Genomic DNA, 72,089 nt, shown 5'->3' on the forward strand with positions numbered 1-72,089 from the left:
ACGACGACGTTCACCGAAACTCCTGATACGACGCCGTATCACAAACATCCTCTTTCACTATTAAACACGTTGCAAACATAAGCAACGTTCTTTCTCTCTCTTTCGTCTCAAGAACAAATCGCGATTCGCTCTTCTCCGAAAAACCTCTAGATCGAAAAGAAGAGGTAATTTGAATTTCAATTTCAATTTCGCTTTCAGTTTATCGAAACAACACCGATCGGAAAGAAATTGATGTTCGAATTGTTATTTTTCATTTGTTTTGTTATTGAATTATTGAATTGTTTTTGGATCTGATCGAATTTGTGGATTGTGGATCTTCGATTTGTTTTTGTGGATCAGCGATTTTGTGTGTTGGTGAAGATGGGGTTAACGTTCACGAAGCTGTTCAGTAGGTTATTCGCGAAGAAGGAAATGAGGATTTTGATGGTTGGTCTCGATGCTGCTGGTAAGACAACTATTTTGTATAAACTCAAGCTTGGAGAAATCGTCACTACCATCCCAACCATTGGTTAGTTCAATTTTCCTTTCTCTATTTACGCATCTTTGTTGTTATTTTTCTAATAATAATTGTGTAGATCAATGATCACACCATTACGATTTAGAGAGATGTTAAATGGAAACATAAGATTAACAAGAAATACTGTGTCCCGTGTGTGTATTTTTGTAATCCATGTAAGTTGTATAAGATGAAAAAGAAAATGAGATCCATGTAATTTGTATAAATGAAAAAAATAAGTGAGATTTAGATAGAGCTATAAGGTGTAACATACTGGGTTTAAAATTTCGTGTTTGAACAACACAACTCTACAATTTATTATAAAGATTAACATAATAATACTACCTCTGTACTTAAATATATAGGACCATTACTAAAGTATGAGAATTAAAAAAAACGGCTGTATTAATACATTTTATTTTAAAATTTTGATTGTTTTCACATTTATGTCATCATACGAGAGAGGATTAATTTATTTTCTTCATCATATTATTTAGTGTTAGAAATGCAAAATAATTAGGGAGATTTTGGTATAGAAATAATTAATATAATTGAAAATCTGAGAGGTCACAGTAACAGGGTATTTTTTGTATTGTGTTTAGTGACAGAAGAGGCATTTATTTGGTTTTTTAAACAAATATACGAATGAATAAACAAATCCGTTCAATTTTGAATTTTGCGGGTGGATTGGGGTGTCATGACTCATGAGAGGATAGTTTGATAAATAGATAATACTAAAGATTAATTATTAATAAAAGGCCGTGTATACAACATTGATTTACTCATTTACTGAAGTCAAAAAGCTAGTGGAGTTACTCGTGTAAGCAAATTGCATTTTGGATTAACCGAAATAATTGCATTTCGGGGCACTTGTGTAGTGATATTAATGACTGTTGGAGTTTGGACATTGTAAATTGGGTTTTGATGAAACTCTAGCTAACTAATTAGGCCCATACGACCTGTTTCTTAATCTACTTACAGAATCTTATGGCTGTATATCTATAAAATAACATAACTGGAGTAATTTTTTATCTGCAGGATTTAATGTTGAAACCGTGGAGTACAAGAACATCAGCTTCACCGTGTGGGATGTCGGGGGTCAGGACAAGGTACGGTTGCTCTTCTGTTTATATTTATGCTTGTCTGTTCCTGGTGACCGAGCTAGTAGGGGTCATGCATGGCTATGTTTCACAATCTTAAGCAGTTTTCATTATCATGACTCTATTCAAGCTTTATAATGTGAGATGTTGCACCTGCATGTGGTGTGTTATGTGACTGTTTCACTATTATTAAGTGACAATGAAGCATAAAAGAGGAAGGTAAAAAGGGGGAGAGGTGTGAGTGGGTTGTTGTATATAGGCGTTCTTGCTCTAGTTTTATGAATGTTTTTTTTTCCTAATGCACATCAATTGATCAAATCGATGTATCTGTTGCTAGTTGCTATGTCGTTTCACTTTTGTCACCACTTTGTGAACCTTTCTTATTTTCATTGATGGTTGAAATTTGAATACAGATCTTTTCAGCTTGGCTTTTATGGCTTTATATTTTTGTTTACTGACCTATGTTGTGTATTCCATTATGATGTTTTGGGATCTTTTATTCTTTGTTAATATAATGAAGGATTATGCTATTTTCGATTGACTTTAGTTTGTATCTGCAGATCCGCCCATTGTGGAGGCACTACTTCCAGAACACTCAGGGTCTTATTTTTGTGGTTGATAGCAATGATAGAGATCGAGTGGTTGAGGCAAGGGATGAGTTGCACAGGATGTTGAATGAGGTAAATCATTTTTATAGCGACACATCTTTGTTATCTTGTATCTTTTTTTGTATATCATATCCCATGTAGTTCACCTCGTTATACAGTAAAAGTCCTATAGAAATCTAAAATTTTATTTTTAGGGGGTTTTCTTCTTGCAAAGTAATCATGTGTATGCTTGGTAATACTTTTTCTGAGGACTTATTCATTATTTTAAAAGCTCTCCCAGTTTGGGGATTTCTTAATTATTATTTGAGACCTTGATAGAAACTCTGCAGTCTTAATGGAACGCTTTGTTTATCATAGGTTTAATTTGTGTTTTTAATGACTTGTCCTCGTGTTGTTTATTCATAGTATCATACTATTTGGTTTGCTTGGCTTCACCCTTTCCTCTGCGTTTTTCTAAAATTTTCTGATTTCTTTTGTTACCCGTTATACATGATTGAAGGCTGTTAAAATTAAGTAACAATCTTTATTACAGTGGATATATATAATGTTGGTACCTGAACCTGTACGGTAATTTTGTTTCAGGACGAACTTAGAGATGCTGTTTTGCTTGTTTTTGCCAACAAACAAGATCTTCCCAATGCAATGAATGCTGCAGAAATAACGGACAAACTTGGTCTTCATTCACTCCGTCAACGCCACTGGTATGAAGATCTGATCTTTTGAATTTAAATAAATTCTCAGTTGTATAAATTTTGACTTAGCTCAACTAGTTGCCCAAATTGATGATTAATATTTCTGTTGCATATATGTGTCATGTGGATTGAGCTTCTGCGAGTTCTGTAACAACGTTAACTAATGACCGAGTGCCATGCATGGGCAAACAACCCATTTTAATGTAATGGCTTGATTTATTTCAGGTATATCCAGAGCACCTGTGCAACTTCTGGAGAGGGTCTATACGAGGGTTTGGACTGGCTTTCTAACAACATTGCAAGCAAGGTAAGTCTTAATGCTACAGTGGGCATCTAGCTTTAATTATAATTATAATGTTATTGTGTGGGTGACACCAGCTGCATGACTTGTATCACTGTCCAGTTTATAATCTGTATCGACCACTCGCATCATGTCCATTTGGTTGTTATGGAACCAATTTTAGAGTCTGTGTGGGAGGAGGATTTAGGATGAGTAACTTATTTTTCTTTTCTGAATTTTCTAAGTTATAATATGTTTCTAAACATGAATGAAGTGTGATTGAATTGTTATATGATCATATATTATGAAATTCTTTCGATTTTTTAAAATCTTAAGTATATATTGAAGTATAGATCTAGCTTAAGCATGCAAAGGTTAAAAGGAAACATATTCTTTATGGAAAAACTGGTATTATCTGGTATTGATTCAAAAGTTTGTCTTTGAATGCTTTTAGACAGAGAAACTTTTAGCTTAAGTCTGTGACATGGCCTGTATTATTTGTATATTGGTGACTAACCTACACTTTTTATGTTTTTTTAGGCATAGAGACATTTGAATTTTTTTGGGTCTATATGATCGTTTCCTGTCAGTCTGGTGGTTCTTGAAGAAGGATGCTTTTCCTTTCAAGTGAATGTTGTAATAGAGGAATGATTGTTAGAAATATTATCCTCTTGAGTGTTACTTGGGTTTGTATGATTGCTTAAATGAGCTAATACTTTTAGCTACAATTGGAACTCTTGCAATCACTTTTTGTGTGCCTTCATGTTTATTTTAATAGTTTCATTATCAGTTGAATATTTCTGTGGCTTCTGTTCTTAGTTTTTTTACCGGTAATAATTTTGTCTAATGATTGGTGAAGCAGAATTGAAAAAATGTAACATAATAGTAGTTGTTACTGCGCATAGAGTTGGAGAGCAACTTCACCCATTTTTCACATTTCTTAATATCACATGATTTTCATATACATATCAGAAGGGAAAAACTTGTGTTTAAGTTTGGAAATATACATTCCAATTTAAAAAAGTGTACTTTTGTTGTACTTCTGGGGTGGGAAAAGTTAAAATCTACTGGTATTTTATAAGCCAAATGTCTTGATAAAATGCTGCTAGTTAGTTGATTTCAATTTTCAAATGATGTAAGAATCTTTCTGACAGTTCTTATCTACTAGTTATATCTGTGTTAACTATCACAATTGATATTCCAATGAGAACATAATAACTAGAAGTTCATAATTGGCAACTTTAAGTAAGTCCATGAGACATTTATAATGCAACATTGAAATTTGACTTCTATTTGATTAAATTAAACCCTGTGAGGAGAGTTTAATATTCTTCAATTTCTTTCTAAAAAGTAAAACTCTTCAAGTCCGAAACAATTGTTTTAAATCACAAACTTAAAAATTATAAACAAAGTAAAGAATGCTGAAATTTCATAAGAAATATTCTTATAAACTCTGAGTACAACGACTTGAAAATTCTGTGGGACGATATTAATTTAATGGTAGTTATTATTTTGCATATGTTAAAACATTGATATTGAAAGAGGTACTGAGATATTAAAAAATATGAACATTGTACGATATATTATCAAAATCTTTTCACTATTTTCAGAAAGTACAAATGCTAATTAGAATAGATTGTTCGGTGGTTTCAGAGCAATAAATGATTAAATCTTTGCTCCGTCTTTATGTTATTTGATTTTTGAGTCCATTCTCATCTTGATACTGTCAATATTTTTTTGTGTTTTTAGAAAAAGTTTTTCTTTGGAGAAAAATTGGACTTGGAGAATTTTTTTGTTTGAGAAGAGTCAGTATTAGAAAATTTCTCATATTTTGAAAGATTATTACAGTGATAAACGAACCATTTAAAGATGTAATTCTAAAATGATGTAGATTTTGTCAGTTTTTTCTTCCAAATTTTTATGCACAATTTAGTATCACCTTTTAAAAAAAATGCTATTAAATGAAAAAAAAGGCTTGAAAAGCAGTTTTTACAAAATACGCTGTTAAATCAGCTTTTAATAGCAATTTTTATATAAGTATTCTTTATACCATAAATTATATATATATATATATATATATATATATATATATATATATATATATATATATATATATATATATATATATTATATATATATATATATATATATATATATATATAATATATATATATATATATATATATATATATATCTATATATAATATTTTTTTTTTTTTTTATGGTCTAAAGAATACTTATATAAAATCTGTTATTAAGAGCTGATTTAACGGCGTATTTTGTAAAAACTATTTTTCAAGCTTTTTTTCATTATATATATATATATTATATATATATATATATATATTATATATATAATATATATATAAATATTATATAAAAACTGCTAATAAGAACTGATTTGACGGCGTATTTTGTAAAAATTATTTTTCAAGGTTTTTTCATTTATATATATATATATATATATATATCTTATATATATATATATATATATATATAGTATCTATATAGATAATAGAGAGAGAGAGAGAGAGAGAGAGAGAGAGGAGAGAGAGAGCGAGAGAGAGAGAGAGAGCGAAGAGAGAGAGAGGAGAGAGAGAGAGAGAGAGAGAGAGAGAGCGGCGAGAGAGAGAGCGAGAGAGAGAGAGAGAGAGAGAGAGAGAGAGAGAGGAGAGAGAGAGAGGAGAAGAGGGAGAGAGAGAGAGAAGAGATAGAGAGGAGAGAGGAGAAGAGAGAGAGAGAGAGAGAGAGAGAGAGCGAGAGAGAGAGGAGAGAGAGAGAGAAGAGAGAGAGAGAGAGAGAGAGAATCCTCTAGCATGTGTATATATATTTGTAGCATATATATATGGTTTTTTTACCGAGATAACCCAGCTTTTTTCGAAAAATTCCAAAATACCCCACGTTTCAAAAAAATTCCCAAACTACCCCCTTTTAGGAGGTGTCGCCAATTGGATTGGCGACTCCTCTAAAACTTAAAGGGAGGCGCCAATTGGATTGGCTAGGGCACGTGCCCTAGCCAATCCAATTGGCGCCTATGTGTAATTTTTAAGAGGAGGCGCCAATCCAATTGGCGACTCCCTTAAAAAAGCCTCAAATGAGAAAACCTCAAACATAAAAGTTGTAGATCTTTTCAAGACAATGAATTTGGACATAAATTTTGCATTATTTGGATTTTGTTTGAGAAAGTTATGGGCAGTTGAAGTTGGACTACTGAGTTTTTCAACTGTTATCTGACCTATAATGTTTTGCATTATCGCATGTGTTTCTTTTAGAATTATGAAATTTTGTCCAACATAACATTTTAAGTATACATCTCAAATTTTGCAATGCACTTGGTCCCACCTCAAAATAATTAAAAATGAGTGAGTTAGGTCCTTGCGAACTTGACCCAAAATTAGGGTTTCTGTCAAAACATGTGTATGTGAATTTTGCCAAAAGGGACCAACTTCAAGCCCTTCTGTTTGAATGATAAAACCCTCAAATGACAAAACCTTCAACATAAAAGTTGTACATCTTTTCAAGACAATGAATTTGGACTAAAATTTTGCATCATTTGCATTTTTTTTGAGAAAGGTATGGGCACCTGAACTTGGACTCTTTGACATTTCAATTATTATGTGGCCTATAATGTTTTGTATTATGACATGTGTTTATTTTTAAATTATGAAATTTTGTCCAACATAACAATTTAAGTAGACATCTCAAACTTTCCAATGCACTTTTTCCCACCTCAAAATCATAAAAAATGAGTGAGTTAGGTTCTTGGGTAGTTGACCCAAAATTAGGGTTTCAGTCAAAACATGTGTATGTGAATTTTTCCAAAATGGAGTTTAGACAAAGAAACCTAATGTTTGGAGTTTACACAAAGATAAATTTGATATAATACGACTTGATATTAATAAAATTTGGAGTTTACACAAAGAATCCTAATGGTGATGACCGGGATCACCTAACTGACCTCCGATCCCACATCCCCTAGCTACCCTAACCCTTGGCCCTAACCCACGTTGACGATTCTGCACCGGTGTTTGTTCATATGAGGGGCCAGGAGCGTCATTACCTCCTACAGGAGAAGATCCGTTGAGGTATTTAGCCAAGTCAGCATAGTCTTCAGTATTCAATGATGGTGTAGCGGCGTAACTGAGCTCATGACCCATGCCAGAGAAGTTGGGATGTGGTTGACTCATGGATGGGCGACCGGGACGGTTGAAGGGAGACATGGGTGTGAATGATGCGTCTAGGAAAGGTTGTTGGGGGTGTTTGGAAGAGATATGGTTGTGGGATGTTTTGGTTTTGTGATGTTTGGGCTTCTTGGCTACGGTAGGAGGAGGGGCGGTTGGTGTTTTGGCTAAGGCGACTTTGGTAGGGTGATGGTGTGGGGGCGAAGCGATGTTCGGTCTGAGGTTGATGGTCCATTTGTTGGTGGTGGTATGGGGTATCTTCTTGGTATTGGGGTTGGATGAATGGCATGTTTTGGTTGTATGTTTGTGTGTTTGTGGAACGGAAAGTTTGACGGATAGGTGGTTGTGAGAAACCGGGTTGAGAATGTTGTTGGGGGTTAGATGTTGATCCTTCTTGTGTGTAACTTGTCTGGCGTGGGTCGTAGAGGTACATATCATCGACGATGAATTGAAAACCAACCGATCTGTACCAAGCCATATAAGTACGACTTGGTTTTACCTCATTTGGCATGACAGCGTCAGTTAAGACATGGTCATGACGGTGCTTCCACTTGCGACACTCTGATCTTGCGAAGGTTTGCCAAGGGTTGAAGTTCCATTGGTCGTTCACTTTACGCATATGCCATTCTCCTAGACTAGCTGGGGGATCTGGGATATTCTGGACCATACCGAACTGCAGCTTCACACGATCGGTGTTGTGTATCTCCACAGTTGTGAACCGTATTATCGGTGTGCATGCTGTCCATACGGCTGCGTCTTCTGCGTTGACCTCATGCTCATGATCCAGATTAAGGTATGGACACCAAATGAACTGAAATGTTAAAGAAGATAGGATTATAATGAATGTAGAAAAAGTTAACATAATATGACGAAATAATGAAGTTATTTTGCTTACGTCTGTCGGTCGAAGGTGATCCAACAGGTTGCGATACTGAGTAATACAGTGTCTCGGACATCTGCTGTAACTCATACCACGTGCCGACCATCTACACCAAAAATTTAAACAAAATTAGTTTGAGGTAATAAACTTTAAGGAAGTAAGTAAAGATATAGCAATTTAAACAACTTACTTTTTTGCATATGGAAAAGTGAAAGGGTTGTTATTGACCGGTGCTAGAGACGGTAGTCTTGACCAACCCCATGCTTGTAGCAACACAACACATCTAGAAAATGTAGATGTGTCTTTGTGGGAATTTTTGCACAACGAACTATAGAGATAGGCTAGACAAGCGGATCCCCAACTGTAACTACCTATTCTATCTACATGTCTAAGTAGAGGTAAGTACATAATATGCATGCTAGAACCACTACCTTCGGGAAATAAAAAGGATCCTAATAACAACATAATGTAACACCTAGTTTTTATTATTCGAGCATCTTCGATAGAATGCTCATCTAAATATAAACTATTATAATATGACTTTAGGCGTGAGAGTAGTATACCTTGACCTCTAGCATTATCATCTAACAAATCAGTTTCTAAAAGCTCCATGCAAATTAAATTTGAATAGTTGGTCTTACCATTAACAACTTTGCCTTCAATTCGTAGTCCTAAAAGCATGTAGACGTCTTCCAACGTCACGGTACACTCACCGGTTGGAAACCAAAATGTGTGTGTCTTTGGCCTCCATCTTTCGCATAAGGCTAGAATGAACTTGTTATCTATAGACCAAGACATAATCTTGCTAATATGACCAAAACCGGCGAGTTCAACATAAGGTTGAATCATCGGGTCCATTGGGACAAATTCGTGGACTCGAGTTCGAAACCTTGATACATCCTATAATAGAAATAATATAACACTTGACTAAGTTGGTATTTCAAAATAAAATGGGGTTGGTGAAGATGAAAGATAAAAAGTTAAAAAAATAAAAAACTTACATATGTTGCGATGTTTGCAACTGTTCCTCTGTGTGCTTCGCCCATTGTGAGTAAAGACATATTGTTGGGGAGTTGGTGTAGATGAAATTGGAAGATGTTGTTGAAGATGAAATTGTAAAAGAAGTATTGTAGAGGAAGTAGTGAGAATGTTGGTGTGGAAGAATTGTTGAAGGAGTGGATGTATTTATAGGCAAATGGAAGAGAGCATAAAAATTTGTGTTTGCATGGTGTCTCCACCTCATTTGGCGACCATGTACAAGCATTAAGTGGAGGCGCCATTCAAATTGGCGACACCATAGGGCCATGCATGCAAGGCTAGTTCTGAATGCTTGGTTTCGAGGTCTGATTGCATGGGGTCGCCACTTGAATTGGCGACCATGTACAAGCATTAAGTGGAGGCGCAAAACCATTTGGCGACACCATCTGCATGTCTGACACATGGCAGTCTTGTCTCCTGCATGCTGAACAAGTCACTTGTGGATGGCTTGCATGATTGACACATCATCTCTGACTATCTTACATGTCCGACATGTGTCTGTCTTGTCTCCTGCATGCTGATGACTAACTTCTTGATAGCTTGCATGGTTGACACATCATCTCAGACTGTCTTGCATGACTGACACATCATCTCAGAACTAGCTTACATGTCAGACACGTGGCTGTCCTGTCTCCTGCATGCTGAAGAGTCACTTCTTGATAGCTTGCATGGTTGACACATCAACTCTCACTGTCTTGCATGACTGACACATCATCTCAGAACTAGCTAGCATGCTTGACACATCATCTCAGAGTAGCTTGCATGACAGACATATCATCTCAGAACTAGCTTGCATGCTTGACACATTATCTCAGAGTAGCTTCAATGTCCGACACATCATCTCAGAACTAGCTAGCATGTGAGACACTGATACCATCTATTTAAGTGTCTTACTATCAACATCCAAGACACTTCACTCACATTCATCTGCACTTGCAAAATAGTTTTCATCTCCACAATGTCATCTTCATCATTATATAGTGTCAACGTTCACTGCAACGGTGAAACTTTTGAGTCTGAGCTTCATGGTTTTTGTTTTCGAAACACTGATACCATTAGAATCACGATCAAGAGAAATGCAACCTTTTTGCATTTGAAAAAAGAATACAATCCTTTATAGGATCAGATATTGTGTCAAAGATCACATATCAAAATCCAATATTTTTTGAGAATGGTCAATGCAAGTTTTTCCCCCTTAAGGTACGAGACGATGAAGATGTTGAAAACATGTTTGTTAGTCATGAACATTCAGGCATGGATTGTATCGAGTTGTACATTACTCTACAACCATGTATACCGTCTCAACAGTCTCAACTAACCGATCAGGATGAAGCTGGTGAAGATGATGCAGATGATGCATAATGGTCAGATGAACTCAACCCAGAAGCAGAAGTAGAAGTCGACGTTGTTGATGAAGAAGAAGAGGAGACCGAGATACAGGTTGATCACATGCTGAACAACGACGATGAAGATGATGCTCAACCACCACCAATACCTCCTAGTCATGCCTACAATCCTCCTAAACATATGACAAATATGGATCTTCACGACGATGAAACATCTGACAGTGTCTTCTATAATCCGTATCCGAGACCAGTAGGCGAATTAAAGGTGGGAGACATGTTTCGTACCAAAGAAGAATGTGTCTTGGCAATCAAAAACTTCCACATGAACAACTTTGCTGACTTTACAGTGAAACACACTGATTCTAGAAGGTATGTTATCGAATGTCGTAACATGCTTTGTAAGTTTCGTTTGGCTGCATCTTACAAGAAGAAAAATGACTCTTGGGAGATCGCTTCAATAGACCCACCGCACAGTTGCATTGCAACTAACGTTGAACAAGATCACCGTAAACTGAGCACATCTTTGATATGTCAAGACATTCTGCCATTGGTAAATAAAGACCCATCAGTGAAGGTGAGTATAATTATATCCCATATCCGAACAACATATAATTATACTCCATCTTACAAGAAAGCATGGATTGCGAGGACAAAGGCTGTTGAACAGGTTTTCGGCAACTGGGAGGATTCATTCAAGGAATTGCCACGGTTTTTATGGGCACTAAAAACTTATGTCCCAGGAACTGTGGCAATTATGGAGACAGTGCCAACAATGATGCCAGACGGAACCTGTGCTACAGGTAATAGAATATTTCACTGTCTCTTTTGGGCATTTGACCCGTGCATCAAAGGTTTCGCTTTCTGCAAACCTCTCTTGCAAATTGATGGCACTTGGTTATACGGAAAATACAAGGGTACTTTGCTCATGGCGGTTGCACAAGACGGTAACAACAATGTCTTTCCCATTGCCTTTGCTCTTGTTGAAGGTGAAACGGCTGGTGGATGGGGTTTCTTTCTTCGACATCTCAGAACGCATGTCGCTCCTCAAGCCAATCTATGTTTGATTTCTGATAGACATGCTGGCATTGAGAGTGCCTACAACAACCATGACAACGGATGGCATGATCCTCCTTCTACACATGTCTACTGTATCAGACACATTGCACAAAACTTCATGCGTGCTATAAAAGATAAGAATCTTCGCAAGAAGGTGGTAAATGCTGGGTATGCTTTAACTCAACCGTCATTTCAATATTATCGTGATGAAATTAGACTGTCTAATGAAGACGTGGGGAGATGGATAAATAACATACCAGTAGAGCAGTGGACAAGAGCATTTGACGGTGGTTGTCGATGAGGCCACATGACAACAAACATTGTGGAATGCATGAACGGGGTTTTCAAAGGAATTTGAAATCTGCCGATAACCGCCTTGGTAAGATCAACCTATTATAGGTTGGCTTCTATGTTCGCAACAAGAGGTGAAAGATGGAGTGCAATGTTAATGTCCAGACAAGTATTCAGTGAGTGTTGCATGAAGGTCATGAAAGATGAGAGCATCAAAGCTACGACACACGCTGTAACAGTCATTGACCGTCATAGACAAAATTTCAGCGTCCAGGAAACAATGGGCAACAACGAGGGGAGACCAAATTTAGCCTACGCTGTTAGACTACACAGAAGTTGGTGCGATTGTGGAAAATTTCAGGCCTTCCGCATACCTTGCTCCCATGTCATTGCAGCATGCGCTTATACTCGTCAAGACGCTTACACCCATTTATCTGATGTGTACAAGGCTAACACCATCATGAATGTATATAGTCAAAGCTTTTCAGTACTACCAATGGAGGATTACTGGCCTCCATATGAAGGAGATATTGTTTGGCACAATGAAGAGATGCGTAGAAATAAGAAAGGAAGGCCAAACAGCACACGTATCAGAACATAGATGGATTCCACAGATAAAATGATAAGATTATGTAGTATCTGTCGTCAACCAGGACACAACAAAAACAACTGTCCCAATCAAGGAGCATCATCTAGATCTTAAGCTTTTTGTAACATTGTATTTCTGTAACAATCAATCATTATATATCATTAAGTTCTTGTTACAACGAGTTTCATAGCAAACATCAGTACAAAACATCTGAAAACATAAATAATTCTAACTGATTACAACAATCAAATTAATATCGTCTCGACCGAACATCATTTCCCTAGCATCCTTATCAGTCTTCATTAGCACCCAACCAAAGATACTGTCAAGTCTCTCAATACTTCTGATTTTTTCCCCTTCTGGTATTTTACCGTCTAACCATCGAACCAGCTCCCTCTTCAGTTGATCTAACGTGGTGATGTTCCAAAACAGCATCAGCAATTGAGGTTTGTCTCTCGCATAAATCACCTTACCGTATCGGCAACGAACACCAAACATGATAGCCAAATGATTATATGAGTTGTGGAACAATTGGTCACACAACGCATCTATTTATAAGACAAAAAAGGCATTTTATGAGGGAGTCGCCAATTGAGTTGGCGCCTCCTCTTAAAACCTACACATAGGCGCCAATTGGATTGACTAGGGCACCTTCCCTAGCCAATCTAATTGGCGCCTCCATTCAAGTTTTAAGAAGAGTCGCCATATGAACAACTTTCATGTTCATCAAAAATCCTTTTGTTACTTGGAAGCTCATCATTCATTTCAAAACATTATAGGTCATTTTGACAGAAACCCTAATTTTGGGTCAAGTTCGCAGGGACCTAACTCACTCATTTTTAATTATTTTGAGGTGGGAACAAGTGAATTGCAAAATTTGATATGTATACTTCAATTGTTATGTTGGACAAAATTTCATAATTCTAAAAGAAACACATGGGATAATACAAAACATTATAGGTCAGATAACAATTGAAAAACTTAGAAGTCCAACTTCAACTGCCCATAACTTTCTCATAAAAAATCCAAATGATGCAAAATTTATGTCCAAATTCATTGTCTTGAAAAGATATACAACTTTCATGTTGGAGGTTTTGCCATTTGAGGCTTGTTTAAGGGAGTCGCCAATTGAATTGGCGCCTCCTCTTAAAACTTACACATAGGGGCCAATTGGATTGGCTAGGGCACCTGCCCTAGCCAATCCAATTGGCGCCTCCTTGCAATTTTTAAGAGGAGTCGTCAATTCAATTGGCGCCTCCTCCTAAAAATGGGGTAGATTGGGAATTTTGCTGAACATTGGGGTATTTTGGGAATTTTTTCGAAAAACTGGGTTATCTCGGTAAAACAACATATATATATATATATATATATATATATATATATATATATATATATATATATCTATATCTATATATATATATATATATATATATATATCTATATCTATATATATCTATATATATATATATATATATATATATATATATATATATATATATATATATATATATATATATTATATATATATATATATATATATATATATATATATACACTAGACAATAATTATCGAAATTCACATGGTGTAATGAGACTTACATATGGTGTCAATTTTAGTAGACTGTCATATGACAAGGACTTGCAGGATCCTCTAGCATGTGTCCCATGAGACAACGATAACAACTACAAAGTTCTAGGTCTTTGAAAATCCTAAGACATCACTATAGAAGCCTATTAACGGCCTCACATTTATGTACACATTATTCTATACTACAAGTCTCACACTTATTACCACCGATGACTTGAGCATCAAAGTGTTTGTAGACCCCATTTCACTAGAGATAACAATGAGAATTGACCCTCTTTCACCATGGTCCACGACGAGAACATGTCCATCATCAATAGAGGCTTACAATGGGAACATGTCCCTATTTCACCAAGGCCTACATTGGGAACTAACCCATATTCCATCACGGTCTAAAACGATAATCAACCCCCTTCCATTAAGGCCTACAATGATAAGTCCTAATAAGCATTATCATTCTTAACAAGCCCGCCATCGCCATTGAGAACATGATTACTAAATAATATTAAATGGAAAGATATTAATAACATATTTTTTCTTGAAATGACAGTCACCTTATTTTGTTTCTCATTGTTGAGGATTTCATGACCTCTTTTTGTTTTTGATCCCTAATTTTTTTCTAGACCTCTTTTTTAAAGCTTTCCATCCACCGGGATGCCCTAATTTTTGCCTAAGTCGTCTTTTGTGTTGTTCGACTTAGAGGACTTTTCTCTTTTGATTTTTCCTTTGAAATGTTGTGACTACCTTGTTATTGTTTGTTGAGGAATAACCACTACAAACCTTTAGGATTTTATAAACTTCTTTGACACTTTAAGATGTGTTCGAAGTGTGTGGTTGATCCTCAGGCGGGATGACATGTAGAAGGACTGATTCTCTTGAAATTTGAATGCATAGTCAAACTATCTGAACATAACTACCTTGTCCTTGGTTAAGATTAAGGGTTTTTAGATAAAAAAAACACCAACTTCTAGGCTCAAAGTGGTTGACTAGGGATTAATTCCTTATCTCTTCAGTGTTTGGGGATTTAAAACAACGCCTTACATCATCGGCAAAGTTTTCTTTGAAAGCACACCACAATAATTATGGATATTTCGTTTTCATCCTCCTCCCTCCAATTTTTGCCAAAACAACAGTTTGATTAAGAAAGTGGATGTGAGTAATATTTTTTTTTCATAAATGAAGGGAAAATAGAAAGAGTGAATACAAATGGATTGATTCAGAAATTGCATGATCATTTCATTAATATTACCATTAAAAACAACAATGTTTTTAAAATAAGTAGCATATAACTGACAAAGAAGATACAAATGCAAATGATAAAAACAACCAAATGATTGCCAACATTGAGGATGACTTTCTGTCTGATCCACTGACTTTAGGAGATGCCTCTTGAGGTCTTCACACTTATCAGGCGAGAGGTTGACGTTCACCATCAGGTTTCCTTCTGGAAAGGATATGTACTTTTTATCGATCAACTGTTGAACTTTAGCTTTGAAAGCATCGAGTGCACTATTGATCTGACGTGATATCCACACTGCACATCAGGATTATACCTAGGTAGGTATGGTTATGGCAACATATTTAGAGGCTTGGGATACACCAATGAGCTTTGAATCAGAGGGTGCAGAAGTTGATTGTACGTAATGAGAATTGGATCAAGAGGAGTATTCCTTCTTTCCAGGTTGTTGCGAGGCATATACTGGCTCTGATGCTGATTCTGATATCCCCGGCCTTGGGCTTACTGATTTGCATGAAGAGCGATCCAAGGTTGTTGGTACGACACTCTAGACATTACTGGTTGCCCACAAGGATAATGTGGCACTAGAAAAGGTGACCACTGAGAAGATGTGGGATCATAGGGTCTTATTGGTGCACCATGGGAATACTCAACATCTTCCATAACTCCATTGATTACATCCTCTTCTTCCTTTTGGGAACCTCTAAGGGATTCAGTGTCGCTGGTCTGGCTACTCGAGGCACATTGGATTCTTCCACTTTTGAGGCCTCTCTCGACGCGTTCTCCTACTTTCACAAGGTTAGAAAAGTCTGATAACGCATTTCCTACCATCATTCTAAAGTATGGGCTTTTCAAAGTATCCATGAACATGTCAACCAATTCTTTGTCTAAGAGTGGTGGTTGCACTTGATATGCCAATTCTCTCCATTGTTGCGCATATCCTCTGAAGGATTCATTGATCTTTTGCGATAAGCTTTGCAACTACCTTCAATCTAGAGCCATGTCCAAATTGTATTTGTAATGCTCCAAAAAGGCATTGGTTAAATCCTCCCAAGACTGAACGTGGGTACTTTCTAACCCACTTAAACTGTCTTGAAAGCAATTAATCACCACCTTATCATCTTGAGTATGGGAATTCATTTTTTGAAAGAATATCACCAAATGGTGTCTTGGACAGCTATCCCCTTTGTACTTCTTGAAGTTGGGTACTTTGAATTTTGGAGGTATAATCAGGTATGGAAAAAAACACATGTCATCCAAATTCAACATGCTAAAACCTTTCATAGCCCTAAATCATTTCTCCTAGTCACGACCTATTTTTGTGACTTCAGCCACTTGAGAATGTAACACCCCTTTTTATACCCCAAAATACTTAACATATAATCAGAGTGAATAACCACGCATATAAACAAAAGGGCATCACATCGACGTTTTCAAAAACTACAAGCTTTCAAAAACCAACATCGTTCATCATCAATATACAATACACCTGGTCATTTAAAATAACACATTTCAAATATCATGAATCATCAAGAATATGCGTTCGCAACGGAAAATAATGAATACTCATGTATTTCATAAAATGATCCATGTCCCATACCATGATCATCTCTCAATAATCTCCTAAAGATAAAATAAAACCCTATCCAGAATATTTGGCACTATGGCCTCTCAAACAGCAAATGCAATTAAACATGTTCACAAGTAATAACATAATACATATCCAAATAAGACATGAGTTCAATACTACTAATCTACCCCGTGTTACATGACTAGAGTATTGACTCACTACCTAGTCTCTAAACCAAAACACGGAAACTCTTCGGCTAAATCTCGAGTGAGCTACCGTCCACTTACTTCAGCAATACTACTCTTGAGTATCTGCACGATTCCATGTAAAGCAACATTCAAACAGAAGGGTGAGAATTCAAATCATTATAAAGAAGTATAATAAAGCACAATGATTAAATCAACAATTAAAGGAATTCATCACACCTTGTATAACCATGTAAATAATACTAACAAACATTTATTTCACATGTTTCAAACATCCATCAAAACTCAAGAAGTATAATATTAAAATCCAATACTATATTCCCAAATATACACATAACTACAATTATCACATAATCACATATTTTGCCAAGTTATGTATCCAAACATCACAAACTTCAATTACCATATCTCATACACACATCACAATCACACCAATGCATACATTCAATTATCACATAACTCTAATATGACTCAATGCAAGACATGTGACTCTATGCATGTGGTACCGCAATGTGAACCCAATGTTTCACCGCTTTCCGATTCAATATCTAGAATCCAAGCCACACTTCCGATCCAGACAAGATCAAAGCCACTACGTCTATTTCCAATTAAGGATCAACGCCTGCTATGCCTATTTCCATTCAAGGATCAATGTCTATTACCATGTGAACCCACAGTTTCACCGCTTCCACCATGAAGTCGATCATGCCATGAATGAATGTACAAATACCAACAACATATGCAATTAAGATCATCTCTACCATCTTAACATTCCACATATCATCATAATTCAACTCTATGAGTTATCCACCAATGGTACATATACACATTCATCACAAATCCACTATTCACATATATAAACTAATTATCAAATACACACAATTAGATTTCATTTCGAAATGATTACAACATTTAAAATCCTCAATTTTCCCTTTTTCACAGCAAGTAACCGATTAACGTATTTTGGGTAACCCGTTACCCTGAAAACAGAATTCAATTCCTAGGCAGATTTTTTAACTAAGTAACCGGTTAACGTATTTTGGGTAACCGGTTACTCTGAAAACAGAATACAATTCTGGGCAGATTTTGAACTAAGTAACCCGTTAACGCTTTTAGAGTAACCCGTTACTCTGAAAAACAGAATTCCATATTGGGCATATTTTTAACTAAGTAACCGGTTAACACATTTAGGGTAACCGGTTAACACCTAAACAGATTCAATTTCTAGGAAAAGTTTGTGAGCACGTAACCGGTTAACACTATTATAGTAACCGGTTAACACGGGTTAAAATCTGAATTTTTTTCTTAACGAGAGAAGTGGTGCTACAATAGAAATTATCAAATTGGATTCTCAATTCATCCCTCAATTCCACCCATTTATCAGTTCCAAACATAATTACTCATCACAAATCAAAGTTTACTCATCAAAACCTAACAATTCCCAAAACCGTAAAAATTAGGGATTTCAACCTAAACATATTACTACCCATTGCCCCAATTATACTAACCCATAATAATAAGGATTCTCCCCCTTATCTCTTCAATTTTCTGGAAACCTTAGCTTCTCTCTTGTTCTTTCCCTCTTCTCCTTACTTTTCCTCTTTTCTTTCTCTGTTGCCGTCAATGATCAAATGAATCCTACTTCTCACTCTCATCACCTCTTACTATTATAGTATTATATTTGGGCTTAAAGAATGATACCTCTAATTTAATTATTAGGCCCAATAAGACCTAATATTAAAATATCTCTATTTAGTTCAAATAAATTGAACCAACACAGTATACACACCAAGTTAATTAATATAATCAATTATTATACTACCTAACAACCAATTAATTAATTAACATTCCAAATAAATAAAATAAAATATAATAATAATAATAATAATATAAGAAATAAATACTAAAATTGGGTTGTTACAGAGAACACTCCACTTTTACCACAAAGTGGACACTCTGAGAATTTGGCATGTTCCTTGTGAGTTGAGGTTTCCCTTCATCATCATGAATAATAGGGGTCTTCTGCACCATGAGGACTTCATTAGATACCAGGATATGCACCAGCTGAGTCCGAGTATGAAAATCCACTTTTTGAAGAGTATAGTCATGAGGAAGATCATATGTCAGGTTAGTTACCACAGTAAAGCCTGATGGGGGACTGACATTCTCCGCAACAACATGTTGAAGATCTGACATAGCTATCACAAGCTCCCACGTCAGGTCTACCATGCCTTTTAAGATGTATATAATCCTTCTTATCACTACTTGATTCTGCTTCAAATGCTTTAACGTCCTTCAACAACCACCACATGTTCAATATAGGTGTCGGGAAACCAACAAGCTGGTTATGGACAAAGACAAAATGCATTTTCTTTTTCTTTTTTGAATGATATGCAATGCATGCAAATGCAATATTATGGACGCAATGAGATGTCATGTATCTTTTTTTTTGGTACATGGGTTCAAAGGTCTGAGGTAACAAATGAATCTGATTGCTTTCCGAAACAAGGTTCTCACCGAATATGATATAGGTTTTTTACAAAGGACCCCAGAGTCATAGATCCATAAGAATGTTTGCCGCTTATGATAACTTCATGCTGGTCATCAACTCCATCAAGGGAATCTATTCGGAGTGAGATCTTCGTACCGACCCTTACGAGAACTACATCTTGGGGACCCGCACTACGCGACCATTAACTTTGCTTCTAGACATGGTTCCCAGAGTCACAAATTCATATGAATGTTTGCCTCTTACGACAACTGCATGTCGGACGTCAACTCCATCAAAAGGATCTATTATGAGCGACGTTTTTGTATATATCCTTACAAAGTATTCACCTCGGGAATCCATACTACGCAACTATCATTCCTAGTTGGCCAAAGGTTCAATGTTCTAAAAGGTCCTTAGAGTCATGTACCCCTTTGAAACATTGAAGTTTATGAGGTATTCACCTCGGGCAACAACATTTTCAAAAGGATCTACTCACCTCAGGAGTCCGTACCACTCAACCATCATCCTATCTTATGTTTTCACTCTAGACTCGGGTAGAGAGTCTTTCCCACAAGATTCATAATCATAATAACGATCTAATGCATACATCATAATGGAACCAATACAACAAATTATATAAATATAAAAATAAAGATAACAAAAGCAATAAATAAAACCCACACAAGTAAAGAAAACAAAGGCACACAAACGACCTAACTGGGTTTGACTCACTTAGGGAACCGAGTCCCCATCAGAGTCGCCATCTGTCATAGCTCGAAAAATGAGAACACAACTTTGCGAAGCGCAATCGCACGCTTGCAAGATGGACTGAACAAAGTCGTTACCAAAGTTTATTTATTCCTAAGAAGGAAAGGGGAAATATCGATAAAACCCAAGAAAGAACGATAATGATATTGGTCGTTGCAACCAAATCAGGGTTCAAGAGTCGATTATGCAAGGAGAAGGTATTAACACCCCACACGTCCGTTGTACTCAACGAGAACCATTAGGTTAGTTGTGCGCGTTAGTATTAACTTAAAAATGTTAGGCTTCTCGAATTATTAGGAGGCAAGGAAGAAAATTATCAAAGGAAAAAGAAAAATGTTTTTTGGATTTTTTATTAATGTGCGAAGAAAGGAACTAAACCTAATATTTCTTATTAATGGTCCTGACAAGATTTATCAATCCTAATTTTTTTTATTAATGTTTTGTTTCCCCTTTCTAAACATTCCAACCCTAAATTAAAAGACCTACTTCATTGTTTTTCTCCATTATTCGAAGAACCAAAGTCCCTGCCACCACCTCATTTCATTGATCATGGAATCCCTCTTATTACTAATGCCTCCCATGTCAACATGCATCCATACCAGTGCCTTCATGCGCATAAACGAGAAATTGAAGTACAAATTTGTAAGTTGCTGGAAAATGGTTGGATTTAGCCGAATAATAACCCGCTTTCCTCTCTGATGCTTCTTTTCAAGAAGAAGGATGAAACTTGGCATATGTGTGTTGATTATCGCGCCTTAAATGCGATTAATGTGAAAGATCATTTTCCCATGCCACGGTTGACGAGCTTTTGGATGAGCTTGGTTCAAGAAAGGTTTTTACTAAACTATAACTCACTTCAGGGTTTCATCAAATTCATTTGCAACCTCAAGATAACCCTAAGTCTACATTCAGGACGCACGATGTCCGTTACGAGTACTGAGTCAGGCCGTTTGGCCTTTGCAATGCTCCAACAACATTTCAAGCGACCATGAATGACATTTTCGCCACTTGCTATGTAAAATGGTAATCGTCTTCTTTGACGACATTCTTGTTTACAGTTATAATGTGAAGCAACATCTAGTTCACCTTTCTCATGTCTTTTCTTTATTATCTAAGCATCATTTCTTCTTGAAAGCTTCGAAGTGTTTATTTGGGCAAACTGCTATTGCTTATCTAGACAATATCGTAATGAAAGGCACCGTGGCTCCACAGTAGACTATGAGAAAGCCAAGGTCATTCTATAGTGGTATATACTAAAAACTTTGAAAATCTTGAAAGGATTTCTGGGATTTTATGGGTACTACCGTAAATTCATTAAGGGGTACACTTTTATTACCCAACCACTGACATCCTTATTGAAGAATGACTCTTTTAAGTGGAGCGGTGAAGCTCAATTTTTCTTCAAAAAGCTCAAGTAAGCCATGGCCTCTGCGCCCTTTCTTTCTCTCTCATATTTCACTTCATATTTTATCATCCAAGCTGATGTTTCAGGGCTCGCCATGGGTGCAATGCTATTACAGAAGGGAAATCCTCTGGCTTTCTCTACCAGAGTTTTTTGTCATAGAATGGCTAAAGCTTCCAGATACATTTGTGAGCTTCACGCCATTATAAGTCCTGTCAAGCGTTGGCGTCAATATCTTATGGGTCATTTTTTTTCATCATTCAAGTAGATAAAAGCTTAAAAGAACTCCTAATACAAGCCATTCAAACACCCGATCAACAACATTATTTGTCTAAGCTACTAGGGTTTAATTACGAGATACAATACAAACCAGGGTCCACCAACATTATTGATAAGGCTTTATCTCATGTCCCCAACTCTACATCCCCGACTTTTCTCCACCCCACTATACCTCAAGTTTTATACTTGGAGGAATTGGAACAACAATTATTGATAAATTCAACTTTATTTGACTTGAAGGAACAATGTATGCAGGATTCCTCTACATTTGTTGATGGAATGTTACTTCATTGAGGAAGAATCAGAATCAACCATACCTTACGTTTCAAAAACTTACCATTACAAGAGTATCACAAAACATTAATTAGAGGGCATGCTAGGTTGTCCAAGACAATGAAACGCCTTCCTGAATTTTTTTCTAGGACAACATGAAGCAAGAAACCCAAGCTTTCATTTGATAATATGATGTGTGTCAGCAAACCAAGTATTCAAATAAAAGATTGGGAGGTTTGTTGCAACCCCTCCCCCTTCCTTAACACATTTGGGAAGAGATCTCAATGAATTTCATCACGGGCTTGCCTCCTTCCAAGGGTTGTACCGTTATCATAGTAGTGGTTGATAGGTTCTCAAAAGGGATCTCATATGAGATCCCTAGCTTCTTGTTTCATCGCTTAAAAGGTGGCATAATTGTCTATTTCCATTGTTTGCAAACATCATGGGTTCTCTAAGAGTATCATTTCTGATCGAGATCCAATTTTCACCAGCCGCTTTTGGATACATCTTTTTAAATTTAGTGGCACACTATTGCAGTTGAACTCCTCATACAATCCCTAAATAAATGGTCGAAAAAGTCTATAAACTGCACGATGGATCAGTATTTACGAGCTTTTGTGCAAGCTAAACCCTCTTAGTGGGTTTCCTTGCTACCTTGGATTGAGTACCATTACAAGACCTATGTTCATGCTGCATAAAGTTTCCCCCGCGTAAATTTGAAACATTTATCAGAGTAAAACAATTTAACATGTAATTTAGGATGCTACGCTATAACATACAATCAACCTGCTCAATCGAAAAGACATGTAACACCTGACAGTTATAAAAATAGTAGTAATAACTACATGTCTGAATGTTAAATTTTATTAAATATCAGCAGAACAACAATAACAAACAGTTAACTCACATATCCAACATCAACATAACATGTCATTAAGAAATGTTAAAACATAACGAAAGACACATCGTTCCAAATTCTCCGATGTTACACATCAAAGTAGACGCCGACACTAAAATAAAATGGAAGACTTCATCTTCCACTCACATTTGAGCTCTTATCGTGGATTATCTTTACATTACCCACGTGGAGGCAACATTCAAACAGAAGGGGTGAGATATCATAATCATATAACGAAAAGCATGATAGTAAGTAAGTATCAGATCATCACATGCACATCACCCATTCCACATCATGATTCTACATAATCCACACAACAATTATCCACACATAATAGCAACCTCACACCTATCCATACGGAACAACAACACAACAACTATCCAAACATGATAACAACATAACAACCATCTAACATAACAACAACATAACAACCATCTGACATAATATCAACATAATCATTCGTCAAACACAATAACAAATGCAACCAATGTACAATGTAATGAGACTTAACAACTCAACTCAATGCATGTGGTACCAATACGTGAACACTCAATTTCACCGATTCGATCCTCACCTCCTAGGATCAAAGCCACCAATTCATTACCATCACCTCTAATAACGACTCACTGATTCCATCACCTCCAAAATCCACTACGGGCCCAATACACACAATGGGATTTGAGGCTCACCAAAAACGGACCATTTGTCCAACAACATGAATGCACGCAACATATTATACATGCAACTACAACATCATACACAATAACCCATCACCATAGTCAATGTACACTGTCAATACCGACCATCATGCATAAAAAACATGTTATACAACTCAACAACATCAACATACAACATAACAAGCAACACCAATACATTTAAGATTATATCACACAACCACATAAACATTACAATGCATTTAAGCACCATCACACATAAAATATTAATTTTCAGGTACTGAAAACAATTTTAAAATGAAAGTACGCGCTCTCAGCTTTCCGATACTTCAAACAACATCGAATCGACACTTGGAACAAAAGTTATGATCAATGATTAAAACAATAAATTTGATTCACATTATATCACGAATTAGCATAAAAAACCTCCGCTCTCAGCCTTCCAGACCTCTGATTTCGATTCCGTAAAAACCTCCGATCTCAGAATTCGACATACTATAATTATTCAATGATTAAAACAAAAAATTCACATTATATCACAAATTAGCATAAAAACCATTCATTCTCATTAATTCATATGTACCCCAAACCTTCCAACGACAACAATTGCAACAATTCATCATTCCAACATCGGTCACAACATCATCATACCACACACACACACACACAATTAAACAAGTAATTGATCAATTTAACAATTATCAATTATCACAATGATCATGAATATAGAGAAGAAACGCATAAAACCTACATGACATAATCTACCCACCATCATCATGTTAAACCTTAGATAGTAAAAACCCCACCCTTACCTTAGAGTTACTAACAATTGATTCTTTGACCTTTAACAATGGTGAATTCTCCTATTGAGGCATAACCACTTCTTCTCCCTTTCTCAATTGCTTATATTTTCTCCTAATTGTTACATATTGTCGAATGGTTTCTCTCCAAACCTAATTTTCCCAAATTTTAGAATATATAGTAACCTCATTACATTTTCCTAATTATTATTATTGCCCAAATTAATTCTACCTCATCTCCTCTTACCACCAACTTTCCTCAATTCACACAATTGACCCAATTCTTATTTTTACCAATTTCTATATTTATTTCTAATAATAATTAAAATTCGAACTATTTTAATATATATTCACCTAATTAAATAAATACTCTTATTATTTAATTACTAAAAGAACTCTAAATAATTCCACTAATTTATACACCACTTAACTATTTTAATTGACCCAATCTGTCAATACATCAAAACATATAATACACACATAATTCACAAATAATTCAATAAAAATGAGTAGTTGAAAATTGGGTGTTACAACTCTCTCCCACTTATAGAACTTTCGGATACGACTCCCTCATCCACTCCTCACGTTCCCAAGTCATGCTCCCACCAGCTAGTCCACCCCAAACTACCTTTACTAAGGCAATCTCTTTTCCTCTCAACTGTTTCAGTTCTCGATCAACAATCCTTATAGGCAGAGCATCAACTGTAAAGGTATCCCTCACCTGAACACCATCCATCAGAATCACATGCGATAGATCCAAAATATACTTTTGAAGTTGTGAAACATGGAACACACAATGTAGATTTAACGAATTTGATGGCAACACCGCTCTATAAGCAACAGGCCTAACTCGTCTGAATATCTGATATAGACCAATAAATCGAGAAGTAAGCTTTCTCAACTTCAAAGCACGTGCTACACCGGTCACCAGAGTGACTCTCAAGAATACATGGCCCCTTTCTTGAAACTCAATATCCTTTTTCCTCTTATCATGGTAGTTTTTCTACCTACTCTGTGAAGCTTTCATCTTCTCCCGAATCAGCTTCACCTTCTTAGTAGTCTGTTGGACAATCTCAAGTCCAAGCACTACACTCTCACCAGATTCATGCCAACATTAAGTGTACTACACCTTTGACCATACAAGGCTTCAAAATGTGCCATTCTAATACTAGAATGGAATTTATTATTATACGTGAACTCAATCAACGACGAATGACCATCCCAACTGCTCGAGGATACAAGCTCTCAACAAGTCCTCTAAGGACTGAACGGTCCTCTATGTCTGACCATCGGTCTGTGGATGATAAGCTAAACTCAACCTCAGCTTCGAACCAAAGCTTCCTGGAAACTCTCCCAAAAACTGGAAGTGAACCTCAGAACTCTATCTAACACAATACTCAATGGAACTCCATGTAACTTCCCAATCACACGGATATATCTCTCTGCCAACTTCTGCATAGAAAAAATGATGTTAATCGAAATAATATGGGTCGACTTCGTCAGTCTATCAATAATTACCCAAATGGAATCATGCCCTCTCGGAGTATTCGACAACCCCATCACAAAATCCATAGAAATGCTATCCCATTTTCATTATGGAATATACAACAGTTGCATCAATCTTGTAGGTTTCTGATGTTCAACCTTTGACTTCTGACAAGTCAAACAAACATAAATAAACTGAGCCATTTCTCGCTTCATTCCAGACCACCAAATGATCTTCTTCAGAGCCTGATACGTCTTAGTAGCTCCTGGATGAATACTCTAGCTACTTCGATGACTTTCTTCTAAAATCATCTTCTTCAACTCAACTTTGTCAGGAATACAAATTTTGTCTCTAAACCTCAACATACCTTGTTCATCCACTTTGAAATCATTACTTTCAGTCTTATTACTTCCAACCATCAAGTCCGCCAACTTCACGTCCAACTTTTGACTCTTCTTTAATGTTATTAAGAAAATCATTATCGATCTTCAGCATACCCAACATCATACTATGCAATGTCTGCTCATAAACCAAACTCATGTCTATGAACTGTTTAACCATTTCCAACTCTCTAACCATCATAGCATACATATGCAAAGACTTCCGATTTAAAGCATCAACCACGACATTCGCCTTAACGGGATGATAATTCAAGATAAAGTCATAATCCTTTAAGAATTCCAACCAACTGTGTTGTCTCATATTTAATTCCCTATGATCAAACAAGTATTTCAAACTCTTATGATCATTAAACACTTCAAATTTGGAACCATAGAGATAATGCCTCAAAATTTTCAACACAAACACCACCACAGCCAACTCCAAATCATGAGTAGGATAATTTCTCTCATGAATCCTCAACTGTCGTGAAGCATAAGCCACAACCTTGCCATCTTGCATTAGCACACCGCCTAGACCCATCAACGACGCGTCACAATACACAAAAAACGGTTCATTCGGTTCAGATGAAATCAAAATTGGAGTTGTAGTCAACCTTTTCTTCAGCTCTACGAAACTGTTCTCACAATGAACGTCCCATATAAACGGTTTACCTTTGCAGGTCAACTGAATTAACGAAAGTGCCAACTTGGAAAAGCCTTCAATAAACATGCGGTAATAACTAGCCAAGCCCAAAAAGCTTTTAATCTCTGTCACCGACTTTAGAGCCTCCCATCGTAGAACTACATCTACCTTGGATGCCACAACAATACCACCACCTGGAATAACATGACCAAGAAAGATAGCCCCTTTCAACCAAAATTCACACTTCGACAACTTAGTATAAAGCTTCTTCTCCTTTAACACTTGGAATACAACTCACAAATGCTCAACATGTTCTTCTTCTTATTTATAATGGATCAGAAAGTCATAAATAAACAGCACAACAAAACAATCCAAGTAAGTATGAAAGATACGATTCATGTACTCCATAAATACTCCGGGGGCATTAGAAACACTGAATGACATCACTGAATACTCATAGTGTCCATATCGAGTTCTAAATGCCGTCTTCTGTACATCTTCATCCTTCACTCTGATCTGGTGGTAATCTAACCTCAAATCAATTTTGCTAAACACACGTGGACCCACCAACTGATCCATCAAGCATCTATTCTCGGAAGTGGATACTTGTTCTTAATCGTCACTTTATTAACTACCGATAATCCACACACAACCTCATCCTACCGTCTTTCTTCTTTACCAACAACACCGGAGTTCCCCAAGGCGACACACTTGGTCTCACAAACCTCTTCTCTAGCAAATCTTCTAATTGTTTCTTCAACTCTACTAACTCCGATGCAGATATCCTATATGGTGCCATAGAAACAATTCTGGTACCAAGGAGAAGATCAATAGAAAACTTCACCTCTCTCTCTGGCGGTACATCTGAAATGTCATCTAGAAACACCTCTGGAAAATCCCGCACTACCTGTAATTCATCAATCACCGCCTGAATCTTAGCAGATAACGCCATGAACAACACAAACACCTGAGCTTCCTCTTCCAAAAGCTCCTTCAACTCTTTAGCAGATAAGAAACTAGCTTCTTCATATTACTCTAAAAAATATATGTGTATAGAAAACATCAACATTGCAAAAATTCATCATTCCAACATCAGTCACAACATCATCATACCACACACACAAAATTCAAAAAGTAATTGATCAATTCAACAATTACCAATTATCACAATGATCATGAATATAGAAAAGAAGAGCACAAAACCTACATGGTATAATCTACCCACCATCATCATGTTAACCCTTAGATAATCAGAACCCCACCCTTACCTTAGAGTTCATAGCAATTGATTCTTTGACCTTTAACAATGTTGAATTCTCCTCTTGAGCCCTAGCCCATTCTTCTCCCTTTCTCAGTTTCTTCTCTTTTCTCCCAATTGTTACGTACTATCAAATGGTTTCTCTCCAAACCTAATTTTCCAAACTTTTAGAATATATATTATCCTCCTTACATTTGTCTAATTATTATTATTGCCCAAATTAATTCTAGCTCATCTCCTCTTACCACCAATTTTCCTCAATTCACACAATTGGCCCAATTCTTATTTTTACCAATTTCTGTATTTATTTCTAATAATAATAATAATTAAAATGCTAACTATTCTAATATATATTCACCTAATTAAATAAATACTCTTATTATTTAATTACTAATAGAACTCTAAATAATTCCACTAATTTATACATCACTTAACTATTTTAATTGATCCAATCCATCAATACATCAAAACACACAATAACACATAATTCACCAATAGTTCAATAAAATTGAGTAATTGAAAATGGGGTGTTGCACTACATCCACCCTTTATTCTTTCCAGGTGATGTTTGGTAAACCTCCTCATTCGATTCCTTTATACATTCCTGGTACATCATCCATTGATGCTTGCGATTCTGTTTTGACTTCACGAGATGAAGTTCTTACCCTACTACGCAAGAAATTGGGTAAGGCCTAATTGCAGACGAAAAGAAATGTGGATAAGAACTGTCGATAGATTGACTTTTCAGTGGGGTCTTGGGTATACGTCAAGCTGCAAACTTACCGTCAAGTTTCATTGTCTGGCACAAAATACCATAAGCTCTCCAAACGATACTATGGGCCTGATCTCGTCCTAACCAAGGGTGGTCCAATAGCTTATAAGCTGGAATTTCCGCTTCATTCTCGTATCCATAACGTCTTCCATTTATCTCTTTTGAAATTACATGTGGGTTTACCTCCAGATGTTATTAATCAGATCCTACTCGAATCTGTTGGCAACCACCATTTAGTCGCACCCCTATTTGTGTTAGACTTTCAGAACCAAGTGATTGACGACATTCCCATGCGTTTTGTTCTGGTTCAGTGACATGGGATGTCACCTGATGATACTTAATGGAAAAAATGGGAGGATCTCCGTCATGATTACAACCTTGAGGACAAGCCCGATTTTGTTGGGGGAAGTATTGATATGAGAGGGCCCAATAATAGGGATAAATGCCCAATAATGGAAGAGGAAAATAATGAAAATCAAGGTCCAAAATCAAAGAGAATAACCGGGCCTCCTATGAAGCTTGAGGATTATGTCACTAATTTGGCAGCTAGTGTAAAAAGATTCTAACAGAGAGTGACTCACTTGAAGTTTGTTAAATTTCTATTTTGTAGTAGATTTGCAAGTCTTTCTATTAAAAAATTATGATGTATTTAATAAGATGTAAGTTCCTTTACATGAATATCAAAAGTTTAAACTAATCTCTCTTTTATTTTATTTTTTATGAGGTTTTCTCCGGACCTAATGATATTAGAGTAGTCACACATACACATTAGTGCTATTAAATATCTATTTTAAGTGTTTGTTTTTGGAGATTCAATGTTTTTATGTTGTGCTTTATATATATATATATATATATATATATATATATATATATATATATATATATATATATATATATATATATATATATATATATATATATGAATTTAATTGATATACACTGACAGAGTAAAGATTTTTTACACTATCAATTAATCACAACCACTGATCTATTTGAAAGGTTTGACTTTTATTTAAACATTTAAAAAGTAATACAAATGGATGATTGTGATGCATTGACAGCGTAAAACTTTTTACACTGACAGTGCATAACAGTTAATCTCTCTCTCTCTCTCTCTCTCTCTATCTATCTATCTATCTATCTATCTATCTATCTATCTATATATATATATATATATATATATATATATATATATATATATATATATATATATATATATATATATATATATATTGTTTTGAGTAAGAGTCTACACGCGACACCAAAGCATTATCTATTTTAAAAAAAATCCAAATTGCTTTAGGCCTTTCTAGGCTCTTATTAGCTAAGTTGACTTATTTCTATCGTCATTAATTTTTTAAAATTTAAATTTAAGGGACTTCTTTATGCACTTAATATATTTCTACCGCACCATGCAAAATTTCAAAAATGCTCTTTGTTTCTGGAGATGCATCTCCAGATGCACCTCTTACATACTAAATAAATTCCATTTTGAGAGGCGCTCGATAAGTTGGGTTATTTTTATTCCAGAGATGCATCTCTAGAATATTTTAAGAAATACCTTATGTATTTACTAGTTCATTAGAAATTCCAGAGATGCATCTCAGAAATTATGAGCGGAATTTTGAAATTTTCGATCACCTTTGCATGTCAGATATTTCCGAAATGCATCTCCATAAATATATGATAAAAGAACAAATTGCATGATCACAAATCCATTATTGACATAGTTGGTTTTCAACCAAACCCTTCACCAAAAAACCCTTTACTCTCAATCTATTTTTTCACTCCAAATATCCATTCTTTTGGTTCATCATATCATAGAGAGGAAAAGAAGATAGAATTTCAGGTAAAGATCATTTGTTTCCCTCTGCATTGATCACATTAATCATGCCTTTTTTGTGAAAAAAAGAGCGATGTGTCCCAAAATGTATCTCCGGAACAAGTATGAACTATTCCGGAGATGAATTTTCGGAAGTTGGTTGTGTTTGATTTTCAGTCCTGTCTTCAACAGTAGCACTTATATGATGTTATATTGTATTTCTTTTCATTACATATGGTGCACCCCGATGTTTTCCTAAAACAAGTTGTTTCTCCGGATGTCCAAGATGTTGTCGTGAATGAGGTAGATGTTGACAACCAGTTTTTAAAAAAATAAAGAGTTGTAATCTCGTGATCAAATGCTTCAATGGATTCGTATGGAGGCATCTAAACATGTGTTTGGTGTGGTTATCAGAAGGTCCGATAATGGTTCGGATAGAAGACGCACTTGTGTGACAATGACGTGCGAGGATGGAGTTACTGTTAGAGATATATTTTGGACTCATCCTGATTCCATAAAGTTGTTCAACACGTATCCTACGGTGCTCATACTTGATTCAACCTACAAGACCAATAAGTATAAACTTACATTATTGGAGGTGGTTGGTATTACCTCAACTGAGAAGACATATTTTATTGGGTTTGCATTTCTTGAGTGTAAAAAAGAGGAAAACTTTTTTTACTTGGATGTTAGAGGTGTGTCAGACACTATTAAAGGATCAAGGTGAGATGCATAAAGCGATTGTTACCGACCGCGATACCGCATTAATGAATTCGGTTGCAAATATATTTCTTTATTCTAATGCATTACTTTGTAGGTATCACATAACAAAGAATGTGAGAAGTCAGGTTAAAGCCACTGTAGGCACGAAACAGATAGAATCAGAAGATGGAAAATTGGTGAAGGCGGAAATGGTTGTGGAAAAAATAATTGATGCATGGAATCGTATAATAAATTCTTACACAAAATAACTATATGCCGATTACGTTATGCATTTTAGGAAAGTGTGTGAAAAGTACTTAAATTTGTTAAAATATGTTGAAAGCACAATTCTTGACTAGGTGAAGGAGAAAATTGTTTGTGTATGGATTAATAATGTTAGACACCTCAGAAACACAACAAATAACAGAGTTAGTCTAACCATGCTACTTTGAAAATTTGGTTGGGAAATAGTAAGGGGGATTTGTGTAGAGACTGAGACTCCATGAACCACATGATTCAAAACCAGCATAATGAGATACAAACATCATTTGGCCGGAGCCTCACAGTTTTGGAATACATATTTAAAGACAACACTCTATATTCTCAGTTGGTCGGTAACATATCTCGGGCGAGTTTGAACTATAGTTTTCACGAGGCTAAGCAAGCTGATAATGTAGGCTCTGATAGCACAAAATGTGGATGCACCATTGTGAAAATATATGGTCCCCCATGTGCTTGTGTTATTGCTAAAAAAGTGAAACTTGGTGACCCAATAAAAATGGACGAGGTTTGCACTCATTGGAAGAGACTTAAATTTGATGATGATGGTGTTATGAATGACGGTAAATTGAATATCTCTATTTTGACCGAATGAGAAGTGGTACAAGAGAGACTTTTGAAAGCGGATGACAACATGAAACTCCACATCAAAGAATAATTGAGGAAGGTTTCCTATCCGGAAACCACCGACATGAAACCGCCCTCTCAACCAGTAAAAACAAAAGGTACTTCGAAGAAAATGAAGCCTACACCGACTGACAATTCGACTAGACAGTCTCCTTCTTATTTTGAACATGTTAACAAAGTTTTTCCCGACTCACCAACTCCAAAATCTAAAAAAAAGTGTTGTCAAAGGAGCTCGCATTAGCAAACCACCTCAGACGCCGCCTCCGCCAAAGATTCCATTTATCGACGAGATGCCAATTTTTATGCACAAATATATCAAGCGGATCGTCAATGTTGAGGGGGACGGTAATTACGGTTCCCGAGCTGTTTCGGATTTACTCGGTAAAGGGCAAGATAGTCATACACTTGTCCTCCATCAACTTATCCAAGAGTTGAAGATGCAGAAAGAATCATAGACACGGTTGTACGTAAAGAAAGAATCTTCAACAATGTTTATGAGTCTCTTGCTCCTTGCTTTAGCAGTCTGGCACCGGAGACAAAATTGATGCGCTTCCCTAACACGGGTCACCTAAAAGCATGTGCGTATGATAAAGTGTGTATTGATCTGACACGATACGATGTTTTGGAAACCTTTTTCCCACTATGCACCGTCCCACCTCAAAATTCAAATGATTGTATTATGTGTATTGGGTGGCTTTCAAAATCAAGTCATTTTGTTCAAGTTTACTTGAAACCAGGATGCCCTATACCACTTACATCACCGAAGTAGACAATTTATTCAACAACAAAAGCCAAGACTTGGCCGAATTTTTTATAAAAAGGATGCAAGAGTTCGAGAAGTTGAGCAATATTTAAAGATAATAAAATGCACAAAAGTCCAAGGGGGTATCACCAATAGATTTAGCCAGCAACATATGTTTCGATTCGTTTTAATTTCTTGTTTTACCAGACAAATAAATGTATGTAATTGTTTCTCAATATAAATGAAGTGTTATATATTCACCTTTTATTCATATTTTGTCTTAATGCATTTTTGATCTTCCCTCATAACAACATTTGTGTTTTTTGTGTATGAAAAAACAAGTTCTGTTATAGGTTTTGTCTTGAAATTGGTTTAGGAGAAGTTCCAGAGACACATCTTCGGAACAAGATAATAGGGTGCGGTTTCAAAGATATATCTCTGCAATCAACATGCTAGTCATTGAGTGATCCATATTAATCTACGACATCTATAAATTGAGGTGCTCTTATGTTATATTTCACACAAACTAAAACTGTCTCAAATGTCGCCACTAAACATTGTCTGATATGTCGCAAATGTCTCCTTCTCCAACAGAGCTCTTGGGCGCAAGATCAACGACTTCACCTCCCTCGATGATATCAAAGACAAAATTCATTATCTCCTACCTTACAGAGATAATCAAATGATTAAAAAGCTCGAGTACCGTTAACTGTCGATTGACAACAAATAAAATATTGAGTTTAATAAATTTGAGCTTAACACGCAAGCGGATGTAAGGGCTATATGGAATACGTTTCTCCCTTTCGAACCAAAAGTTTCACTCGAATTGGTTGTGACGATATCAAGATTCGGCGAAGATATTCTAAAGATGTTGAAGAGTCCACCTGAATATTGAAATGTAATGTTACATTTTATGTTGAACTCATCTATATAATCCTAATTTTATTTTATGAATTTTAATTTTAATTTGGAAAAACCTTTGTTTTTAGGCCTGGTATTGATGTGTCTGACTTACGCAAATGTAACTATGAGAAATTTTCAAAGATACACTTCAAAATAAAATGAGTCAGACAATAGAGTATCCCTCTCAATGGTCTTACTTAAGTATGTATTGAGGTGTTTTCGAAAATAAAAAATATTTTTAAAAATTCGACGTAGAGTGTGAAATTAGTGTGTCATATATTAGCAATCAATTTTAATAATAAGTGACGCTTTAAGCATTTTCAATATAGAGTGTGTAGATAGCGGAGTAATATATTAGCAATCAATTTTAATAATAAGTGGCACTTTAAGAATTTTTAACAAATAATTCTTATATATTCGTACATATATAAAAATAAAATATTAATTTAATTAAACAAATAATTAGTTCAACTCACAATTAATTCAATTATATATTTTAACAAAAATTTCTATAACCATTTGTTCGACTTAATTTACTACACTTTCATAATTTTCCCACATAGTGACATCTATGAATGAGATAATACTAGCCGTCACTAAAGTTGATATCTACTTCTACTTATTTATGAGCCACAAAGTGACTTGATAAAATGCTGCTAGTTGATTATTCAAATATACAAATAATGCAACAATCTTCCACAATATCTGTGTAACTATCACAATTATTTTCCATTGAACCACTTGAATTCTAAATAAAAATCTCCAATATTGTGTTTGAATCTGATTGGAAAAGATGGGATTAACATTCACGAAGCTGTTTAGTAGATTATTTGCCAAGAAGGAAATGAGAATTTTGATGGTTGGTCTCGACGCTGCTGGTAAGACAACTATTTTGTATAAACTCAAGCTTGGAGAAGTTGTCACTACCATCCCAACCATTGGTTAGTTTAATTTTTTACTTCTTCTTTTCTAATAATAGTTATTAATATTATACCTTGTGTTATAAAATAATTTGAGTTATATATGTACAGGATTTAACGTTGAAACCGTGGAGTACAAGAACATCAGCTTTACTGTGTGGGATGTTGGGGGTCAGGATAAGGTACATCTGTTCTTATGTGTCTTTTATGCTTGTTTGTAGAAATCATGCATCACTAATATGATTCACACTCTTGAATAATTTTCATTCTCATGATCTATTCAACACTTGTTATAGCATGTGACCAAATATATAAATAGATATAACTAAATGGTAATCATTCATTCTGTCAATAATTTTCAAAGTTATTTCATAGATTTCAAGAGAATCATGACTAAATTTCAAGATTCTAACATGGTATGAAGTTGAAACTCGATGCTAACATGGTGCCTAACTAAGCAAAATAAGGGAAAGGATATGGTTTGAAGCGAAAAGCGACCATATAAGTAGATAAACACTCCCTCTAGACAAGGTAAGCAAAGGCCACTGAAAAAAAAACTATCTAAAAAGTGTTTTCAAATTCACTTATCTTTATCCAGGTCATTGATAACATCTCTAAACAAGACTCGAAACTCCTAAAAACATGCAACTCTTGAAGGAAGAATGATCTCCTTCAACTGAGGTTTCAGGTCAGGATCCCATTAATAAACGCTCATATCTCACCCACCAACCTTTTTGTTGGAGAGAATTAGAGAAAAGACCATAAAACCTAGACTTCAGGGTTGTATTTCGCACCTTAGGATCCTCCAAAAAGGAAGTGTGAGACACACTAATGTAAAATTGTGCCAATTATGCTTAGAGCTTAGAAACACGAGACTAGAAGATTACACTGTCTCTGAGTTCCTCCTCAAAATTGATTATGTAATTAGTTTCATTCATGCAATGTACATCTTGAGTCATATTAGGCTGCAATCAAGAGGATTACTAGGTACCTCAAAGGCACCATCACTAGAGAACTTCATTTGAAACTTATCACTAATTCCATGTTTCCACTAATAGCCTATTGTGATGCAAACTAAGGTCCCGACCATGATGAAGAAGATCAACCTTTCGTGCATGCATCTTCATATGTTCCAATTTGATCTCTTGGTGGACTAAGAAACAACCAATCAAGTTCATTATACGTGACTCTAATCAACTCACAATCATTGTAGTTTAAAGGAGACTATTGAAGGAGTAGATTATATATGCTTTTAACTAACCCATGTTGTGTATTCCATTATGATGTATTTGCAGATCCGTCCATTGTGGAGGCACTATTTCCAAAACACCCAGGGTCTTATTTTTGTGGTTGATAGTAATGATAGAGACCGAGTGGTTGAAGCAAGGGATGAGTTGCACAGGATGTTGAATGAGGATGAACTTAGAGATGCTGTTTTGCTTGTTTTTGCCAACAAACAAGATCTTCCCAATGCAATGAGTGCCGCAGATATAACTGATAAATTTGCTCTTCATTCACTCCGCCAACGCCACTGGTATGAATATCTCATGTGTTTGTACATTCACACGACACTTTGTTAATCACATGTATCAAAACACTAGCACAAATATAATTATATATGTTGGTGTTAGACGTTCACCAACACATGTCAGACACCGAGCACTTCCATCAGAAGTGTCGGTTCTACATAGATAACCAAGTGACATACATGCATGCATGGGTGGACAACAATTTTTAATGCAATGTTTTGATTTATTTCAGGTATATTCAGAGTACTTGTGCAACTTCTGGAGAAGGTCTTTACGAGGGTTTGGAATGGCTTTCAAACAACATCGCAAGCAAGTGAATATTATAATAGAGGGTTTGTATGATTGCTTAAATGAGCTAATACTTTTGGCTACAATTGGAACTCTTGCAATCATTTTGGTGTGCCTTCATGTTTTTTTTACTAGTTTGTTATCAGTTGAATATTTATGTGGATTCTATTCTTGGAGTTTTAGCAGTAATAATTTTGTTCAGTGACTGGTGAAGTACAAATTTATTTGCTGCAATCAATTTTGAAGTTTTTATCTAGTTCATATGTGACAATAATCAATGGACTTTATATTGCATATTTGTATGTTTCTATGTGAGATTTGTCATACACTGTTGTTTCTGCTTTCCTAGTCAAGTTAAAAATTCCGAATATGTATGTGAGTAATATCTGTGATTTCAAGGTATATATATAGAAGGAAAAAGACCAAAGTAGCGTGAGAGATAAATTTAAGCTGTAAATCTATAACCTGTTTTAGACTTTGATAAACTCAGTAGGACAGAAAGAGATAGGAAACACTCTTGCACAGATAAAATAGAGGTAGATTTTAAGCAAAAAATGGATGCATTAATATCTCAGAAGATTGAAACAACATCACCCAATTTGAAGGCATTGGACCAGCACGAGGCTTTGCTTGAAAAAAAAGAGTTTGAAGCTTCAGAAAAGAAGAGAAGGAAAAAGCAGATAGATTCAATGTAGTAATACAGAATAAAATTTTCTTTTATGATGATGTATTTTACTGATATTTGAGTTGCATTTGGTTGTTACTTTATTTTATAATGAGTAATTTGAATAATATATATATATATATATATATATATATATATATATATATATATATATATATATATATATATATATATATATTTTTTAACAAGTAAAGATTTTTTTTAATTATACTTTTTATTATTCCTAATTTTTCTTTTCATAATATGATTTTTTTCTTAGTATGACCTATGATATCGTTTTTTAGAAAAGAGCTATGATGAGTTGGTCTATAATAGCGCTTTTAAGAAAAGTGCTATTAAATCATGTCCATAAACACGTATTAGTCTAATCTAGGCTACAATAGCATCTAAGTCTCCGACAAATGAAATATGGGTGTACCTGCAATGTTAACTAATAAATTAAACTAGCAAGTGTATAAGTAGTGTTAAAGTAATAAAAAGTTCGTATCTATAAAAATTGTAAATTTAATAAAGTAATAACAGTACTAATGGAATAAAGGGGTTTCAAGAAAGAAGGGAGAAAAGAGATAGAAACTGAATAGTAAAAGAGGAAATACTATTGAGTGAAGTTTTTATGCTTCCATCATACAATGCCCTTTATATATGTAACTAAAATCCAGATCCAAAAGTTGTACAAATCGACACAAGTACAAAACTACAAGTTACATTTCGACATAGCAACTATATACTATATTCAACTCAATTGAATACAACTGACTCCTACACTTCGATTAACTACTTCGACATAGTCGAATGTTAGCTTTCAATTAGAACATCAAATTATAACTTCTAACACACCCATAATTCATGTTCTCAGACTTCTCATCCCGATGCTTCTCTTCAACTCGTCAAACCTGAATTTCTTCAAGGGTTTGGTGGATATATTAGCTAGTTGCCATTATGTCTTGCAATGCTCAAGTTCAAGTTTTCCTTTGTTAACTAGATCCCTCAGAAAATGATACATGCTCTCTATGTGTTTACTTCGACCATGACACACTAGATGATTCGCCAGGTCGATAGCTGACTTGTTGTCGACAAACAACTTTATTTTCCTAGGTTCCATTATCTTGAACTCTTCAAGCAACATCTAGATCCATGTTTCTTGACATGCTGCATATGATGCAACCACATACTCAACTTCATAAGATGACAAAGTCACAATGCTTTGCTTCCTTGACCTCCATGAGATTGGAGCGCCTTCGATCATGAATATGTATCCTGTAATACTCTTCTTCTCGTCTTGATCTCCACTAAAATATGAATCAATATAGCCATATACCTTCGCATCCGTGCTGGTATTCTTCTATCTTGACATCATCTCACCATGATCAATCATACCTTTGATGTATCTCATCACTCTCTTGACTGCAGTGAGATAAAATTCTTGAGGTTTCTCCATGAATATTCTAAACAGTCCAACACTTTGATAGATATCTGGCTTAGTATTGCAAAGATGCCTCAAGGATATAATGATTTGTTTGTACAGTGTCGCACTTACAAAATTATCACCTATCTCATTCCTCAACTTTGCTCCAGTTTCCAATGGCGTAGCAACTGCATTATAGCTGCTCATCTTGAAACTCTTTAAGATATCTCAGGCATACTTCTTCTGTTGCAGGAACACTCATCCACACGTGTCTTTGAACTCCATCCCTAAGAAATATGTCAAATTCCCTAGGTCGAACATTTCAAATTCTTGCATCATCTTCGACTTGACTATTCTTATCTCTGCTTAATCTGCATTTATACTCAATAAATCATCTACACACAGGTATATGATAATCCGACTGACCTTGTTTGCATCATTGACATACACTCCATCTTTAGAGACACACTTTGTGAAACCTGCTTCGATCAGGAAGCTATCTATCCTCTTATTCCAAGCTCTCAGGCTTGGTTCATACCATAGAGAGCCTTCCTCAACCTGTACAAATTCGATTCACACCCTTTGATTTCGAATCCTGGTGGTTGAGTGACATAGACTTCTTCTTCCAAAGGACCATTCAGAAAAGATGATTTTACATCCTAAATGACGTATCTTCCATTCTCTATATGTTGCTATCGACAAAATAATTCTGATGATTTCCAGCCTCGCCACAAGTTCATACACTTCGTCGAAATCAATACCAGTTTTTTGCAGAAAACCTCTCGCCACTTGTCATGCCTTATGCTTAGCGATTTCACCGTTAGACCTTCGCTTTAGCTTGTAAACCCACTTCAAATCAATTAGCTTCTTGATTGACTCTTCAACAAGCTCCTTAGTTTTGTTCTTCTCGATTACCCTAAGTTCTTCTTTCATGGCTACTTACTAATTCAAATCATTCATGACTCGATCTAAATTGATTGGTTCTACTTCAACCATCATCATTGCTTCTTCTATTAAGTCACCATCTGCATCGACTACTTGATCTGGAAATCTCTCATATGCAGCTAGCCTTGTCGACTCAGTTCTTGCTCTAGTCGATCTTCTAACATTCTGCTAAAATGGTTCTTCATTTTGATTGGTTGGGACTTCAGTTTGTTGGTCATCTTCAAACACAGGTGTAACTGTATCTGACTTCTGTCAAACTGAGCCATGACTCTAATCCCACCCTTTGCTTTCATTTACTAGAACATCTCGACTGATCACAAACTTATCATCATTTGGTTAATATAACTTACATGCCTGAAGCACATTGATCCAAACACTCTAACATGACTAACATTTGGCTTTACACATATCCAAGCCTCACAAGGAGTTCTCTCGACCATATTCTTGATTGGGCATCTGTTTAGAATGTATATTGTTGTTGAAGCTGCTTCACCCCAAAATCTCTTTGGCATATCTTTAGCTTTCAACATGCTCCTAGTCATTTTCATATACTTCAATTCTTCCTCCCAATTCCGACATTCTGTTTAGGTGTGTAGGGTGCAATGACTTCATGCTCTATACCTTCCTCACTGCAAAATCTACCAAATTCTTGAGAGGTGTACTCACCACCACCATCAGTTCTCAATTTCTTCAACTTTCATCCACTTTGCTTCTCAACATGCAATTTGAACTTCTTGAACTGTGTGAATACTTCACGCTTCCTTTCAATAAGGTAAGTTATTATATATATATATATATATATTATTAGTTTCCTCCATTCCACCTTGCTTCAAATGGTACACACACTCAGAGTGAACTAGCTCCAACTTTTCCTTCAACCTCATTAGCAACTCATGCTTGAATGCTTTCCTAGCTTGCTTTGCTTTGCAACATTACATACATACATGACTTGGTTCTTTCACCTGAGGTAAGCCATACACCATCTTCTTCTGGTTGAGCATACCTAAACTTCTAAATTTTAGATGTCCATACCTATGATGCCATAACCAGTTCTTGTCTTCTTCTACAGTCAAAGAAAGACACTTGTGATTAACTAGGTTGATCTCTACGTTGAAGGTCCTATTGTTTGCCAATGGTGCATTCAGAACTAGCCTTTCATCACCATGACACACCTTCATTTGATTCTTTTCTAGCTTCATGTTGTACCTTTTGCAAGTGATTGATCTACACTTATCAAGTTACTTGTCATTGAAGTTACATACCACACATCAATGATGCTTGCTTTTCGACCATCCTTTCTGCCATCTGCAAACTTTATCACTTTCTCAACTAATTCATCTAACTCGGTGATCCAGTTTTTATTATCAGTCATGTGGTTACTGCATCCTGAATCTAGGCATCACATGTTGGTTTGCTTAGTGTTTGACTGAGTTTTGTCCATGAGTAACACATTATCATAATCATCATCTTCAGCATGTGCATACTGCACTTCATCGTTATCTTTTGCTTATGCTTTCTTAATTCTTCGACAACCTCGATCATAATGGCCAAATCCTTGACAGTTGTAACACTACACCTCCTTCATGTCAACTTTCTTCTCAAAATAGTTGTTTCTCATGCCTTTCTTGATCGAATAAGAGTAATTCTTTAAGTTCTTGCTTGACTTCTCATCATTAGCAAGATTCTTTCCCTACTTTGCCTTCTCTTTCCCAGTTGATGAATCTTGTTTATAGTGCATGTTCAACCATCTTCTCCCTTTCCGAGTTTCTCTATTATAACCTCATCTCATGAGCCTCTAATGAATCTTTAAGTTCTTACAATTTCATCTCAGCTAGGTTCTTGTACTCTTCAATTGACACTACAATATAATTAAAGTTTACAATCAGAGATCTCAACACTTTCTTAATCTTCTGCAAATCGTTGATTGATTCACCACACACCTTCATCTGGTTTATTAACAACACCACACATTAAAGGTAGTATGATATTGATTCATCTTCCTTCATCTGAGTCATCTAGAATTGCTTTCTCAACATCTGCAACTTCACCCTTTTCAGTTTTTCATCTCTGCCTTATAAGTTCTTTAACTTGTCCCACGCTTCTCTGGCCGTTTCTTCTTCAATTATTTTCTCGAACATATTAGAATCCACACATTGGTGAATAAAAAACGTACATTTCCTATCTTTCTTTCTTTGTTCCTTGTATCTGCATTCGCTCCCAATATATGTACACCATCATTCATGATTTCAACCACATCTTGAAATCTGAAGATGACCATCATCTGTGCTACTCACCATTCGTAGCAACACAAACAATTTTTGAACCACACTGTCGCGCCACGAAAAATATAGAGTCGCCACTAGATTTTATTTATTCCAAAGGAAAGGGAAAATATCGATAAAACCCCTATAGAATGGTCTTCGCAACCAAGAGAGGATCCAAAAGTCGGTTATGCAATGGGAAGATATTAGCACCCCTCATATCCATCGTACTCGATGGGAACCACTATACTTGTATCATGCGTATGGATGTTGTTATCTGAATGTTACTTGCTATCGGGCAATGGGATGGGAAATAAGTGAATAAGATGGGAAAATAAAAAACATTTTAAATTAGTGTGCTCACCAAGGATTCAAACCCTTGTGCCTACATATCCTCATTCATGCAATAAGGAAGTGAGAGCTTCGTAGTCCCGATCACAAAATGGAGCATTTGTTTTTTTAGTGGATAATGTTAACGTTCGTGTTCTAGCGGTTAACATTGCTTGTATGCTCATGACATGGGAGTCTTAAGTGTTTGTCTGTTCGCGGTAGAATGGACATACTTAGATCAGATTCTAGCAGTAAAACATTACTTGTTTGCTCACGCATGAGAGACTTAAGCTTCATTCACGATAGAACAGAAGTAACATGCCCTTTCTGAAAAGGAGGGTTTTGAAAGATGCCCTAAGGTAGAAATATGATTTGATTGGTTGGGGTTGATTTTAGTATGGAGACAAGTATCTAACCCCTGGCTAAGTACAACCAACAATTTGAATACTTGGAAGTTGAGAGGAAAATTGCATCCTAAGCATTATTTTTCATTCAATAGAAGTTTTTGATTATGAAATGGTTTAGCAAGTTTAATCATCGGTACTTAGAGGGAGACAAGTATCTAACCCTTGGTTAAGTATGACCAACAATCAGAATACCCGGGAGTTGAGAGGACAGTGGCATCCTAACCACTTTTTTCTCTCTCAGAGCACCAAATTGAACTCGTTTTATTGTTAAGTGTTTTGAGGGGGAAGTCAATCATCGGGTCACAAGTTAGGTACGACCGACAACCCAAGTACTTGAATGTTGTGTACAAGTACATACTCCCCAATTTTCATTCTAGTTTATTGAGAAAAGTTTTAAAAATGCACTTGATGTTGGATCAAGTGTTTGGAATTTATTGTGAAAAATATGTGTGAAGAATAGAGATAGAGATAGAGATAGGTTGAGAAGAGATGGTGTGCGAGAATGGATAATGATGATGAGATACTTGACGCTGGATCAAGAACCCGCGTTGCCATGAAGTGAGTTTGATTTGGAAAACACTTGTTGTTGGATCAAGTGTGCTTTTTGTCTTTTGAAAGTTTCTTTTTATCGTTTGATTTTATATTTTTAGTTAGCATGCAATAAAAGCGATAAAGGAAAGATAAACGTAATCTATTACACTTTCATGGTAAGGGGGAACATGTGACCCACAATGGGGGATGGTATAAAACAATACAAGGAATAAGAATAGAAATCATAAAATTTACAACCCAAGTACCATGCCTAAAACAATCAAGTTGCATGATGTCCTCAAACAATACAAGGCAAATGATAAGCAATGATGATAATAGGAATGTAACTTCAAGTGAACTTGAAGTCACATGATTCATGGCAAACACACAAGCAAATAAAGTTAGTAGGGATCAAGCACATGTAAAACAATGCATCAAAGTAAACATGTTCAATGGCATTATAAAATCAAATGGTAATGAAATCAATATGGATAAATATCAAAGATAAATCACATGATCACGGTGAAAGAAATGACCCACACAAGGCATACATCAAACAAATTGAAATGGAATTTTCAATTTACAAGATAATCACAAACCAATGGAAGTTTATGAATGAACAATAAACCTATTGATCAAAATCACCTAAACATGATCTACAATTATGAATCAAGTTAACAAAGGAATGATTGACAATCAAAATCACAATTTGAAACCTAATCTGCCTAGGATAAACATGTACATGGTAATCACAAGGCAATAGTAAAATTGAATGAAAATTAACCTAAATGGACAAATCATGGTAAAATCAACATTTAAGCATATTATCCAATCATGAATTAGATAAAAAAAAGGATTATCAAACCCTAATGACAAATTATACTAATCATGGAAAGATTAATCAATGGAGTTAAATTCTAAAAATCCAAAATCTAGTTAAGAAAAAAAATGATTAAACCTAATCACCCTAATTAAAACTACATGATCAAAAATATAAAATTATCCTAATTCTAATATTAACAAATGGATTGTGCATCAAAACTAAAAAACGTTAGAAGCAAGATTAATAAAAAAAATAATTAAGATAAATTAAGATAAATAGGGATTAATGGTAATGAACATGAACTAAGCTATGAGATATGATCACTACGCCAAATAAGGGAAAAGAGGGCACTTATTTTGGCCTATAACAGCGCTTTTAAACGCCCTATAAAGTGGCACTGGCATAGGTAAAGACAGCGCTTTGTTTTCCTGGAGAAAGCGCTGTCTAAAGTGGCCCTTTAAGGGCCACATTATAGTGCGCTTTCAGAAAAAAGTGCCCTCTGGAGTGGTCCATAAAGGGCCACCTTAGAAGGCGCTTTCTGGACAAAGCGCCCTCTAAAGTTGTCAATGTAAAGTGTTTAGAGGGCGCTTCCTACAGAAAGCGCCCTCTAAAGTTGTCAATGTAAAGTGTTTAGAGGGCACTTCCTACAGAAAGCGCCCTCTAAAGTGTTAGTTATTTAAAAAAAAATTGTTTGAAAAACAGTGGGTATTTAATTGGGAACCTGTTCGCATGCTGCAAAAGTGTAAAATTCATATTGATTTCATCCTTTAATCCAATGTTATACACCATTAATCCATTGATATATACAACATGAATCCATTTATATACAACATTAATCCTCCATATATACAACATTAATATATGATTCTTTGATCAACAATATACAACAACATTAATATATGATTCTTTGATCAACAATATACAACAACATATTCATGATTTAGTAAAAGTACAACAACAATATACAACATATATACAACAACAACATTCCATACATATATGTACAACAATATACAACCTAGCTATATGATTCTTTGATCAATAATGAATTGACACAATTCATCCTTCATTTCATCCAAATGAGCTCTTGAGTAAGATTTGTATTCGTCAAAGTACTACAATTAAGAGAATAAAACATATTCATGATTTAGTAACAAATTAGATAAAATATCTAATAATATTAAAATAAACCCTAAGTTATTATTCCATACCATTTTTGGGATGTCTATACGATTCAACGCAATGATATCTCTCATAAATCTCAATACAAAAAATCCGCAATCGACCGAATTGTTTTGCTGAGGACACTACACAGAAAAACAAACAATATATATATAGTTAATTTCTTACAAACACTATTATAAGCAAAAAACAAACACTATTATAAGCAAAAATAAGATACTTAATATATACCTGAACTCTGACCCAGGTAATGTCCTTCCTATTACGATAATTCTTTTTCGATCTAAATTTTAGTATTGCCCTAACAAAATAAAAACGTATATTGAGATCAATCTGACAGACATAATTAAATATACAAATACACACGAATATTTAGGGGAATTTCACTTACGCGTCAACCGTCTTCTTCATACTCAGATATTTACTCCAATCACCCGATAACGAATCGAGATAATACACCATTAGTCTCGAAAGATCCATAGCAACCAACACCCAGTGACCACTGTAAAATAAAACAAAAATTTAGATGCATGAAAATTTTCTACGTAAAAGATATACATAGATTAGAATGAAATTATTAGAAAGAAAATCTAACCCGTTGCCAGAATTAAACGGTAAAAAATACAAACTGGGTGTAGTATTATCGCCGACCGCCATGAATCTATCGACTAGTTCATTCTTTACGGATGTTGGATTTTTCGTTATTAACGTTGTGTTGATACGAGAAGCAGCAATAAAATTGAAATGGTTACACAATTCAGTTCCCCGCATCAATGTGTCATACATATACCTTAAATAGAAACATAATAAACATTAGACTACTCATTGAAATGTGTAAATAAATTGTTCAACTAAGTAAATAATAGATTGATCGGAGTACCATAGGTATGTATGAATGACAGCGATGTCCAATTCTTCGTGTTCAAAAAGTTGTTGCATGTCCTCCTTTGCAATTATTTCGGAATGAGCAATTCCGAAAACACCTTCATCAAAATCTACACTACGGATGGCGTTGTGCATAATATCGGACTCTTCCACCATTTTCTCAAGACGCATCATAATTTGAGATTTTGTCCCGAACGTCGTTGGAATATCCTTACCAGCGCTTTTCAACTTTCGACCGGGAACCTAAAAATTCATATAAATTAAATCATGACTTTTTGTGATGCAACAGAATCGTTGCGTATATAATTCAATGGGTATATATATTTGTATCTCTTTTTGAGATGCAACCGACTCGATGCGTCTTGAAATCCCATTACCAGCTTTATGTGTGGGTCTTGTAGGAGTCTAACATTACCATGTAATAAGGATTGATTAAATATCATAATTGTAGCTGAATTGAAATGTGAATACTAAATATTCATAATCATTTAGAACATATATACCTCGGCATCTGGGAAAATTAGATCTTGACGGCCATCCAACAAAGGATCCGACTGCTTCTCGCATCAACGTTGTCTCTGAAACAACGTCAGGTAATGGTAGAAGCGCGTTCGTATCTAATACAAGGTCAACCGAAACTTTCATATATCCCACCGGGAGGGGATTATGGTGAAGTAATTCACCCGAAGTTTTGTGCACTTTTCCCTTGCCAACTATGCGATAAGTTGGTGACGATAGATACAGCTGACAAGGTGTAATGCCCTAAACCAATAATAAATGTTATTGTTAACGTGTATATGTGTCAAGTAAAAAAGTTCTATTTTAATTTCATAATAACATATATAATTACCTCGGGAAATTTCGGTTGACAATTGATACTAGCTCGGACACTAGTATCTTTTGCCTCAGAACCGCACCTTTCCTCTCTATACCTTGCATTCTCCTTTTGCAGTTCGAGTACTTGTGCCCTTAACTCCGCCAAGGTCTCCATCACCTCTTTGTTGGTAGGATTTTTTGTTTTTGGTTTTTTATAAAATGACGACGGAATCACACCAAAACCCTTACCCCTCACACGACCGGAATACTCAGGAACATTTAGTACTCGACTAAGTACGCTCCTGCAATCCTGAACCTCAGTTGAAGGTAAGGTTTGGGATAAAGTCTCCTGAAATATTATTAGAGGAGATTAAAAATGAATTATATGTCTAACAAAATTTTCGATATAATTTAAGAAATAATGTTACATATACTTACACATTCGTCATAAACATTTTGAACCGCTTCAACGACAGCCCCATCCTTCCCAACCCGAGCAGCCTTCCACAATACGTGCTCCGGAAGAGATGTTGCATCACTTTTCTCCTCGGCTAGCTACACATTGAATCAGATTATAAGATCATCAATTATAACATATTGTGACAATGTATAAGCTCATAGCATTTGAATATACTCACAATTCTTTGTTGTAACCGTGCATATCCCGTACGCCCTTTTTTGTACGGATACGCGGGTTTTGATGCCCTTTTCCGATTTTTGTCGCTTACTTCCTGGATAAAAAAGTTTAAGGCATATTAGAACCAAGTAACTTAACAATTGTATAATACCATAATTAATAGACATTACATGGAATTTTTCGTTTCTTCGTTTGGCGACAAAGTTATCCCATTCTTCGGCTGAAATAATCTCCGCATACTTCATTGGCCGTTCTGCTTCAACAAATTTTCCTTCCTCATCCTTGAGAAATTTGTTGGACAAAAAGGATCGAAATCCTCGGAGTCTTTTTCCGGCCAATTGAATACAATATTTTTGCCGGCTTTCATCGATGTGAAAGGATCTCTAAAAAACATACACATGGAGTGTGTTATTATAAGTAATATTATAACAATATATGGTCAACAAATAGTCAAAAAAAAAAATAACAATATATGGTAAGTACCTGTATCTCAGACCATATTTTTTCTTTGCCAACCTTCAATTCCGGACTTCTCCAATTATCACATGTAATCGGAATATATTGTCGAACAAGGAAACCAATGTAACTTGCCAACATTGAACCGTTAGGCTCAATTAGTTGGTCTTCAGCACTCCAATGTACTTCAAATTTTTCACCCTTGTCTCTTGCACGAATGATTGACTTCATAACAGTCAATCCTCGTTTGATTTCTTTTTCAACATTGTTACGTGATCCACTCGCGTCATGGGTATCGTCTTGGTTAGCCATTTTATCTGTAATATAGAAATGATTCAATAAGACCCAAGTAAGACAATCACCATATTCGTGAAGCTACACAAAAAACACATTCATATACCTTCCATTTCTCTCATGTTACAACAATCTAAACTCTTTTTTTTTTATCATTATTGAATACAAACTCACACACACCTACTGCATACAAAAGACCAATGCAAACTTATGGTGTTTGGAACATGAACAAACTTGCATCCATAATCATCAAACGTCCAAGCACAAGCTCAAACACACTCCAAATGACATCAGTTTTCAATCAGAAATAAAAAACCTTACAACAAGGTGCTCATGAACACCATATAGTGCTCGTTTGCCCTAAACAACATTAATCAACATAATGCACAAAATGTAAAAATCGGTTTAGAAAATGCCCTAATCAAACACCTGAAGAAAGTGAACGGTAACGATGGAGAAGAGAAATACCTTCAAGGTGACAGTAACGATGGAGAAGAAAGTGAACAGCGACGGTGGACGCAGATAACTCAGTGAACGTGAACGCAGCAACAGAAAAAGGCGACGGCGACGACGACGGTGAGGGAGGGAGAACGAATGGAGGACGAGAGTAATCGCAGTAGAGAGAAAACCCAGTTACGTAAACGAAATAGCATATAGAGAGGGAAAATAAAGAGACATGCAGTATATGTTATAATTTTAATGTTTGACCTTAGAGGGCGCTTGTGTCAAAAAAGCGCCCTCTAAAGGGGGCCTAAGAGGGCGCTTCTAAAAGCGCTCTCTAAGGCTTTCCAAAAGCGCATTATAAACTGGAAATTGTACATGGACTTAGAGAGCGCTTTTTTAAAAGCGCCCTCTAAGGGTACCCTTTGAGGGCGCTTTCATAAACGCGCCCTCTATTGGTGTCCCTCCATTTCCTCATTATTTTTTCGCTTCACTTTAGAGGGCGCTTTGTTACAAAAGCGCCCTCTAAAGTGCGCTGTCTATTCCAATTGTTCGCTCCTTATTTTTTCTCTTCACTTTAGAGTGCGCTTCTTTAAGAAAGCGCCCTCTAAGGTGCGCTGTCTATTCCAGTTTTTGGCGTAGTGGATCATGATGGAGGGGTGGGTAAAGAAAACGAAATGCTTGGGCCACATGCCCAAGCTTCCAACCATTAACCCGAGTTCAACACCTTCGGAGCCATGCCCTCACGCAGCTAAAAAAACCAAGTTCAAATGCTCAAACACGCTCAGGACAAAATGATGGTTCACTAACAAAGCCAATTCACCGTCATCTACCACTTGATTCCACGCCATCAACGTGTAATTCTCAAGAAATATTCAAAAACTCATTTCAACCTCTCACTTCGAATCAAGAACGAACCACCGAATCCGGGTTCAAACACATCATCAAGTCGAATTCGTCAACCTTGTTCTTGGCGCATGTGAAAGAAATTTAAGGGAGAAGGATAACCTTGTTAATAGCAAAGGTATATAACACGTTGAAATAGTTGTAATGGATGCAAAGGCCTGATGCATTATAGTTGATTATTCACGTTTATTTTTCCTTTTTTTATTATATTCATTGGAATACTAATTAAACATGCTATATTATATTATTTCTATTGCAGGGTGATCGAATTCAGGTTTTGATTCGAAACGACCACACCACAAAGTGAAAACAATTGTTAAAAGAAGATATGACTTGCGTAATAAATAATGGTAATGTGTATGACAATGAATTTCAATGGATGGTTTGAGATCACTTGAAGAAGTTTGTTTTCCTAAGTGGTACAACTATTAAGCCCATTGAGCTTGGCAATATCCCCCCTAATAAGTTTTTCTTTAAAGAATTTTCTGAAATCCTTCAAGGAGATTGTAAAGTTGACAGAATTGAAGGTATTTGCTTTACATGATATTATATTAATAGAATATCATCTTACTCAATATATTTTTAAATTTTCATCTAATATCTCTTTGTTTATCAGATATTATAGGTGTCTTCCACAAGATTAACAATTATCAGTCAAAATTAGGCGGGAAGAAGATTGTGGTTTCTTTGAGACTTAGGGATTTGGGGTAAATCTGTTATATTCTGTATCATTTAATACTTTTATATTAAAGTTACATAATTTTATACTTATTTCAAAATTATGTATAGGGTAAATATTATAACCTTCAGTTTATGGGACAACTATGGATCTAAGTTTTTAAGTTACTATAATGATGAAACAAAATGTGGAGCAATTGTCATTGTTCTGACTCATGCAATGATCAAGGATTGCCAAGGTTGTTTCATGTAATAAATAATGTATATTGATAGTATATTCTAATATTATTGGATGTAAATAGTATTTTTTTCTTCTTCATTGTTGAAAGTATATTTCGTGTCGGGTTTTTGTTATCGTATCCACAGGGATTGTAAGATATCACCGCCGTTCGATGGTTGTATTAATCGTAGCTCAATGTAACAATAGGGTTTTGGTTTTAATCAAGTTATCTTGCATAAAAAGTAATAAATTGCGGTAAAAGTTATGGTTTGATTAAATGAGAAATATTGTCAAAGTTAGGTTTCAATGATCACTTTGCATGTATTTGCTCGGTCAACAATCTTATAAACTCCTTTAGATGATAAATCATTTCACAAAGTCCTCTCAACATGTTTCTCTCGAACACACATTGTGAGTTTTGCCATTTTGATCCATTGTTTCTCTCGAACACAATCTATCAAAATGACAACTTTTTGGTTCAACCTTATGGTGAACAAAATCATTCATTACTATCTCTAGCTAACAAACAAGTTTGGATGACAACCTAGGTCAAGAGTCGGTAAACATCTCTCGATCATAAACCAACACAAAGAGTTTTAAATAGAAACAAAGTTTTCATCATATATTTACCATTAAAGAGTTTACATATGAGGATCCTTACATTTACACACAAAGCTAGTAATCACCTACATCTAACCTTGACAAATGGATGACTTAGCTACTCATTTTCATGGTAGCTTGGTCGGCAAGTAAGGAAAGAAGGTTGATCAACATCCAAGTCGGATAATCGAAGTTGGATGGGAATCCACCTTCTTTTTGTAGAAGATGGTTCTAAGATGAAGAGAAATGAAAATTAGGGCATAAAAGATCCCCTCCAACAATGCTGTAAAATATCTCTCCAAAGTACAAAAGTGGAAAAAGTTGGTAAAAATGAGGTATGGTGCTCAAAAGTGGCACTTGCTACTTATAGACCTCTGCTGGGCTGTCATGTTCGCTAGGCGAGCAGAATGGCTCGCCTAGCGAGGGTCTAATATGGGCACATAAGGCACCTGCTGTAACACCCTTCTAAAAATACCCCAAATATTTAATTAAAACCACAAAATATAATCAGAGTAGATATGCAATTAAGGGTGTCACACTTGACACTTCACACCATTCACCAAAATATCCTGTCATGCTCATTTATTTAATCAAAATAAAACATTTGCATAATTCGCAGCGGATAAAATCTAACAACAATGCAAAACATGTAACACATTACATGTAAACTTGTTCAACAATCAACAATGAAAAACAAGTAAAACATCCCGTCCCGATGTTACATCTACCAGAGCATGACCCACTAAGGAACTACACTAGACTCCAAGGACTAGCTTCTACTCAATCACTGCTCGTTACCTGAAACATAGTTGTAAGGGTGAGTTCCTCAATCGATATAATAAGCATTATAAAATATCATGTAATGCTAAGTAACTTAACGCATTCATCACCCAAATCAGATTACACATTCAGCAATGGTAACATCAACTCAAAATCATATTCAACACAAACACAAAACACACGCATAATATTGGAATACATCCATTCATATTATACGCCATACATACATTATGCAATGAGACTCCATGCATGCGGTACCGACTATTCGTGAACATATAGTTCAACCTCACCGATCAAATCCAGATACGGCTACCAAGCTCACTAGTCCCACTCATTTGAGACATAGTGACTCACTCACTAATTCCTCACCATGGGAATTAGCTACCACCCCAAGGGCTATGATATGCACGCTAATCACCTAGCATGCAAACATCAACAACAATCCACAACAACTCACTCACTAATTCCTCACCATGGGAATTAGCTACCACCATAAAGGCCATAATATACATGCTAAATCCCCTAGCATGCAAACATCAACAACAATTCAAAATAGACATATGCTCACACTCTAAGCCATAAACAGTCCATTCACAATTGCATACATAACAGATACATTCACAGTATTATGCATACCATCATACATCATCAGCATGTTATCACAAAAATCATATCATGTCATGCCAATTAATAATCACAGTATTAGCACACTCTACTAATACCTACACTGCTCAAAACAATGGGAAACGATCCCTACTATATCATACATCAGCTAAAATTACATTACTCAGCTGAACAACCAAAAACTGCACAACAATAGCACAGAAAAATCACAATTCTGCCCATACGCGTATTGCCTAGTCCCATACGCGTATGGCCCATTTCTCAGCCAATCCCATACGCGTATTGCCTGCCTCATACGCGTATGCTACGCGTACCACATCCTCATACGCGTACCAACAGAGACAAAACTACGTTAAAATCATCATCTTCTCCATTCATACGCGTATTGCCTAGTGCCATACGCGTACCAGACCATCTCATACGCGTATTGCCTAGTGCCATACGCGTATGACCAGAAACCAGAATTCCAAATCTGCTATGGTTTTCTCTGCTACGAGATTCTCAGATCCCACCTTCCACATTCCAATTTTTTTCAAAACACTCATTCATATTGTCTAACACAGATCATACACATTCAATCTCACAAATTCTAACATTATTCCATCTAATCCTTACGAATTTTCTTCAATTATACTCATATCTCATTCATCCAAAATTTCACAATTTCAACATTCATCATCTAATTAGAGTCAAATCAATGGTTTATCACTACCCATTACATGTTAACCCATAATACCCATTAAACGACGATAAACCCCCCTTACCTGAGTTATTCCGACAATCCTTCAGCTTCAAGCTCTTCCTCTCTTCAACCCTTGTTCTCTGGCTCTTTTTCCCTTTCTCCACTTTAGAGTCGTTTTTCTGTATTCACGTGAAAACTCTCTTTTACCAAATGGGACCTTTTCTAATTCCAACTTTTATTCCAATAATAATAATAATAATAATAATATTCCAATAATATTCCAATTATTTAATTAAATTAATAAATATTATATTAATTTAAATTAAATAATTATCCTTATTTCATCGGGGTGTTACAACTCTCCCTCACTAAAAGAGTTTTCGTCCTCGAAAACATACCTCAAGCGAACAACTCAGGATAAGACTCCTTCATCTGACTCTCAAGTTCCCAAGTCACATTGCCACCTGCTGGTCCTCCCCAAGCTACCTTTACCAAAGCAATCTCTTTACCCCGCAACTGCTTCAACTCTCGATCCTCGATCCTCATAGGTGATGTTTCAACAGTCAGGTTATCTCTCACCTGTACATCATCTACTTGGACCACATGCGACGGATCAGGAATGTACCTCCTCAACTGAGACACATGAAAAACCTCATGCAAATTCGCAAGTGACGGCGGTAAAGCGATACGATAGGCTACCTCCCCTATCCTCTCCAAAATCAGATAAGGACCAATAAATCGAGGTGTCAACTTCTTCGACTTCAAAGCTCGACCAACCCCAGTTATCGGAGTAACACGAAGAAACACATGATCTCCCTCTTGAAACTCAAGTGACTTCCTCCTCTTGTCGTGATAACTCTTCTGACGACTCTGAGCAATCCTCATCTTCTCCTGAATCATCTTAATCTTTTCCGTAGTTTGTTGAACAATCTCCGGTCCAACCACAGCACTCTCACCGGACTCATACCAACATAAAGGTGTCCGACATCTCCTACCATACAAAGCTTCAAACGGTGCCATACCAATGCTCGAATGAAAACTATTGTTGTAGGTAAACTCAATCAAAGGTAAATAACAATCCCAAGCACCTCCCTTTTCCAAAACACAAGCCCTCAAAAGATCCTCTAGTGACTGAATCGTCCTCTCAGTCTGACCATCAGTTTGCGGATGATATGCAAAACTCAATCTCAGCTTAGTTCCCAAAGCCCTCTGCAAACCTTCCCAGAACTTCGATGTAAATCTAGGATCTCTATCCGAAACAATACTCGGCGGAATACCATGCAAACTTACAATCTTCTCAATATACAACTCAGCTAATCTCTCTAACGGATAATCCATTCTGATCGGAATGAAATGAGCCGATTTTGTCAATCTGTCAACAATCACCCAAATAGCTTCAAAATTCTTACTTGTCCTCGGTAAACCAGAAACAAAATCCATACTGATACTATCCCACTTCCACTTTGGAATAACCAACGGTTGCATTAGCCCAGACGGCTTCTGATGCTCAATCTTTGACTTCTGACAAGTCAAACAAGAATAAACAAAACTCGCAATTTCTCTTTTCATTCCCGGCCACCAAAATAACTTTTTCAAATCATGATACATCTTCGTAGCCCCAGGATGAATACTCAGGCCACTACGATGTCCTTCCTCAAGAATACTCTTCTTAAGCTCGGTAACATCCGGAATACACACCCGATTGCCAAATTTCAAAACACCATTCTCATCAACTCTGAATTCACCACCTTGATCTTGATTCACTAGAGTCAACTTGTCCACCAAAAGCACATCGGATTTCTGACTCTCTCTAATCTCATCCAAAATACCACTTGTTAACTTCAACATTCCCAATTTAACACTATTGTGAGTACTCTCACACACCAAACTCAAGTCTCTAAATTGCTCAATTAAATCCAATTCCTTAACCATTAACATAGACATATGCAATGATTTCCGACTCAATGCATCAGCCACTACGTTTGCTTTACCCGGATGGTAATTCAAACCAAAGTCATAATCCTTCAGAAACTCTAACCATCTCCTCTGTCTCATATTCAGCTCTTTCTGATCAAACAAATACTTTAAACTTTTATGATCACTGAAAACCTCAAATCTTGACCCGTACAAGTAATGCCTCCATAACTTCAGAACAAATACCACAGCTGCCAATTCTAAATCGTGTGTCGGATAGTTCCTCTCATGAACCTTCAGTTGTCTCGAAGCATAAGCTACAACCTGCTTATTCCGCATCAAAACACCACCTAAACCCAACAATGAAGCATCACAGTAAACCTCAAATGGTTCTGACGGACTCGGTAATATCAGAATAGGAGCAATAGTTAACCTTCTCTTTAACTCTTGGAAACCTTCTTCACATTTTGAGTCCCAAACAAACGCTTGCCCCTTTCTAGTCAACGGTAACGCCAACTTAGAAAATCCCTCAATAAATTTCCTATAATAACCTGCAAGTCCAAGAAAACTCCTTATCTCAGAAACTGACTTCGGAGCTTCCCACTTAGATACCGCTTCTATCTTAGAAGTATCAACAGCAACACCACCTCTGGAAATCACATGACCAAGAAAACTAACCTCTTCTAACCAAAATTCACACTTGGACAATTTAGCAAATAACTTCTTTTCTCGTAGAACTCCTAAAACCACTCTCAAATGTTCAGCATGCTCTTCTTCAGATTTCGAATACACCAAAATATCGTCAATAAACACCACCACAAACTTGTCTAGGTACGGATGGAAAATCCTATTCATATACTCCATAAATACCCCAGGCGCATTAGTCACACCAAAAGGCATTACAGAATACTCATAATGTCCATACCTTGTTCTGAAAGCAGTCTTCTGAATATCCTCAGTTTTCACACGTATCTGATGATACCCAGATCTCAAATCTATTTTGCTGAACACACTCGCACCAACCAACTGATCCATCAAATCATCAATCCTCGGCAAAGGATACCGATTCTTGATCGTCACTTTATTCAGTTGCCTGTAGTCCACACACAACCTCATAGTACCTTCTTTCTTCTTAACCAATAACACTGGTGCACCCCACGGTGACACACTCGGACGAATAAATTTCTTATCCAACAGATCTTCCAGCTGACTCTTCAATTCAGTTAACTCAACAGCAGACATACGGTACGGAGCCATCGATATCGGCCTAGTACCAGGTACCAAATCAATCGAGAACTCGACTTCACGCTCTGGCGGTAATTCATTCACTTCTTCAGGAAACACATCAGGAAAATCACACACCACGGCTCGATCACAAATCGCCAGTTTATCTTTAGCCTCCAAAGTCGCTAGCAGCATAAACAACTCTGCTCCATCTACTACTGCCTCATTCACCTGCCTTGCTGATAGAAACAAACTCTTTTCTTCCTCAATCTCAAGAAAGATCACAGTCTTATCAAAACAGTTGATATAGACTCGGTTAAACACCAACCAGTTCATACCCAGGATAACATCAATCTGCACTAGTGGAAGACACACAAGGTCCATCCCAAAGTCTCTACCAAAAATACTCAAAGGGCAATTTAAACAAACTGAAGTAGTAGTCACTGAACCCTTCGCAGGAGTATCAATCACCATACTCCCATGCATCTCAGATATCTCTAAATTAAGTTTCACAGCACAATCCAAAGATATAAAGGAATGAGTCGCACCTATGTCAATAATAGCTACAAGAGGAAAGCCATTAATATAACACGTACCTCGGATCAAACGATCATCTGCAGAAGTCTCAGAACCCGATAAAGCAAAGACCTTGCCTCCCGACTGGTTCTCTCTCTTCGGCTTAGGACACTGTGGGCTGATATGACCCACTTCTCCACGGTTGAAACAAGTCACAGTCTTCAACCGGCACTCTGCAGCCAAGTGACCACCTTTTCCACACTTAAAACACTTCTTCTCATTACTGGTACACTCATGGATACGATGTCCCGCCTGACCACATCTGTAACACTTAGCAGGGGCAATGGAGTCTCCCCCACTAGGCCTCTTCATCCCACTCTGTCTCTGGAAACCTTTGCCAGCTGCATACGGTTTCCCACGATCATTCTGATTCTTGCCTTTCCTATCAACCCTTTGCTGATAGCTCTCTGCTCTGGCCTTGGTATCCTGTTCAAAAATCCTGCAACAGTCAACCAAGTCAAAAAACACTCTAATCCGCTGATACCCAATAGCCTGCTTGATCTCGGGACGTAACCCGTTCTCAAACTTCACACATTTTGAAAATTCCCCAGTAGCCTCGTTATAGGGAGTGTAATACTTCGACAGCTCTGTGAACTTAGCAGCATACTCAGTAACAGACCGGTTGCCCTGCTTCAATTCCAAGAACTCTATCTCTTTCTTTCCTCTGACATCCTCTGGAAAGTACTTCCTCAGGAATCTCTCTCTGAACACCGCCCACGTGATTTCAGTACTTCCAGCAGCTTCCAACTCAGTGCGGGTAGCAACCCACCAATCATCTGCTTCCTCTGACAGCATATGCGTACCGAACCTGACCTTCTGGTTATCGGCACACTCAGTCACTCGGAAGATCCTCTCAATCTCTTTCAACCACTTCTGAGCACCATCTGGATCGTATGCTCCCTTGAACATTGGAGGATTATTCTTCTGGAACTCACTCAGTTGACGAGCAGCTCCCATTCCCACAACATTCAGATTCCCTCCAAGTACTCCAGCTAGCATACCCAGAGCCTCAACAATCGCAGCATCGTCTCTACCTCTTCCAGCCATCTCTATTCTGAAAACCCAACAAGCTAAAACAATAAGTACTGATAGGGTTGCACAACACCTATCACGTACAGGGAAACAGAATAACTACGACTCGACTCGACCGACTATGCTCTGATACCACTAATGTAACACCCTTCTAAAAATACCCCAAATATTTAATTAAAACCACAAAATATAATCAGAGTAGATATGCAATTAAGGGTGTCACACTTGACACTTCACACCATTCACCAAAATATCCTGTCATGCTCATTTATTTAATCAAAATAAAACATTTGCATAATTCGCAGCGGATAAAATCTAACAACAATGCAAAACATGTAACACATTACATGTAAACTTGTTCAACAATCAACAATGAAAAACAAGTAAAACATCCCGTCCCGATGTTACATCTACCAGAGCATGACCCACTAAGGAACTACACTAGACTCCAAGGACTAGCTTCTACTCAATCACTGCTCGTTACCTGAAACATAGTTGTAAGGGTGAGTTCCTCAATCGATATAATAAGCATTATAAAATATCATGTAATGCTAAGTAACTTAACGCATTCATCACCCAAATCAGATTACACATTCAGCAATGGTAACATCAACTCAAAATCATATTCAACACAAACACAAAACACACGCATAATATTGGAATACATCCATTCATATTATACGCCATACATACATTATGCAATGAGACTCCATGCATGCGGTACCGACTATTCGTGAACATATAGTTCAACCTCACCGATCAAATCCAGATACGGCTACCAAGCTCACTAGTCCCACTCATTTGAGACCTAGTGACTCACTCACTAATTCCTCACCATGGGAATTAGCTACCACCCCAAGGGCTATGATATGCATGCTAATCACCTAGCATGCAAACATCAACAACAATCCACAACAACTCACTCACTAATTCCTCACCATGGGAATTAGCTACCACCATAAAGGCCATAATATACATGCTAAATCCCCTAGCATGCAAACATCAACAACAATTCAAAATAGACATATGCTCACACTCTAAGCCATAAACAGTCCATTCACAATTACATACATAACAGATACATTCACAGTATTATGCATACCATCATACATCATCAGCATGTTATCACAAAAATCATATCATGTCATGCCAATTAATAATCACAGTAATAGCACACTCTACTAATACCTACACTGCTCAAAACAACGGGAAACGATCCCTACTATATCATACATCAGCTAAAATTACATTACTTAGCTGAACAACCAAAAACTGCACAACAATAGCACAGAAAAATCACAATTCTTCCCATACGCGTATTGCCTAGTCCCATACGCGTATGGCCCATTTCTCAGCCAATCCCATACGCGTATTGCCTGCCTCATACGCGTATGCTACGCGTACCACATCCTCATACGCGTACCAACAGAGACAAAACTACGTTAAAATCATCATCTTCTCCATTCATACGCGTATTGCCTAGTGCCATACGCGTACCAGACCATCTCATACGCGTATTGCCTAGTGCCATACGCGTATGACCAGAAACCAGAATTCCAGATCTGCTATGGTTTTCTCTGCTACGAGATTCTCAGATCCCACCTTCCACATTCCAATTTTTTTCACAACACTCATTCATATTGTCTAACACAGATCATACACATTCAATCTCACAAATTCTAACATTATTCCATCTAATCCTTACGAATTTTCTTCAATTATACTCATATCTCATTCATCCAAAATTTCACAATTTCAACATTCATCATCTAATTAGAGTCAAATCAATGGTTTATCACTACCCATTACATGTTAACCCATAATACCCATTAAACGACGATAAACCCCCCTTACCTGAGTTAATCCGACAATCCTTCAGCTTCAAGCTCTTCTTCTCTTCAACCCTTGTTCTCTGGCTCTTTTTCCCTTTCTCCACTTTAGAGTCGTTTTTCTGTATTCACGTGAAAACTCTCTTTTACCAAATGGGACCTTTTCTAATTCCAACTTTTATTCCAATAATAATAATAATAATATTCCAATAATATTCCAATTATTTAATTAAATTAATAAATATTATATTAAATTAAATTAAATAATTATCCTTATTTCATCGGGGTGTTACACCTGCGCCCAGAGAAACAGGGTCTGCTTGAACTGTCATGTTCGCCTAGCGAACATACCTTCGCCTAGCGAAGGACACGCTTCAACCTTCGCCCCAGCGAGGTTGAGAGGTTTTGCTACTGGAATGCTCGCTGGGGACTCGCTAGAGCTTCGCTTAGCGAGTGAGTGCTGGCTGCGCATTTCACCAAAACAGAATGAACTCGCTACCACCTTCGCCTTCAGCTCGCCTGGCGAATTAATTTGACAATTTACTGGAGCTTTTCGCCTGGAGCTCGCCTAGTGAAGCAGTGCTTCGTGTAACACCCCGATTAAAATAAGAGAATTATTTAATTGAGTTAATAGTATTTTATTAATTTAATTAAATAAAGTTGAATTATTGGATTATTATTATTATTATTATTATTATTATAGATATTATTTATTTTAATAATAATTAAATAAATAATATAATTGGAATATGAAGAGTGGAAGGGTAAAAGTGGAATTGGGTAAAAGAGGCCAAAGGAGATAACTGAAGGTTTTCATTTTCACGTATTTTGCCTCAGAGTCAGAAAAGGGAGAAGCGCTGAAGAGAAAGAGAAGGAAGAGGAAAAGACCAAAGATTGCTCAGAGCTTCCTTCAATCCAAAGAGGTAAGGGGTCGGAACCTTATTAAACGATAATATGCGAGCAATTACATGATATAGGATTGGGTTGTTGATAAATTTGGGGAATTTAGGGAGATTGGGAAAGTTGTGGTTTTTGAGGGAAATTGTCCGATCTGTGAGTATGGTGGCGTTATATACATTGTAATCGAAGTATGTTGTGTATGTATGATTGTTAAATGTTGATATTGGGTTGTAGGCTTAGAAGCCGCGCGTCCACTGTTTCTGCGCTTAAAATCTTGTTTATGCACATAACAGCCAAATGACGTTCGCCATTATGCCTTTGGCGCTCGCCATTTGGGCCTTTTTCCAGAATAAGAGCGTTTAACGCTAATGGCGTTCACCATTAGCCTAACGGCGTTCGCCATATCAGTTTGACAGACAGTTTTCAGAATAAGAGCGTTTAACGCTAAATGGCGTTCACCATTAGCCTAACGGCGTTCGCCATATCAGTTTGACAGACAGTTTTCAGAATAAGAGCGTTTAACGCTAAATGGCGTTCACCATTAGCCTAACGGCGTTCGCCATATCAGTTTGACAGACAGTTTTTCCAGAATAGGAGCGTTTAACGCTAATGGCGTTCACCATTAGCCTAACGGCGTTCGCCATATCAGTTTGACGGACAGCTTTCGCGTTTTAAACTCCCAGATGTGATATCGTTGTAATGTTGTTGTTGTTTTGTTGAGTTGTATGTCATGCTATTAATGATGATGATAACATGACTATATGATGTTGTTGTTGCTATGTTGATTATGATGCATGTTTGATGTGCATGCATTCATGAAAGGCCGATGCCTAGTGATGAACGGACTGAGTTCCAATGATGTTGTTGACTCCGGGCTTGTTGAGAGGCTTGGTTCCTTATGGGGAACTCGGATTCTATGGTGGTGAATCTGGGAGTAGTGATCCTGTAGTGGTCACAAAATGGGTATACCGAGTCGTGTTGAGTCATGCATGGGTGTGTGCATTGCAATTGATGTGTTGTTTTGTTGATATTCATGAGTTTGTTGATTATAATGATGATTGTGATGATCCGTGTTGACATATGTGCAAATTATTCATATTATATTCTGTCGTTATATTATTGTTTAATAATGTAATTCTCACCCCTTCTGCATGTGTTTATGTTCATCTATGATGAGCAATGTGCAGATAATGAGGAGTAGCTTTTGTTGAGGTGAAGAATAAGTGTAGAGTTATTCTACAGAGTCGAGTCAATGCTCTGGTCATGTGACACCGGGGTTATGGGATTCAATAGAGATTATATTATTATTTAAGTTGTGTATGAAGACTAAATTATTGATATGTTTTGTTGAAACATTTTTATAAATCATTAATTGTGTTGTTGTCCGCTGCGAAGTTTTATTAAAATAAATGAAATATTTTTATGTTGTAAAGTGATGAGTGTTAAGTTGAATGAAATGTAAACTCTTCTACATGTTGTACTCTGATAAATTCTTTAAATATGTCGTTTGGGTAGAAGGGTGTTACATTAGTGGTATCAGAGCATAGTCAGTCCAGTCGAGTCATAATGTGATGTTTTCCCTGTTGGTCGATTAGTGTAAATGACACTGGTGCTACTCATTCGTTTATTTCGTATGAGTGTGCGACCAGGATTGGTGTGATTATGTCGTCCCTAGGCGGAAGTATGATGATAGATACTCCTGCTAATGGTTCTGTGAAGACTTCTGTTGTTTGTCGAGGTTGTCATCTGACGATCTTCGAGAGAGAGTTCGTAGTTGATTTGGTGTGCTTACCCTTGCACCAAATTGATATTATTCTGGGAATGAATTGGCTAGAATTCTATGGCGTGTTTATCAACTGCTATAGGAAGACGGTGCGGTTTTCTGAAGTTGGTGAGAATGATGAGGCAAGATTTCTATCTGCTAGGCAGGTGGGGGATTTTGTGAAAGATGAAGCTCAGATATTCGCTTTATTTGCGTCTCTGCAAGCGGATAAGAAAGTGGTGAGTGTAGATTTGCCTGTTGTCTGTGAATTTCAGGATGTGTTTCCGGAGGATGTAAGTGATTTACCTCCAGAACGTGAAGTCGAATTTGCCATTGACTTAGTACCAGGTACGAGTCCAGTGTCGATGTCTCCTTATAGAATGTCGGCAACTGAATTAGTTGAACTGAAGAAGCAACTTGAAGAATTGCTTGAGAAGAAGTTTGTGCGTCCAAGTGTTTCTCCTTGGGGTGCACCAGTATTGTTAGTGAAGAAGAAAGAAGGTACGATGAGGTTGTGTGTCGATTATCGGCAGTTGAATAAGGTGACTATCAAGAATCGGTATCCATTGCCGAGGATTGATGATTTGATGGACCAGTTGGTTGGAGCTCATGTTTTCAGTAAGATTGATTTGCGATCGGGTTATCATCAGATCCGAGTGAAGTCAGATGATATTGCGAAGACTGCTTTCCGTACGAGGTATGGTCATTATGAATACACTGTGATGCCGTTCGGTGTATCTAATGCTCCAGGTGTGTTTATGGAATATATGAATCGTATATTCCATCCGTACCTTGATGATTTTGTTGTGGTGTTCATAGATGATATATTGATATATTCTAAGACGGAAGAAGAGCATGCAGGACATCTGAGAATTGTTTTGCAGGTGTTAAGAGAAAAGAAATTATATGCAAAGTTATCTAAATGTGAGTTCTGGTTGAAGGAAGTGAGTTTCCTTGGCCATGTGATTTCGAGTGGTGGGATCTCTGTTGATCCTGCTAAAGTTGATGCTGTATTACAGTGGGAGACTCCGAAGTCTGCTACTGAGATACGCAGTTTTCTGGGGTTAGCTGGTTATTATCGCAGATTTATTGAAGGCTTCTCTAAGTTGGCATTGCCGTTGACGCAGTTGACTAAGAAGGGTCAAGTGTATGTGTGGGATGCAGCTTGTGAAGCGAGTTTTGTTGAGTTGAAGAGGCGGTTGACCAGTGCTCCAGTGTTGATCTTGCCTAATCCTGGTGAGTCCTTCGTTGTTTATTGTGATGCTTCTTTGATGGGTCTTGGTGGTGTTTTGATGCAGAATGGTAAAGTTGTAGCTTATGCTTCTAGACAGTTGAGAGTTCATGAGAGGAATTATCCTACGCATGATCTAGAGCTTGCGGCTGTTGTATTTGTGTTGAAAATGTGGAGGCATTATCTGTATGGTTCCAGATTCGAAGTGTTCAGTGATCACAAGAGTCTGAAGTATCTGTTTGATCAGAAAGAGTTAAATATGAGGCAGAGAAGGTGGTTAGAACTACTGAAGGATTTTGACTTCGAATTGAGTTATCATCCCGGTAAGGCTAATGTAGTTGCAGATGCGCTGAGTAGAAAGTCTCTACATATGTCTATGATGATGGTTCGGGAGCTTGAGTTAATTGAACAGTTCCGTGATATGAGTTTGGGTTGTGAAGTTTCCGCTGATAGTGTAAAGTTGGGTATGCTGAAGTTGACTAGTGAAATTCTGGAAGATATTCGGAATGGTCAGCAAGTTGATGTCGCTCTAGTTGATCATATTACTATGGTTAACCAGGGTAATGGTGGTAATTTTGAGATTGATGAGAATGGCATCCTGCGATTTAAAGGTAGAGTTTGTGTTCCTGAGGTGTCTGAATTGAAAAAGAGTATTCTTGAAGAGGGCCATAGGAGTGGATTGAGTATCCATCCAGGTGCAACTAAAATGTATCAAGATTTGAGGAAGTTGTTTTGGTGGGCTGGTATGAAAAGAGATGTTGCTAAGTTTGTGTATGCCTGTTTGACTTGTCAGAAGTCAAAGATTGAACATCAGAAACCGGCAGGTATGATGCAACCTTTGAGGATTCCTGAATGGAAGTGGGATAGCATTTCCATGGATTTTGTGACGGGATTGCCGAGGACGGTGAAAGGTAATGATTCTATTTGGGTGATTGTGGATCGATTGACTAAGTCGGCGCATTTCTTGCCGATGAAGATTAATCACTCTTTAGAGAAGTTGGCAGAGTTGTATATTGAGGAGATAGTGAGGCTGCATGGTATTCCATCCAGTATTGTGTCTGATAGAGATCCCAGATTTACTTCTAGATTTTGGGAAAGTTTGCAGAAAGCGTTGGGGACTAAGTTGAGGTTGAGTTCAGCTTATCATCCTCAGACTGACGGTCAGACTGAAAGAACTATCCAATCCTTGGAGGATTTGTTGAGAGCTTGTGTGTTGGAGCAGAGTGGTTCTTGGGATAGTTATTTGCCGTTGGTGGAGTTTACTTATAATAATAGTTTTCATGCTAGTATCGGTATGGCTCCATATGAAGCATTGTATGGTAGGAGGTGTAGAACTCCATTGTGTTGGTATGAGTCAGGTGAGAGTGTTGTACTCGGACCTGAGATTGTGCAGCAGACGACTGAAAAGGTTAAGATGATTCAGGAGAAGATGAAGATTTCTCAGAGTCGTCAGAAGAGTTATCATGATAAGAGGAGAAAAGCACTTGAGTTCCAAGAGGGAGATCATGTGTTCTTGAGAGTTACTCCGACGACAGGTGTGGGTAGAGCTTTAAAGTCTAAAAAGCTTACTCCGAGGTTTGTGGGTCCGTATCAGATTTTGAAGAGGGTTGGGGAAGTGGCGTATCGGATAGCTTTACCGCCGTCGCTTTCTAATCTGCATGACGTGTTTCATGTATCTCAGTTAAGAAAGTATATTGCGGATCCTTCGCATGTTGTTCAGTTGGATGATATCCAGGTGAGGGATAATTTGACCGTTGAGGTGTTGCCAATTCGGATAGATGACCGAGAAGAGAAGACCCTGAGAGGTAAGAAAATTGCTCTAGTGAAAGTTGTTTGGGGAGGTCCAGCTGGTGAGAGCTTGACTTGGGAGCGTGAAGATCAGATGAAGGAGTCGTATCCGGCTCTATTTGCTTGAGGTATGTTTTCGAGGATGAAAACTTCTAAAGTGGGGGAGAGTTGTAACACCCCGATTAAAATAAGAGAATTATTTAATTGAGTTAATAGTATTTTATTAATTTAATTAAATAAAGTTGAATTATTGGATTATTATTATTATTATTATTATTATTATTATAGATATTATTTATTTTAATAATAATTAAATAAATAATATAATTGGAATATGAAGAGTGGAAGGGTAAAAGTGGAATTGGGTAAAAGAGGCCAAAGGAGATAACTGAAGGTTTTCATTTTCACGTATTTTGCCTCAGAGTCAGAAAAGGGAGAAGCGCTGAAGAGAAAGAGAAGGAAGAGGAAAAGACCAAAGATTGCTCAGAGCTTCCTTCAATCCAAAGAGGTAAGGGGTCGGAACCTTATTAAACGATAATATGCGAGCAATTACATGATATAGGATTGGGTTGTTGATAAATTTGGGGAATTTAGGGAGATTGGGAAAGTTGTGGTTTTTGAGGGAAATTGTCCGATCTGTGAGTATGGTGGCGTTATATACATTGTAATCGAAGTATGTTGTGTATGTATGATTGTTAAATGTTGATATTGGGTTGTAGGCTTAGAAGCCGCGCGTCCACTGTTTCTGCGCTTAAAATCTTGTTTATGCACATAACAGCCAAATGACGTTCGCCATTATGCCTTTGGCGCTCGCCATTTGGGCCTTTTTCCAGAATAAGAGCGTTTAACGCTAATGGCGTTCACCATTAGCCTAACGGCGTTCGCCATATCAGTTTGACAGACAGTTTTCAGAATAAGAGCGTTTAACGCTAAATGGCGTTCACCATTAGCCTAACGGCGTTCGCCATATCAGTTTGACAGACAGTTTTCAGAATAAGAGCGTTTAACGCTAAATGGCGTTCACCATTAGCCTAACGGCGTTCGCCATATCAGTTTGACAGACAGTTTTTCCAGAATAGGAGCGTTTAACGCTAATGGCGTTCACCATTAGCCTAACGGCGTTCGCCATATCAGTTTGACGGACAGCTTTCGCGTTTTAAACTCCCAGATGTGATATCGTTGTAATGTTGTTGTTGTTTTGTTGAGTTGTATGTCATGCTATTAATGATGATGATAACATGACTATATGATGTTGTTGTTGCTATGTTGATTATGATGCATGTTTGATGTGCATGCATTCATGAAAGGCCGATGCCTAGTGATGAACGGACTGAGTTCCAATGATGTTGTTGACTCCGGGCTTGTTGAGAGGCTTGGTTCCTTATGGGGAACTCGGATTCTATGGTGGTGAATCTGGGAGTAGTGATCCTGTAGTGGTCACAAAATGGGTATACCGAGTCGTGTTGAGTCATGCATGGGTGTGTGCATTGCAATTGATGTGTTGTTTTGTTGATATTCATGAGTTTGTTGATTATAATGATGATTGTGATGATCCGTGTTGACATATGTGCAAATTATTCATATTATATTCTGTCGTTATATTATTGTTTAATAATGTAATTCTCACCCCTTCTGCATGTGTTTATGTTCATCTATGATGAGCAATGTGCAGATAATGAGGAGTAGCTTTTGTTGAGGTGAAGAATAAGTGTAGAGTTATTCTACAGAGTCGAGTCAATGCTCTGGTCATGTGACACCGGGGTTATGGGATTCAATAGAGATTATATTATTATTTAAGTTGTGTATGAAGACTAAATTATTGATATGTTTTGTTGAAACATTTTTATAAATCATTAATTGTGTTGTTGTCCGCTGCGAAGTTTTATTAAAATAAATGAAATATTTTTATGTTGTAAAGTGATGAGTGTTAAGTTGAATGAAATGTAAACTCTTCTACATGTTGTACTCTGATAAATTCTTTAAATATGTCGTTTGGGTAGAAGGGTGTTACACTTCGCCACAGCCTCGCCTAGCGAGCAGGCTGATGAAATGCTTGTATTCTTTGGTTCCTTTGCCAATTTTCTTGTGTCTTCATTTTCAATTAGTTCATGCCTTTTTCCTGCACAATAACACACAAATCAAAGGCACCAAGCTTGTTTATCAATGTAATGCATTCCATGTAAAATAAATGTGGTTTTGACAATTTTAGCAAGGAAAAAGAGTGAAAGATGCCCACATATGATAGCTCAAATAAGCACTTTTGGGCATCTAACAACTCTCCCCAACTAGATTCTTGCTTGTCCTCAAGCAAAGTATGCCTCTTGCAGGACAAGAGGATTTACTTTAAGAAACTGGTTTCTCCGAAGTTGGATAAACGGCTCAAACACAAGCGAAATCAGCAAATACAAGTTTCCAACGGTTCGAATAAAATAATACATAAGAACTAAAACTTAAATAGCAATGCAAAATATTTATCTATCTACAACAATACTATTCTGAATGAATCATCCTATCTCACCTCTTCGAATAAGGAATGAAGATTTTACGCGTTTGCAACCGCGGGATTAATCTCACTCACTAACAAACAATGAAGAAATCAAATAGATTCATACAATGTCTAACAATTATAAATGGTACTGTGGAAGCATAAAGATCACTAAGGGCTTTTCGGTTGAAGCTTGGTTAGGTTAACAAACAAGGGTCATTTCTAAGACCATTGAAACGAAAGTGCCAATGCAAAAGAGACATTCACAGTATTATTCACACTACTCGACTTTGTTTCATTTGTTTCTTATTTGAAACCTTCACAACACATATTCCACAACTCAATTTTTATTTTTATTTTCTTCCAAGCAAGCATTCATTTTCATTCTTTTTATTTTTGTTCTTTTCTTTCACATCATATATACAAAACAGATGTTTCTTTTCTATATTTTCTATACATATATTTTTCTATGCTTGCTCGGTTTTTCTTTTCTTTTTCAAGAGTTGTGGTACTTACCGATTCTTTTTCGTTCTCCCCAACTTATTTCTTACTCACCCTAAGTGAATGCTCTTAACTTTTTACGGCAAAAGAACAATAATCAAGATTTTCCGGGTTGTAAAAAAAAAGATTTTTGAGATCTCGCTTTATTTCAAGCCGAGATTCAACTGTGTAAGCTTAAAGGGGTTAACAAATACTCTCTCTGCTCACAGGTAAGTTGTTTTTGGATGTAGTTGTGCTCAAAAGAAAACAAGTGCCTTGATCATTTCTAATTGCTTCCACAATTTCACAATAATAAAAGACAAAGCATGAATCTCATGAATCAACAAAACTTATTAGAATCCAGCATTTAAGTGTACAATGGAGGTTTCCTCACAATTTGTGGTTTTAAGTTCTAGATGAAACATTCATTCAATTATGTTGCAAAAAGACAATATTCAATTTACCAAAAAGAGTAAAGTTCCTAATGCATTCTAAAATTCTAGCCGAAGGTAACCATGTACCTTAGCCTCATTCACTTGTTTATTCTTATCATTGCCATCCAAGCTCGGATGCACCTTCATTGGGTACTTCTTGAGGAGCAACCAATCTAGAAGGGTTTGCCACTCAATCAACCAAAAATTTATTAAACACACAAAATTAAAAACATAACTAAATAACATTAACTGCAAATATAAATTTGTTCATGGGGGACAAAACACCCCAATAGTACAACCCAAAATCAAGATACAAAATCCGAAAATACAAATAGAAATGACATAAAAACTGAAAGAAAAAAAATACAAAAACTTAACCCACTAAGGGCTCAGGACTCCTCCTCGCTACCGGCCTCAGAACCGGTAGCCTCATCATCCACATCATCATCATCAGCATCAGCGCCTGAAGCGCCCGCCCCCTCACCAAACACAGGCCTGTCCACAGGCCAGTTTTAGTGAGAGAGATGAAAAATGAGAGTGTGCTTGAGTGTTCGTGAGAGTAGAATTGCCTCAGCAGAGTCGAAAAACAGAAAAAATGTGTTTGGGGCAAAATGAGTGCCCTGCTGAGATTTTAAATAAGTGTTGTCATGCAGCGCTCGCTGCTGCTTCGCCTAGCGAGCAGCTAGCGAATCAGCTCGCTACTGCCTCGCCTAGCGAACAGCAAGCGAGCATGACAGCAATTGCCTTTTCAAAGGCAGCAGTTCATGTTCATACAGCATGGTTTAAGCACAAAGAAACCCAACACAACACAACACAAAAACAGTAAATACTTACAATGTTGGGGTGCCTCCCAACTAGCGCTTGTTTAACATCGGCTAAGCTCGACGGTGCGATGCTCACAGAGGAGCATCCAAAGGAATTGTGCAGCTTCCGCGATCCACTTTGTTGTTTGAGCTACCGGGATCCATTTTGTTGTGCAACCTCCTCAAGGGATTTGTTGTCTTCAAGAGGTTCTTGATGAACCTTCGATAAAATCTAATACCACCCTTTTTCGGAACTATTTGCACAACGCTCACCCATTCACCATCGGCGATAGAACAATTCATCCCGGCCTCCACTAATTTGACAACCTCCTTCTTTTTTAGCACCCGCATCAATTGATTCTCTTCGTTTGTGGACAAATTATTGCTAATGATCACGGGTTTAGCACAGTTATCATCAAGGTACACATACTTCAAATGTGGCTCTAGTTTCGGCTCCTCCACTATATTTGTCATATCCACGCCTTCCCTTGTCTCTTTATGATAGACAAGTTCTCCACAAGCTTCTAATTCATTCAACCATGCTTCCATCTTTTTTTCTTTAGTTTTGGTCGAAAGTTGGTAGACTCCGATAAGAGGTCTTTCGGAAGGATTCGAAACATGAACCTGGTTTGCGACTTCCACAAGTTTCTCGTCTGTGGCATCAATTCGGAAAGAATCATGTTTATCATTGAGATGCTTTTTGGCTTCAAACAGATGGAAGGCTACCTCTTCATTTTGGACCCTTACCTTCATCAAACCGTTGTCTACGTCTATCATCATGCGCGCGGTTTTCATGAATGGTCGGCCCAAGATGAGCGGAGCATCATCATCCTCTTCCATATCAATAATAATAAAATCAATCGGGAAGAAGAATTTATCAACTTTGACTAACATGTCTTGAGCCACTCCATATGGTGCAGTGGTAGATTTATCAGCGAGTTGCAAAGTCATCTTCGCAGGTTTGATATCAACATTTCCCAATCTTTTGATAATGGACAGGGGAATTAAATTGATGCTAGATCCCAAGTCAATCAAGCCATTACCCATGTAGGTGTCTCCGATGGTTATTGGTAAAACAACTCGTCCCAGATCGGATTCCTTCCTTGGGAGGGTTTTTTGAATGATGGCACTACATCGTGCATCAAGCAAGATTGTCTCAGGTTCCGTGTGCCTCCGTTTTTTTGTAAGTATGTCCTTCATGAATTTGGCATACTTGGGCATTTGCTCCAAGGCTTCGGCAAACGGAATGTTGATTTGCAATTGTTTAAAGATACCCATGAACCGGGCGTAATGCCGTTCATTCTCCCTTTTGGAAGGAGCATGAGGATAAGGAAGGTTTTGGATAGGAGTAGCGCTCACTACCTCCTTTCCCTTTGCAATTCTAGAACTCCTCCATCTAGGCTTTTTCACTACCTCCCCTATTACCTCATCACTTGTATTTTTCTCAATCTCCACACTTATTCCTTTTTCAACTTCACCATTCTGTTCGTTATTTTCAACTTCTTCCTTCTCATTCCACTCCCCCACTTCACCATCAATATTTTCCTCAACTATTTCCTCCTCATTTGCTCTCTCAACTCTTTTTTTATTCTCACTCATCAATTCCCTCCCACTTCTCGTTGTGATCGCCTTACAATACTCCTTAGGATTTGTTTGCGTGTTTGCCGAAAATGAAGGATCGGTTTGTTGTTCCGCGATTTGCTTAGCAAGTTGCCCAACTTGAGTCTCGAGATTTTTTATGGCCGCGTCATTGCTCTTTTGGTTAGCCATTGACATTTGCATGAATTGCGTCAATGTCTCTTCTAACTTAGAATTGACGACCGACGGTTGTTGAGATTGATAAGGATTTTGGGGAGGGTTTTGACGGCTAGAAGAACTACCTCCATAACCTTGGTTTTGGTAATAGTTACTTCTAGGTTGGAACCCTTGGTTCCCTTGGAATTGTTGTTGTT

General features: G+C 36.8%; 3 protein-coding genes across 3 annotated transcripts in view; 2 read left to right on the forward strand and 1 right to left on the reverse strand.

Moving 5' to 3' along the window:
- LOC127119364 (ADP-ribosylation factor 1) overlaps positions 1 to 3,973 on the forward strand; it is a 3,978-nt gene extending 5 nt beyond the window's left edge. Inside the window, exons 1-7 of the mRNA XM_051049593.1 lie at positions 1 to 164; positions 340 to 508; positions 1,535 to 1,605; positions 2,157 to 2,276; positions 2,787 to 2,905; positions 3,122 to 3,203; positions 3,717 to 3,973. The exon at positions 1 to 164 is cut by the window's left edge and continues 5 nt beyond it. Of these exons, the coding sequence (XP_050905550.1) occupies positions 361 to 508; positions 1,535 to 1,605; positions 2,157 to 2,276; positions 2,787 to 2,905; positions 3,122 to 3,203; positions 3,717 to 3,722 (546 nt within the window). The 5' untranslated portion in view covers positions 1 to 164; positions 340 to 360 and the 3' untranslated portion in view covers positions 3,723 to 3,973. The remainder of the gene's footprint in view (positions 165 to 339; positions 509 to 1,534; positions 1,606 to 2,156; positions 2,277 to 2,786; positions 2,906 to 3,121; positions 3,204 to 3,716) is intronic.
- Positions 3,974 to 25,284: 21,311 nt separating this feature from the next.
- LOC127093776 (uncharacterized) lies at positions 25,285 to 25,901 on the reverse strand. Its single transcript, XM_051032680.1, has 2 exons — positions 25,839 to 25,901; positions 25,285 to 25,602 (listed from the first exon to the last, which is right to left on the reverse strand). The coding sequence occupies exons 1-2, from the start codon at positions 25,899 to 25,901 to the stop codon at positions 25,285 to 25,287; spliced, it is 381 nt and encodes a 126-aa protein (XP_050888637.1).
- A 9,100-nt stretch (positions 25,902 to 35,001) lies between these two features.
- LOC127119371 (ADP-ribosylation factor) lies at positions 35,002 to 37,329 on the forward strand. Its single transcript, XM_051049602.1, has 4 exons — positions 35,002 to 35,295; positions 35,386 to 35,456; positions 36,570 to 36,808; positions 37,036 to 37,329. Exons 1-4 carry the CDS (start codon positions 35,148 to 35,150, stop codon positions 37,118 to 37,120), a joined length of 543 nt encoding a protein of 180 aa, XP_050905559.1. The 5' UTR covers positions 35,002 to 35,147; the 3' UTR covers positions 37,121 to 37,329.
- The last annotated feature ends 34,760 nt before the right edge of the window (positions 37,330 to 72,089 follow it).

Source organism: Lathyrus oleraceus, chromosome 1, assembly GCF_024323335.1.
Source record: "Lathyrus oleraceus cultivar Zhongwan6 chromosome 1, CAAS_Psat_ZW6_1.0, whole genome shotgun sequence".
NCBI classification, from domain to species: domain Eukaryota; kingdom Viridiplantae; phylum Streptophyta; class Magnoliopsida; order Fabales; family Fabaceae; genus Lathyrus; species Lathyrus oleraceus.

Coding starts and splice junctions, on each gene's coding strand:
- LOC127093776 (XM_051032680.1), bottom strand. CDS start 25,901: ATGGCACATTTTGAAGCCTTGTATGGTCAAAGGTGTAGTACACTTAAT. Junction 25,603..25,838: donor TTAATGTTGGCATGAATCTG/GTGAGAGTGTAG, acceptor GGTCTATATCAG/ATATTCAGACGAGTTAGGCC.
- LOC127119371 (XM_051049602.1), top strand. CDS start 35,148: ATGGGATTAACATTCACGAAGCTGTTTAGTAGATTATTTGCCAAGAAG. Junction 35,457..36,569: donor ATGTTGGGGGTCAGGATAAG/GTACATCTGTTC, acceptor ATGTATTTGCAG/ATCCGTCCATTGTGGAGGCA. Junction 36,809..37,035: donor TCACTCCGCCAACGCCACTG/GTATGAATATCT, acceptor GATTTATTTCAG/GTATATTCAGAGTACTTGTG.